Raw genomic sequence first — 72,089 nt, 5'->3', positions numbered from 1 at the left:
TCGGGGATACCGAATACCGGGGATTTGTGATCGTGTTCTCCATGTGAGACGTGCGTAGGCCCAAGTCTTGTATGTCCCTTTTAAGTTCGCCGGCTAGCGTTTTGATTTGCCCTGCAATGGTGCCCTGTATCTGCAGGGTGAAATCCGCCATGAAGGACTTCATTGTGGTGATTGTAAGGGGGCTATCCTCTAGTATTGAGGTGGGTGAGGAGGGAGGGGATGGAGAATCCTCCCTGGATCCGTGGCCGCCGCCATCTTGGATTTCTTCACGGCCGTCACGGCGTTTAGGATTTGCGACTTTAGCCATAAAAAAGGTTGCTTTATCCGCTTTCGCCGGTTTCTTGGCGGAGCGGTGTGACATCGTGTCGGTCCCTGCAGGTTTTTGTACCGAAGTTTGGTATGTAGCCCGGTTAGTTTTCCTCCTTTAGCGTGTATCTCCTCGGAGCTCTAAAGGAACACGTCCATGCGGCTCGGGTGTTAGGCCACGCCCCCTAGATTACCTCACCTTTATTAAGATGAATGAGGCATGGATCCCGAAGGGACTGACAGTGGGCAATACATTCGACTAAAAAAAGGCCTGAGGAGGGGGACGTAACAGGGATTAAACTGATAAGAATAGTACTACTTAACACACCACTCCTATCTGGTGGCACATTAGATTGCACGCGCAGTGCCCCAAATTTGAAGTAGGAGGACCGACCAAGCATCTTTTTCCATCTCCCGGTTCCTAAAATCGATGCCATATACACGTCCCCTGATAGGGGACGTAACAGGGATTAAACTGATAAGAATAGTACTACTTAACACACCATTCCTATCTGGTGGCACATTAGATTACACGCGCAGTGCCCCAAATTTGAAGTAGGAGGACCAACCAAGCATCTTTTTCCATCTCCCGGCTCCTAAAATCGATGCCATATACACGTCCCCTGATAGAGGACGTAACAGGGATTAAACTGATAAGAATAGTACTACCTAACACACCACTCCTATCTGGTGGCACATTAGATTGCACGCGCAGTGCCCTAAATTTGAAGTAGGAGGACCGACCAAGCATCTTTCTCCATCTCCCAGTTCCTAAAATCGATGCCATATACACGTCCCCTGATAGGGGACGTAACAGGGATTAAACTGATAGGAATAGTACTACTTAACACACCTTATAATAACGCAGAGAGAGGCAACGCAGAGAGAGGAGTCTGAAGAAGAGGAGTCAGAGGAGGAAGGTGGCTTTGATGAGGTGGAAGACCAAACACAGCAGGCATCCCAGGGGGCTTGTTGTCACCTTTTGGGGACCCTTGGTGTTGTACGTGGCTGGGTGGAGGAAGAGACCTTCAATGACATCAGTGAGGACTGATGACATCAGTGGGGACATCAGTGGGGACATGGCTAGCTTGGTATCCAACCTTGTGCAAATGGGGAGTTTGCGGTTGTGCAAATTGACTGTTTGCGGTTGTTTGCGGTGCGTTAAACGGGTAGTTTGATCTGTCACTGTGAAGCGGACGTAACCCTTACACTACCTGATCAATACAACATCATACCTGATGTTTTAAACCACGTTATTCCAAACAGTTTAGGAATGTTAGGTGATTTATGCCCTTTATGGATTAAAACCAGACTCTGCATCAACTATGTCATTTTCCATGGGAGTTTTGCCATGGATCCCCCTCCGGCATGCCACAGTCCAGGTGTTAGTCCCCTTGAAACAACTTTTCCATCACTATTGTGGCCAGAAAGAGTCCCTGTGGGTTTTAAAATTCGCCTGCCTATTGAAGTCTATGGCGGTTCGCCCGGTTCGCCCGTTCGCGAACATTTGCGGAAATTCGCGTTCGCCGTTTGCGAACGGAAAATTTTATTTATTTTTTTCAACTCTTTATTTAAATGTCGACTGGCACATTGCATCATATTTCTTTTGGCCTACGCAGAGGCCCAATCAATAGGATCATCGTAAAAGTTGCAATACAGAAAGGAAGGGTATGTTAGTGCATAGTAAATACTTCTCAATTGGCTTGCGCAGAAGCCTTTCAGCCATATCTTTGTGTTGTGCCGAGTCCACATGTATTTAAATTTAAATTTCGTCTCAATTCGTAGGTATATACATTCATTGAAGACTATTGTGCAGTGAGACACAAACAAGTAAAAAATATCTATCAAAATAACATATAATAAAATAGGGTAATATATGTACAGTATATGACAGGAACTGTAAAACCAGAAACGATGGGTATGTCATGCTATAAGTTGTTTCTTCACGACTGTCGGTTATGGGGTTATGCTGGTTTGTTATATGTCATATTGTTCCCAGAGCGCCCAAGTTTTTTGGAAGGAGACATTGGAATCGCGAACCTGTGCAGTTAGCTTGTCCATCAGGTAATTATCCCTGATTTTGGAGAGGACTAGGGAGATCGGGGGTACTTCATGTTTTATCCAATATTGTGCTAATGCTCTACGAGCTGCCAGGTTAAGCATATTTAACAGCTTTTGGTCGTGTTTATTTAGCCCCTCCGTTGGCCGTGATAGTAGGCAAGCCCACGGGTCAAGTGTTATCCTGCGTTGCATAATGCTCGAGGTTAGGTCTGTAACTTTTCCCCAGTACTCTATAACCTTGACACAGTGCCACCACATGTGGATGTATGTGCCCTTCTCTCCACAGAGCCTCCAGCAGGTGTCTGTGGGACTTAGTTGCATATGGCATTGTTTAACAGGGGTCGTATACCACCGGAGTAGTATTTTGTAAGATTGCTCCTGGAGGGCTGTGCATACGGAAACTTTTGCATTGGCCTCCCAGATATCCTGCCAGTCCGTCCCGTCCAATGTCTCCCCTAAGTCCGTCTCCCATTTGTCTGTGTATGTCTGGTTGCCCCAGGTCCCTGATTCTAGGCATATATGATTGTATAATAGCGAGATTAGTTTGGTTGGCATACGCTCTTGCAAGCAAAATTTCTCATAGAAAGTGAGCGGCTTGGCTATTGCCGTTCTGACTTCTCTGGTCTGTGCGAAGTCCCGCACCTGGAGATATCTGAAGAAGTCACTTGTTTTTAGTGGGGCCAGGGATTGCAGATGTTGGTAAGTAACTAATTGGTTGTTTGAATACAGGTGTGTGTAGCGTTGTAGACCTGTGGCCTCTATGCCCCGAAACTCTCGTGCCCTCAGTCCGGGTGGGAACGCTCTGTTGCGCAAGACCGGAGTCATTGGTGACGGTAAGTCTGTGAGTTTAAGTTTCTTTGCGACTCTGTCCCATAAGCTTAGGGAGTTAAGGATCGCCGGGCATTCTGTCCGTAGGATTACTCTATGTTCTCTGGGCACCCATATTAGGAATTGCGGTAGGTCAGCTCCTGTCATGAGGGATTCTATGTCCACCCACCTACGTTGATTAGTCGGGCAGTGCCAGTGAGCTATTTGAGCCAATTGTGCGGCCTTGTAGTAATGGTGCAGGTGTGGCATACCTAAACCTCCCCTCCATTTAGGGTTATACAGAGTTGCCTTGGCTATCCTGGGTCTTTTTCTTTGCCATATGAAGGCGTCTATTGCCTTTTGTGTGTCTGCTAGGTCATTTTTGGTGACCCGGATTGGGAGTGCTTGGAAGAGGAATAGTAGTCTTGGCAGTATATTCATTTTTACTGAGTGTAACCGGCCAAGCCATGTAATCGGTTTGTCTGTCCAGTTGTCTAGGTCTGTCTTAAGTCTGTTGAGCAGCGGTGTATAGTTGTGTTGGTAAAGTGCTTTGTGGTCTGCGGTTAGCCTGACGCCTAGGTATGTGAGTGTGGTTGTAGACGTTTTGATGTGGTGCGTACGTCTAATGTATTGTAACTCTTGTTCGGGAATGTGATATGGTAGTGCTATTGATTTGGTGAGATTGACTTTGTACCCGGATAACTCCCCGTAAATTTGAAGTAGTTTTTCCAGATTCGCCATTGAGGGAATCGGATCTGAACGGAAAATTTTATGTTCGCGACATCTCTATTCTTCAACATAACACAAGACAAATACAGTTGCATTTCTACAAGATATGAAATATATATGAAATAATATAAAATGCAAAATATGCAAATAGACACAAATAGAATTTCTCTCTCTGATTTCTGATAGAGGTTCCCTTTGACATGGCCAGCTATAGTCTTTCAGCTGGGTTAGAACGAGTTAGGTTTTAAATGAAACATTGCACAATCAATATGTTGTGTTTAGAATATTAAGTTAGTTGTGGTGGGTGGTTGGTTAGTGGTCAGTTGAGTAGAATTTGGCACAAACTGGCGTGTGATTAAAAATGCAGAAAAATTATCATAAACCTTTTATTTATTTATTTTTGTCATTCTTTGTTTTATTGAGGCATATTTTTGACCAAACAGAACAGTAATGCAATAGAGACAGTTTCATTATAAACTAGGAGTTAATATCACAGGAATGACGACTTAAGTCTGCAAAATGCTTATCCAGCTCACCTTTACATTAGAGTGATGTGTCGCTAAATTATAGTACAAGCCTCTGTTTTAAAGGAAAGGAAAGTCAAGTAAATATGGAATAGGTTATATATATGTGTCCTGAATGCCAAAGTTATGGAAGAAGATTACCTAGATATGTAGTAGAAGCATATAGTTATGAAACAGGCATAAGTAACATGAAGGACAGAGTAGCTGTGAGCCTGCCACCTTAGCCAAGATTTCCTATAAGCTTATCATCCGATACCAAGAATGGGGAATCGTGGCAGTGGTGTAGGGTGATTGATAATAGTAGTAGGAAGCCAGTAACAAGCCATATCATGCCCCCAGCTCCAGGTCTGAATGAAGGTCGTCAACACTGGGCCACTGACTCAGGGGCTCTTGGAGTCCGAGTCTTTCCTTACTTGGGAAAAGCTGAAGGCCTTGATGTTCCTTCGCCACCTGCGGCGATCGATCCTCTGCTTGCGTGGATAATGCACGGGCGTAGCGCCCTTGATGGGCTTTGGCTTAGACGGGCCAGAGTGAAGATTATCAGGCTTATTTCCTAAGTTTGCGCCCAAGGGTGTCCCACTCACTCTCTGGCCTCTGCCTCTCACACCACCAATCGGATCCCGAGACAGAGTTACAGCTCTGTGTGCCTCTATGACTGTCCAGAAGCGGTCAAATAGCTCCTCTAATTGCCTCCACTTTCGTTCCGTAGAACCATGTTGTGCTGTCCCAGGCTGTAGCGGTCTATGTTCTGAGGTTGGTAGTACCCCCATCATCTTGGGACACGAGCTTCTGTCACTGCTGATGCAGTTGTGGTTTTCAGGATTTTGTAGAGGTACGTAGTACAGGCTGGTCGGGACAAGGAGAACCCCCACTGGTCTAAATGGGGGGGAGGTTAAGGTCTGTGAGATTCCTCGATGAGGGTCCAATGCCGGGGAATAAGGGAGCGGCCATCTCTCCCACCCAACAACATGGTAGGCCCCACGGGAACCTCCGGGCACAAAGTCACAGTGCACTCTACAGAGGGACGCTCCTGTCGGTTCAGAAGGTAAGAGGACCATGAGACCACAAGGACCAGTTGAGAGTACTGGGAGTCGGTATGCACATTAAATGCCAGAAGTAGTAGAGGAGCTCTCATAAAGTGCGGCTGATCTTCATGATGGTTAAGACCTGCCCCATCACAAACCTTTTAGATTGTGCTGGCAAACGCAAATGAGTTGATAAAAAGCGAAAACTACCCAGTGATATCCTCTTCATACACTGGGCCAGAATATATGGGTAAAAAAATTAATAAATGATAATAAACTAGTAGATAAATAATATAAAATAAATACACAACAACTATAAAATGAATACGTAAAGCAAAACAGAGCTTGTTAATTGGCAGAAATGTTCTGGTAATCTTTCCTAGAGCAGCACATGCACATTTAGACATATCCTGATCCTGCCTTGTTCTTTGTTGCTATCAAACACAAGGCAAAATGACCAGGATAGCAGAACAGGGGCCCAAAACCAGGACTACTCCATGAAATTTGGAAATGGTGGAAAATACAATCATGTGGGTGGATTCATGGAATGAGAAAGCGAGAAATTATGGACGAACAAATACATAGTAAAATAGCGGTCATAAGACACAAAATAACCCTGGTTTTTAACTCCGCTGCTAACCTCATAGATTTTGTATCACCCACATATTCAACACCACTTCAGTGCACAGAGCCTCTGAGGCTCACAGGGTTATCATTCAAAGTAAATTCAAAGTAAATTTTAAATTTAGGACCACAGTAACCAAACTGGAAGCTAAGTTGACTTAGAAAATGTTTCCAGTTCTGGTTATTTATACCTTCAATTTTAAATTCATTTTGACTTGACTTTAAATTCTAATTTTAGTCAAAAACGCAGCCATTGTATTAGATGGCATGGATAACAGGATGGGTGGAGGAAGTGTTAAGAAAGATCCTCTTCTCATTACAAAAGAGGAGCAAACAAAAATGCTAATTAAAGTTATAGGCAGCCACTACTCATATATTAAATCTAACACCGGCTTTCCACAAAAACAAAATTAGCGTCTTTGAATTTCCAGAGATATTTTCCAATACGTCAATTTTTTTGGTAGAATTTTCAGTTATCTGTTCCTCAAACCATGTCTGAACAATCTTTGCCGTGTGGCAGGGTACATTACGAGCTGAAAGAGGTCACTGCCATCAGGAAATACCGTTCCTATGAACGGGTGTACGTGGTCTGCAACAATGTCTAGGTAGGTGATACATGTCAACATCCACATTAATGCCAAGACCCAAGGTTTCCCAGCAGAATATTGCCCAAAGCATAATGCTGCCTTTTTCCCATAGTGCATCATGCAGCCATTTTCTCCCTGAGTAAACAACGCACATGCATGCACCCAGCCATCCACCTGATCTAAATGAAAACGCGATTCACCAGACCAGACAACCTTCTGCCATTGCTCCATGGTTGAGTTCTGACACTCACGTCCCCATTGAAGGCGCATTCCCCAGTGGACAGAGGTCACCATGGCTAGACTTCACTCCCCACGTGCATCAATGAACCTTGGGCACCCATGACTCTGACGCAAGTTCATCGGGTGTCCATCCTTGCACCACTTTTGGTAAGTAGTAGTTACTACTGCATACCAGGAGCCCCATACAAGACTTGACATTTTAGAGATGCTCTGACTTGGTCATCATATAGTGATTACTATTTGGGTCTTGTCAAAGCCACTCAGATATTTTCACTTGCCCATTTTTTCGGCTTCCAAAGCATGAAATTAAAGAACCGACTCTTCACTTGCGGCTTGATATATCCCACCCCTTGACCGGTGTCATTGTAACGATATAATCAATGATATTTACTTCATCTGTCAGTTGTTTTAATGTTGTGGTTGATAAGCATATAAACATTATCTAGTATCTATAACTAAAATAGAACAGCAACCAATTTTCTAAAAAATAGTATATAGAAGCTGACAGCCACACTGGGCTAAATGGAACAATTAACAAAGTCTACGATCCAGTTACTTAGCGTATCATGCATGTTAAGCGTTCTTATATAATCTATAGTGGTGCCACATTCCAGGGAGCCTTGCTTTCAGAGATGTAACAATATGTCTGTGTCCAGTCGTCTGTCCGGCTGTTTCCCTAACCGTAAGAGTAGCCTGTGTCAGTAGTGTTCCTAACTGCTCCTCTGGTTTGAGCATCCTGCAGAAGTGAGAGTAGGGATTCTGGGTTAGAAGGGTTAGTTACGCTGACCCCCAGACGGGGAGTGCACACGATCCATAGGCCAGGACTCCTCATTCCACGGGTCCACTCGACCCATATTCCAGCAAGATCCGAAAGTCAGCATGATATGTGACCATCAGCCAGTGAGTCCAGATATCTGTGTAAGATTGGGTACGTCCTTGGGCCATAAATGTCAGTACATTAACTTGTTTCATGCCAGACAGAACTTCATTGGCATGCACATCTTTCCAATGTATAACGCACTGTTTCTTCACTTTGTATTGCGTCATTTGTATAAGGAGGAGAGAAACTGCAGTCATATCATTTTAGTAATGGATTGATCTTTCTGTTACGATCCCACTGCACAACACACAGCTCACTCGATTCAAACCCTTGGATGGCCAGAAGACAAGTCTGTGTCCTAGATCAAATGCTTAAAATGTCAGGAGAAGTGGGTGTAAGACTGTTTCACATCAACATCAGTGAGTGAAGTTGGTTTTGACCACTGGCTAAATCTGAGATTTGTAGTTCTGGAGTATACCACAACTGTTTGTAAAAACACACGGAGAGTAGATTCCCATGACCAGTCCGCGCATCGCATGATATCCGCTGACAAGAACGCTTGTGACACCGCAGCTCCGCGAACCGAGAGTGCACCGAAGCTGGAATCTGTTCCAGCCAAAGACAAAAGCCAGCGGATCCAGCTGGCCAGAGTCTTAGTCGAGACTGGCTTATGGGGTCTAACCTATGACACCAAAGTTGGCCCAAAAGGGCAGCCTGTAAGGGCGCCGTAACCTTGACATACTGTTAAAGTGTGCCCACAACGCACAGTCGAGATTGCTATAAAAAACGGATACGAAACAGAGGAATAATCCAATCCCGTCTGACTTTTAAAACAAAGGAAACGCCATCCGGGGAAAAGGAAAAACCACATTGAAGATCTGAACATCCAAAACGAGTCAGAAAGAGATGAGGCACAACAGCATCGTAAGTTTCGCGGCATGCTGTCTCAGTGATAAGCCGAATTATCTGGTCAGCCTTGAAGAAAAACACAGACGAGGATATTTAGGTGCGGGAGGCCTAGACAACTTGAATCTCATATGAGACAGTTCCAGAAAGTCCGGGATCCACGCTTGACTCTGCCCGAGGGGAGTGATTAGGAGGAGAGACACCCAAGTCAGCATTGAGAATGGTAGGAAGGCATAGGCTCGCTCGTCCGGCCAAATTTGCAGGAAAACGTCCACTGCTTTGCAATCCGGGTCCGGCAGCCAGTTGAAGAACCTAGGGAGTTGTTGGTTTGTTCTGGATGCAAACAGGTCCATGTGTAGCGGACCTCTGAGGTACATCAGTGTGCGGAAAGCAGAGACATCTATGTGCCAGTCGCTGTTGTCTCGCCAGTGGCGTGGAGACCAGTCCGCCATGAGGTTGGTGATCCCTGGGAGGTATTCTGCCAGTAGTGTAATATTGCGGGCAAGGCAAAATTTGTATATTTATTTTGCCGCCTCCGTCAAGGATCGGGATCTGGCTCCACCCAGGTGGTTGAAGTATTGGACCGCCATGAAGTTGTCCATGTGCTGCAGGATGCCACAGTCGGAAAGTCCCTTCCAGTGTTGGTCCAAATCTAGCCGGCCGTTCAAGGCTTGCATGTGGAGTATCCATTAACGGATGCCCCTGAATTGGAAATGGGCCATGACTGGCTTCAGTAGCTTCGTGAGGCACCACAAGCCAAACTGAGGCGAAAGGCAGGCAGGTAAATTGACAAGACCGACGACCCCATACGAAGCTTAGAAAGCAACGACTCGTAGATGCCACGGGTACCAAACGATACGTCCTTGAGATCGAGACGGGTGAGCCAATCAATGACCAGCAGGATATCCCTGAGTAGGTGTATACCTTCCATTATGAAATGTCAATAGACAACACAGTCCTTAAGCCGGCGGAGGTTAATGACTGGCCGAAAGTCCCGACTTTTTTCGGACCAAGAAGATGTTGCCATAGAAGCCCCAATCGTCTGGGGCGAATTGTACCGTGCCTTTGGCGAATAGAGCGTGAATCTCTTTGTATATGAGGAGTCAGTGTTCTCTTGAAACATGCAATGGAGGTGGTCGGGTGGTTTGCATGGGTTGGGAGTGGAACTCGATGAAATAGCCCTGGACCGTCTGCAGAATCCAAGCATCTGCCGTGATCTCCAATCAGTTCTGTAGGATAGAAGGAGGGCGATTGTGAATAGGATCTGGGTCTAGTGGACCAAAATCGGCTGGTGGCTCAGCCACTTTGCCAACCAACCCTCCCAAAAACATCCCTGCCAGGTGGTGGTCTGAAGCCATGCTTGAGTGAAGGTTGGGTTTTGGTCAGTGTCGTGAACAGGTTCACCTGTCGCTTAAAAGAGGCTCACCGAATATGAGTTCCTTTGCCAAGGGTCCCAGTTCTTTGGAGCCCAATTCCAAGAGTGTTGAGTCCATTCTCAACAGTGCTGTCTTGCGTCTCACTGTACTGAGGGTCGCATTGGCGTTACCCAGCATCAGGGCCGCCATCAGGGCATGACAACCGCAACGGTTGTCATGGGCCCGGCGGTCCTGGGGGGCCCGGACTGCTCAGGTCGTCCGGGCCCCACATTCAGTGGGAACATACCGGGTCGCAGGGGGCCCTGCGACCCCGGTATGTTCCCACTGGGCCAGCCTCTTCTCCTGGGGGGCCCAGCAGCCGGTCACCACAGGGCCCCCCAGAGGCTGGCCCTGCTGACACCCGGCGGGCGCGCGAGGGAGCACTCTCCTCTGAGTGCTTCCTCTTCAGCTCCCTCGCGCACCGTACTGATGCCGGAGCCGGAAGATGACGTCATCTTCCGGCTCCGGCATCAGTACGCGGCGCGCGAGGGAGCTGAAGAGGAAGCACTCAGAGGAGAGTGCTCCTTCGCCCGCCCGCCGGGTGTCAGGAAATTTGAGTGAGTGGGGGTGGAGGGGAGAGGGAAGGGAGGAAATTTGAAGGAGGGAGGGAGGGAGGAAATATGAATGAGTGGGGGAGGGAAGGGAGGAAATTTGAGGGAGTGGGGGTGGGGGGGGAATTTGAATGAGTGGGGGGGAGAGGGAGGGAAGGGAGGAAATTTGAGGGAGTGGGGGTGGGGGGGATTTGAATGAGTGGGGGGAGAGGGAAGGGAGGAAATTTGAGGGAGTGGGGGGGGGATTTGAATGAGTGGGGGGGAGAGGGAGGGAAGGGAGGAAATTTGAGGGAGTGGGGGTGGGGGGGATTTGAATGAGTGGGGGGAGAGGGAAGGGAGGAAATTTGAGGGAGTGGGGGGGGGGGAATTTGAATGAGTGGGGGGGAGAGGGAAGGGAGGGAATTTGAGGGGGGGAGGGAGGAAATATGAATGAGTGGGGGGAGAGGGAGGGAAGGGAGGAAATTTGAGGGAGTGGGGGGGATTTGAATGAGTGGGGAGGAGAGGGAGGGAAGGGAGGAAATTTGAGGGAGTGGGGGGGGGGAGAGGAAGGGAAGAAATTTGATGGGGGGAGAGGAAGGAAATTTGGGGGGGGAGGAAGGAAATTTGAGGGAGGGGAGGGAGAGGTAGGAATTTGAGGGGGGAGAGGAAGGGAGGAAATTTGAGGGAGGGGGGAGAGGAAGGGAGGACATTTGAGGGGAGAGGAAGGGAGGACATTTGAGGGGGGAGGAAGGGAGGACATTTGAGGGGGGGAGAGGAAGGTAGGAAATTTGAGGGAGGGGAGAGGAAGGTAGGAAATTTGAGGGAGGGGAGAGGAAGGAAATTTGAGGGAGGGGGAGAGGAAGGAAATTTGAGGGGGGAGGGAGGAAGTAAATTTGAGGGGGGAGGGAGGAAGGAAATTTGAGGGGGGAGGGAGGAAGGAAATTGGAGGGGGAGATGAAGGAAATTGGAGGGGGAGAGGAAGGAAATTGGAGGGGGGAGAAGGCAATGAGAGGGAGGGGGAGAAGAAGGAAATTTGAGGGGGGAGGGAGGAAGGAAATTTGAGGGGGGAGGGAGGAAGGAAATTTGAGGGGGGAGGGAGGAAGGAAATTTGAGGGGGGAGGGAGGAAGGAAATTGGAGGGGGAGATGAAGGAAATTGGAGGGGGAGAGGAAGGAAATTGGAGGGGGGAGAAGGCAATGAGAGGGAGGGGGAGAAGAAGGAAATTGGAGGGGGGGGAGAAGAAGGAAATTGACGGGGGTAGGGGGAGAGATTGACATCCATCACACACACACACAATGCACCCCTTGCACACAGAAAAACACACAATGCATTACACACAGACACACATACACAATCAATGCATCCCTTACACACAGCAACACACAATGCACCCCTTCCACACACTCAGTGCATCCCTTACAGACACACACACTGCATCCCATACATACACAAACTCACCTTGCAGCCCTTACACATACAAACACAGATTTGCAGCCCTCAAAAAATGGAGCTGCTTCCCGTTCTCCCAGAACATTGATTTTTGTGACCACAGTTACAAACCGCCTCCAGAGAGCCTGTTCTACACCAGACCAGTGGAGCCAGACGGCAGCTGAAGCCCATCATCATCCTCATCTGGTTGTAAGTAGGCAATCTAGTATATTATTCGTGGCACTAATCTTTAATTTACCTCACATTAAAGGGACACTATAGTCCCCAGAACCACTGCAGCTTAATGTAGTGGTTCTGGTGTCTATAGCCTGTCCCTGCAGGCCTTTTATTGTAAACACGGCGGCACTGCAGCACTGTGTTAGTTAACATGGCAGATCATATGGGTGGGGCACTGTGATGTCACATGGGGGGGCGGCAAACTTTACTTTTGCCTAGGGCGGCAAAAATCCTTGCACCGGCCCTGCAGACATTGCATCCCTGTGGGCGGACTCGGGGGGGGGGGGGGGAGGGGGGGACTCGGGGGAGGGGGGGGACTCGGGTGCAGGCGCCAGGGGGCCCAGACCTTGAGCTGTGTCAGGGGCCCCAAAATTTCTGATGGCAGCCCTGCCCAGCATGCAGATAGAGCGCTGGGCCCATTCGCGGAACTCACTTGGGTCAAACTGTGTGCCCTGTGAGAGGGCCAGATCCACAAAGAATAGGATCTTAACCAATGGGCCTAGTAGATTCAACGGCTTGTCTTGTGCCGACTTTAGCCCCTTCTACCACTACCGTGGTGTCAAATTCCGGAGTGATAGCCCCTGTCATGCCACACTCCCCATACACTTACCTTTTGGGGGTGTGGATATGACAGGAGCCAATCACATTAATTTAGAAGGTACTTATACTCACCGTTTTCCCTTAGTCCTTGCCCTATCGTGGTTTCTGTTGCAGTTCCCTTTAGCGTTGTGTTCCTTGTTGTGTTCAGTTGTGTTCCTTCGTATTGACCTTGGCTTTGTTTATGACTACGTTATCTCTTTATCCTTATCTGTTCGCCGGCTTGCTGTTTACTGTGTACCAGACCCTGGCTAGTCCTAGTTTACGCTGTCTCTTTGTGCCCTTGACCTCGGATCGTTCCTGACTCTGTCTCCTCTCATATACGTCGAGTCCGGCCATTCTAAGGTCCGGTAGACGTATATCTCCTCTGTGTTGTCTTTTGTTGAGTTGAATCCTGCGAGTTGGGGTATATTTTCGTTACACTGTGGTCTTGGGCGGAGGTGTGGAGGTACCCTTTTCCTGATATTCATCACCTAGCATGGTTTTGATCCCATACTTGGAGTTAGGTCTTGCCAGTCCACTCTTTCAAAGCGTTTGGACGTTTTCAACAGAGCTTTGCCCCTAGACCTCGAACACTTCCCGTTAGACATGTGCAATTTGTTTCGGTCCGAATGTAAATTTGTATGAATTTTGGGCAATTCGGACATTCATAGATGAATTGCCGAATAGTTGAAGTCCCGGAATTCTGAAATTACCTGTTGAATTGCCGAAGTGCTGAAGTTCCGAAGTGCTGAAGTGCTGAAGTTCCGAAGTTGCCGAAGTTCCGAAGTGCCGAAGCACAATATTGCCTAAGAACTAATATACTTACCCAGTAGAAGAATGAAGAATGTTACACTGTATACAATTTTAAATAAAAAGTATACAAACATAGCAAGGATTCAGCTGTAAGCATTTGCAACACTTACAACAATCAAGTAACATACATTCATATAAAATGCAAGTTACTTAGCCAGTCAGTGTTATGACAGGAATGAATAAGTAGATAACTCCCTAATTCCCACTGTATTAGGGAGCTATCTACTAAAAGGCTGAAAGACCTAAATTGGTCTTTCAGCCAAATTTACTAATACTAAGTAAAGATTACATAGTATTAGTAAATTATGCCCCTACTCGCTATACCGCGAGTAGGGGCATGTCTATTAACCCCTTAAGGACACATGACATGTGTGACATGTCATGATTCCCTTTTATTCCAGAATTTTGGTCCTTAAGGGGTTAAACAGTATGGCTGCTCACTTAAAAAAAAAAAAAAGGTCCCCCACTTCCGAGCCCCCACCGTGTGCAAGTGGGGGCTTCTAACCTGAAGGGGGGACCTATAGCCCCCTCCGGCCCCCACCCCTGAACAGCGGGTGGGGGCCCTACAGTAAAATAAGGGGTGACCTAATGTCCTCCCCCCTGGCCCCCACCCCTAAGCGGTGGGTGGGGGCCCTAAATTAGAAAAAGGGGGGGAACTAATGTCCTCCCCTCTGGCCCCCACCCCTGAGCCGTGGGTGGGGGCCCTAAATACTAATAAGGGGGGACCTAATTTTCTCCTCCCTGGCCCTCCCCCTTGGCCCTCCCCCCTAAGCAGTGGGTGGGGGCCCTAAATACTAATAAGTGGGGGGGACCTAATGTCCTAAAATTAACCCCTACCTATCCCCCTCACCCTAAAAATAATGAGGGGGGACCTTTAACTAAGTACCTGTAAAAACTTACCATTCAATGTTTTTTTCTTCTAAAATCTTCTTTTTTCAGCCCCAAAAAAGGCCAAATAAAAAATCCATAATAACCGACGCACTTTAGAAAAAAGTGCCGAAGTTGACAAATTTCCGAAGTGTTGAAGTGCCGAAGTGCCGAAGTTCCGAAGTTGCCGAAGTTCCAAAGTGTTAAAGTGCCAAATTGCCGAAGTCCCGAATTGCAGAAGTTCGAATTTCGGAATGCCGAACCGAACAGAAAATGTTCCCCATGCACATGCCTACTTCCCGTGACGTTTGAGCCCTGTCTGGCTCAGTGGAGCGTCAGATGCAGGGGCGGCATCAGAGTCTTGTGGCCCCATTTGCTGAGGTTGGGGCAAGACCCATAGTAGGGCCTTTTCAACTGAGGCCGCAACAGCAGCGTTAATCATGGCTTGAAAGTCCTGCGTTGGTGGAGGTGTGTCGCTCATTCTGGTCGGTCTGCCTGTAAGAGGACAGCGACAATCAGTGGGAGCAAGATAAATGGAGACGCACGTAAGGTGCCAGGCACCTAGTACAACTGGGGCTCATCCAGGGATCGGCTTCACAGTATAGCTGTCTACAATGATAGTGCCAAGAAGAGGGGCTCACCCTCTAAGTGAATGGGAGATGTGTTAGTCTCAGAATCATGGGGTTGATCCCGAGCTTAATTCCCCATCCGGGGTGATATTGAGGGGTTAACCTCATAATTGTTGTCAAGGTGACATATCTTCGAGGGGTTCACCCCAGTTACACGTCAAAGCTGTACCTCCGTGGTCAGCAATAAAACAGGTGTACACAGCATGTGTGATAGTTCTGCATGGTGTGATAATGTATCTCCAGACAACATAAAGGATGTGGGAGATCCCTGTAGGTAGTGTGCAGAACACATATGAGGATATCTGAGGGCTCACCCCAGGTGGTGTGCCATGAGAACCAGAGGACACCCACATATGGCAACTAATGTAATCAAAAAAGCACAGTGTATATGGCTGTTAAGCCCAACATGGTCCCATATAGCAATTACACCTCAGAGTATGTCAATTTCTGTTGTATCAGCAAACAGCCTGTAACAGCCCCGCATGTATTGAATAACTTGTAGTAGGTACCTTAACTGCGGATGAGACTCAGCACTGCAGTTTCCAGTGGGATGGCACAATGTATATGGCTTTGAAGCTCAATATATTCCCACATAGCAATTACACCTCAGTGTATGTCATTCTGTTGTCAGCAAACAGCATGTATCAGCACAGCATGTACTTGTAATCACTTGTAGTGGGTACCTTAACTGTGGATGAGAAATCAACACTGCAGTCTCCAGTGGTGAGTGTGAAGCCTCAGATACAGCTTAAGGTAAGCATATTTAGTCCAGATCACGGTAATACCGATCTGGATGGAAAAAAGAAAATGGCCGACATGAATCTGGTGGCACTTGCGAGATTCAAGATGGCCACCACACGTGCAACGATCGTCACGACCCACGGTTTTGCGGGCCCGCCGGTCGCGGAAGAATTTCGTTGAGCGTCACCACTACACACACACTCCCTCAGCTAGGCTAAAAACAGGCTGAAAAGTGCGTGATCACGGCCCCGACAGCCGCGTTCCGCGTGAGGGCAGACTCCAGGAGAGAAGGGAAAGAGGGAGCAGGCCTCAAAGAGGGTTGTGAAAAGCAAGTAAAAAGGGAAACAAGTATTAGCAGAACGGTAGTGGGGACCAGCTAACAAGAACAGCAGGGTAAATACCTATATAATACAAATATAGCGCCCTTAGTTTAAAGTGTAATAACACACAATGTGAGAATACAACCTATAAATCAGTTTACCTAATAAAACAATCTTCAAACTGTAGAAAGATACATCAGCTAATAAAGCAATCTTAAATGCCTATGAATCATTATACAGAATACGGAATAAATCAGACAAATAACAGTAAACAGTCACAAGGACAGAATACTCTGACCTGTGCATTGCTGGAGCAGCAAAGAAAGAGGAAGTGATGTGTGTGACAGGTCCTTTTGTATAACATTAAAGTTTTTTCTTGATTGGTTGTTCTCTTATGATCTATGCTGTTGGGAGTTTCGGTAAAGAGAGTTATGCAAATATGAAACCTCCTGTCATGTGATAAAATTGCTAACTGCTTTTCAAGCTTGTCGATACTTTTTTACCATCTGACTCTATAATGTCTGCTTGCACAGATACTGACCACTCAAAGATTAGCCATTCATTGGTACAGCACAGAAACAGACGCTGTGCAAGTTGTCACCATAGCAACCACACCTTACTGTCATTGGCCTTAGCATCAGATTGCAACACTGTATACAAAGTATTAAGCTGTGATTTTGTGCTGTAGACGGTTTAATTATTTTTACTACCTGAATGGTTCCTTTAAATAAACACTCCAAACATCATAACCATCATGGCACTGTAGTGGTTATGGTACTTCCTTTAAATGACGTATGTACTTACTTAGTACTCACTTTTTGCTCTCCTCTAGAGCAATTTCTATAATACTTTGTAAACATTTTTTTGCTAATTTTGTTCAAGGGAATTGCAATGTCTAGCTCTGCACTGTTGCAAAGTGCTTTAGAAATGATGTTTTGTTGCAACTGTCCTAATTTGTTACTAAGTAGCGTTTTACCTTCCCTGGTTCACAGTTAGCCCGGCCAGCTGCTCCTGTTCACGAGACGTGCAGGATGTGCAAATATATTGGAATAAAATATATTGTATATACTTTGGTTTGTCCTTTTGTTTATGTGTATTAGTATTCCCTTTTCTGATTATTAACCCCTTAAGGACAGAGCTTCAGAAGCTTGTCTTTCACTTAATGACAACGGCATTTTTTGCATTTTTTGCTATTTGCGTTCAACTGCAATTTGCTTTTTACTTATTCATTGCACCGACACATATTATATACCGTTTTTTAAAGGACAGAAAGGGCTTTAATTTGATGTAACACATATATATATAAATGCTTATTTATTATTAAAAAAATACAGAAATATGCAAAAAAATGAATTTTTGTGTGTTTTTTTTTACAGTTTTTGCAATAATAATGTGTACATAATTAGTGCAGGTTAAGGAAAGTAATTAAAAATAAATTCATTTAGTTGTTCTGAATTACAGAATATATAATGTGTCTGGGATTTTCAGTTTTTTTTGGTAGTTACAGGTCACAAAGCACAAGGAGTAAAATACACTTTTTATGTGGAGCGATTTTAGAATTTGGTATGTTTGTCTTGTAAGCCTAATAGCCATAAAAGAAAACAAAATTGCCACACAAAAGTATATATTTATATAAAGTAGACACCACAGGCTATTTACCTAAGGTTGTTTTGACACTTTCTACGTAGCCATTTTACCGCCAACCTCTGCTAAATATTGGAGTAAAATTGTGTTTTTTGGGGGTTTTCGCACACAAACTTATAACAAAGAACTTCTCATGTGTATTTTGTAAAGTTGGTGTGTGCTATTCCTGTACAAAGTTTTATTATGTGTTCAGTTACTTCTGCTGAGTACAACGGTACCCCCATTGTATGTCTTTGGCACTATTTCGTGAAGCTACAGTGCCATATAGGAGACCTGTCCTTTTCAGTATTCACAGTAGAATTTTGAGAGACGGATTTAATGAGCCTATGCTTCCATTTGGGGTATTATAACAGTCTGTCTGTTCGAAAAAAAAAAACCAAAGGCCTACCATTTGTAAAAGTAGACACTCCAGGGTATCGCATAAGGTGCATATTGTGCCTTAACATGCCCCCATTTTTTTACCAATACATGCCAAAGTATGTGGTAAAAAATAATTTTGTGCATTTTTTACATATGGATTGCATTTGTGCTGGGCATTTTGTATATTTCACATGTGCCACTAAGTTCAAACCCCCCAAATTATGTTCAGCTAAGTCTTCTGAGTAAAATGACACCCCCATTGTATGTCTTTGGCACTAGTTCGTGAAGCTACAGTGCCATATAGGAGACCTGTCCTTTTCAGTACTCACAGTAGAATTTTGAGAGACGGATTTAATGAGCCTATGCTTCCATTTGGGGTATTATAACAGTTTGACTGTTCAAAAAAAACCCACAAAGGCCTACCATTTGTAAAAGTAGACACTCCAGGGTATCTCATAAGGTGCATATTGTGCCTTAACATGCCCCCATTTTTTCACCAATAGTTGCCAAAGTATGTGGTATAAAATAATTTTGTGCACTTTTTACATATGGATTGCATTTGTGCTGGGCATTTTGTATATTTCACATGTGCCACTAAGTTCAAACCCCCCAAATTATGTTCAGCTAAGTCTTCTGAGTAAAATGACACCCCCATTGTATGTCTTTGGCACTAGTTTGTGAAGCTACAGTGCCATAAAGGAGACCTGTCCTTTTCTGTACTCACAGTAGAATTTTGAGAGACGGATTTAATGAGCCTATGCTTCCATTTGGGGTATTATAACAGTTTGACTGTTCAAAAAAAACCCACAAAGGCCTACCATTTGTAAAAGTAGACACTCCAGGGTATCTCATAAGGTGCATATTGTGCCTTAACATGCCCCCATTTTTTCACCAATAGATGCCAAAGTATGTGGTAAAAAATAATTTTGTGCGTTTTTTACATATGGATTGCATTTGTGCTGGGCATTTTGTATATTTCACATGTGCCACTAAGTTCAAACCCCCCAAATTATGTTCAGCTAAGTCTTCTGAGTAAAATGACACCCCCATTGTATGTCTTTGGCACTAGTTCGTGAAGCTACAGTGCCATATAGGAGACCTGTCCTTTTCAGTACTCACAGTAGAATTTTGAGAGACGGATTTAATGAGCCTATGCTTCCATTTGGGGTATTATAACAGTTTGACTGTTCAAAAAAAAACCACAAAGGCCTACCATTTGTAAAAGTAGACACTCCAGGGTATCTCATAAGGTGCATATTGTGCCTTAACATGCCCCCATTTTTTCACCAATAGATGCCAAAGTATGTGGTAAAAAATAATTTTGTGCGTTTTTTACATATGGATTGCATTTGTGCTGGGCATTTTGTATATTTCACATGTGCCACTAAGTTCAAACCCCCCAAATTATGTTCAGCTAAGTCTTCTGAGTAAAATGACACCCCCATTGTATGTCTTTGGCACTAGTTCGTGAAGCTACAGTGCCATATAGGAGACCTGTCCTTTTCAGTACTCACAGTAGAATTTTGAGAGACGGATTTAATGAGCCTATGCTTCCATTTGGGGTATTATAACAGTTTGACTGTTCAAAAAAAACCCACAAAGGCCTACCATTTGTAAAAGTAGACACTCCAGGGTATCTCATAAGGTGCATATTGTGCCTTAACATGCCCCCATTTTTTCACCAATAGATGCCAAAGTATGTGGTATAAAATTATTTTGTGCGTTTTTTACATATGGATTGCATTTGTGCTGGGCATTTTGTATATTTCACATGTGCCACTAAGTTCATACCCCCCAAATTATGTTCAGCTAAGTCTTCTGAGTAAAATGACACCCCTATTGTATGTCTTTGGGACTATTTTGTGAAGCTACAGTGCCATATAGGAGACCAAGCCATATCAGTTTTTACCAAACTTTGAATTTTGACGCTGGGCCTATGTGCAATTTCCAAGCATCTTAGCATGTTTTAAATTCAAACTACCCCACAAAGGCCTACCATTTCTTAAAGTAGACACTCCAGGGTATCTCATAAGGTGCCTATTGTGCCTTAACATGCCCCCATTTTTTCACCAATAGATGCCAAAATATGTGGTATAAAATTATTTTGTGCGTTTTTGACATATGGATTGCATTTGTGCTGGGCATTTTGTATATTTCACATGTGCCACTAAGTTCATACCCCCCAAATTATGTTCAGCTAAGTCTTCTGAGTAAAATGACACCCCTATTGTATGTCTTTGGGACTATTTTGTGAAGCTACAGTGCCATATAGGAGACCAAGCCATATCAGTTTTTACCGAACTTTGAATTTTGACGCTGGGCCTATGTGCAATTTCCAAGCATCTTAGCAGGTATCAAATTCAAACTACCCCACAAAGGCCTACCATTTCTTAAAGTAGACACCCCAGGGTATTTCAAAAGGTATATTCTAAACCTTAGTGTAGGATCATTTTTTTGTTAGTTTGTACCAAGTCTAGTTGCAATTAGCATTTTTTCTGCCTTTTTGACACACACTTGGAGATGTTACTGTATATTTTGCTATCCTTATGTGTGCTACGGCAGTATAACACCTAATATGTTGCTCAGCTATGTCATCTTAGTGCAATGATACCCCCATATACAGAATAGTTGGGGTAAACTTATCCGGGGGTAGTACACAGTTATCTGCGTCCCGGGCAAAGCTGTCATGGATTCCGAAACCAAAACACAGACAGACCACAAAGAGAGAGAACACAGAGAGAGAAACTTGTAATACCGGTCCTTAGAATGGCCGGGCTATACAAGCAGAGAATTGTCAAGGTACAAGCCAAGGTCAAAGGAGTAAAGAGAAACGGAACAACGATAGGACAAGCCGAGGTCAAGGATCAGAGAAGACAGGATAAACGGTAGACAAAGCCAAGATTCGGTAACCAAAAATCACACCCCAAAACTGGTCTACTTATTCGGCCTGGGTGTGAAAAATTTTAAAACAATGGCCAATACATAGGCCGGGCTGAGAGGGGCAATCAGGGCAGTAATAGCTGGTCTCAACTCTTACGCCCCTCTTGTAACACACCCTGCACCTTTTCTGGGGGTTTTGTTTTTTAGGGGTTGGTGGAATCTTAAAGCAGAAGTGACCTGCCTCCATTCTTCTGCTAGGCTCCACTGATGGTCTCCTTGTGTGGCATTCTAGCAGCTTAGAAATTAGCTCAAACTGGAAAGAAAGAAAAGTGCTTTTCAGCCCAGCATTTGCCTTTTTAAAAATAACAAAGGCATTGTGGATTGCCATCTGCAAAAGGTATATGCCCACTTTTTTATACCATGCCCTGGTCTTTCTCATGATCAAATATGGCTGCATCAGTTGATCGGACAGGTCAACGCCCCCCATATGCCGATTATATTGCCATATGCAGACTGGCACCCGTTTATATTCGTCTCTGCCACGAACTGCGACCCTCCGAGTGTTTTCACCATGGATGGTGGTTAAGATGAAAACATCCTTTTTATCCCTGTACTTGAGTGCCAGCAGTTCATTCTGGCAGAGAGCTGCTGTTTCCCCCCTTTTCATTTTTTTGTTTGCCAGAGCCTTTGGGAAACCTGTGCGACTCTTCCGAATAGTGCCACAGGCCACGGTCTCGAAGCAATACAACATTTGTAACAGTGGGATGCTATTATAAAAGTTATCGATGTATAGATGATAACCTTTATTAAGTAGTGGCATTATTAAGTCCCAGACAATTTTTCCACTTGTCCTTACTATATCTGGGCAACCTGGGGGATCAAGGTGGCTATCCCTTCCTTCGTATACACGGAAGGTGTATACGTAGCCACTGCCACTTTCACATAGTTTATAAAATTTGATCCCATATCGGGATCTTTTGGATGGGATATATTGTCTAAACCCCAGTCTTCCCTTAAACTTCATTAGGGACTCGTCAATGGAAATGTTTTTATTGGGGGTATATATAGCGGCAAATTTACTGTTAAAGTGGGCAATTAAAGGGCGTAGTTTGTAAAGAAGATCATACTGCGGATCACCTTTTGGGGGGCACTTGTTGTTATCACTAAAGTGCATAAATCTTAGTATGTCTTCATATCTTTCCCTTGTCATTGTCTCGGCAAAAATAGGAGTATTGCAAATAGGATGTTTAGCCCAATACATCCTAATTGTGGGCTTTTTAATTAGCCCCATTAACATGGTCAGTGCCCAGAATTGTTTAAATTCTGGCACACTGGTTGGGTACCATCTCTCTTTCCTAGTGATAAGAGAGTCTGGATTGCGTGCCAGATATTGCTCCGCATAGAGATTAGTCTGGGTGACTATCTCCCCAAAAATCTCATCCCCCAAGAACAGCTGCATAACATCCAGCGCACTATAGGCAGACAGGTCCGCCTGTATGCCAGGATTGCCTGTAAACACTGGGATGTCTGGGGAAAAATTATTAGGGGGTACCCAGTCATCTGCGCCATGGTCAGCATTAGGGGAATCGTCGATTTCTCCTGATGGTCCTGCAGTATCTGGCACATAGTCCATGTCCCCTGCATCCCCTGCGTCACTCCCTGCTTCACTCTCTGAGGCAGTGTCAGTCGCCTCTGAGTCTGCCGCTAACAGGGCATAAGCCTCCTCCGCGCTATACTTTCTAAACATTGTTAATACAGCTAACACAGCTAACAAAACTCTAACAAAAAAAAAAATTTTTTTTTTTTTTTTTTTATACCCTAATTCCCACTAAATTCCACCCACCAAAATAACTAAATCACAAATTAATAAAATCAAATAATAAAATTTTACCCCTTAGGGTTACAAAAAACCTAAAAATTAACCCTTGAAAGTAAAAAAAAAAAATAGATCACAGTAGAGTACTGTGACCTGTATATTGATCACTGCTAGCAGTGATCAAGCAGCAGGGAAAGGGTTAATTTTTTTTTTTAACTCCACAAAAGTGAATTTTATACTTAAGTATAACTCTGCAATAAATCAGGGACACAATGTAGCACCGATCCGTCTCTCTCCACTTCACAAACCCACACGAGGTGGAGGGAGGCGGATCAGATATCCCAGCAGCATTGTGACCGCTGTGACTGGCTATCACAGCGATCACATGGGCTGGGATATCCGGATTTGCTGCTGCCGGTCTGCCCCTGACTCGGAGGGACCCAGCAACAGCATTAACCCCGCGATCGCCGGCACTGCGCGATCGCGGCGTTAATTTTAACGCGTGACGGACGAGGTCCGTCACTCGTCATTAACGCATTCCCCTGAGTGACGGACCTCGTCCGTCACTCGTCGTTAAGGGGTTAAGTTCTATCTTTTTGAATACAATTAAATGTTACGTCTTAGTCTACCCGTAGGTCTGAGCAATTCTCAGGTTTTTTTTGTACTTACTTATATAAAGAATCATTTTATGCTTCATATCATGTGGTAGGGCCTTTTCTTTCATTTTAATAGTTTCATATGGTTTGATATGTGCTTTAGGGTTCCCATGTATACCGAATAGCATACATACGAACAAGATGCTAAAAATACTGGGTCCAGAAACCCTATATATGAGTATCAACTGGAAATATAATTATTGAAAATAATAATAATAAATATGAAAAATAATGTAGGTAAATAAGTTCAAAAGAATAATAATAATAATAATAGGTGGTCAGTAGAGAAAGAAAATACAACCAAATGGCTAACCTCCTCTCCTAGTGTCTCCAAGAAATAGTCTCTAAAGTTCTCAGTCTTAGACTTTAATGTAATATTAATTGGTCAATGTCTGAGGGGTTATGCCCCAAGACACCTCTGGAGTGTCTACTAAGGTGTTATCTTCTACTGGTATAGTGGATTAGTCTGGTTCTAGACAACCACTACCAGCAGACGTTGTTCTCTTCGAATAGCATTCATGCATGTGCTAAAAGATCCATGGAGAGTCAACTAGTAGCAGTTAGCTGCTGCAGTGGAGAATGAGAGCTGTCAGATGAGACTTAGCAACTGGCTTTACGAAGTTCTAGTTGGTAACTCCAGGGTCAGATTAAGAGCCCAGTGGACCTGGTGCTGGCAATTATGATGGGCCTAATTACAAAATCTTATCGACCAAAAACACTAAAACAGCCCTACCTCCCAAGCGTCATGTATCTGATGGAGATGGTCCTGGACAGAAACTCATAGGAGATAACACATACCCTATGCTAATTTCACACTTTCATCTTTCAAGTAAATCCCTACCCCCTAACAACAGACTCAAGTGAAGCAGGAAGTATATGGACGGGGTAAAAGGGTGGGCCACTAACGCGAATCACGTAACCAGAACTGCTGAAAGAGGCGAACATACCCAAAATGGGGGCATGTCTGCCCAAAAAATTTGAAGGACAGCCTGGCATGAATCCATGTCAGGTTGCCTGCCAATCATGCAGGCTGGCCAACTAAGGGCATACTATGCAGATAGCACCCTGAGCTTCGCATAAATGCATCTAATGATGCACTACCTCCACTCTTTCTTTTTTTTTTTAATTCTTTTTTTTTGTAGCGCAGATACGAATGAACATACAGCTTGTCATGCCCCAAAAGCAATTGAAAAGTGAGTCAGGATGCTTAGCTTGCATACAATAAGGCAGTTAATGTAACATGCACCATTTTTTAAAGAAGGAATGACAACAAGATTATATGAACATATGTAGGGATAAGTCGGTTTAGGTTTTGCATACAGGAATTATTTAAACTTTCGTTAGCTTAGCCTATAGAGGCAATATGGGTTAATCAGGCACTGTATCGATATTTAAGGGGGGGCCTCCTAAGCAGCGCGGCCTCCTGTTTAAACTGAGCATCATGCTGGTTAGACAGCGCAGTCCTCTGGTTCATCAAGATACTACACAACACCAACTGTATGCAGAAAATTTTAAATAACATAAGATTAGTAAACAAGATTACTTAAACATGTTAGTGGCAACGGGTAAGGTAAGAGAATCATACTGAATATAAGGGACCACTAGTGGTCTCTGCTTAGGCTGTGCGAGTGTACCGCCCGATCAGTAACCGGCAGTTGCATATTGTGAAGGGTAAGTCCCATAGTCTCTTCGAAGAGCAGAGTTGCATAAAAGGCTATGGTGCCACAGGTTGTTATCATATACCCGTGCTGACCGGCTTAGTAGTATATGGATACAGTGTCCACTCATCCGTTACCGATCTCAGTCCTGAGAGTCCTGTCGGCTGGCTTATTAGGTAGTGATCAGGTCTGCATGTCGGTGGGGTTTGGTACCAGGCTGGAGAAGAGTGTAGGTTCTTTATCTTTTCTGCGCCCAGCTGTGTGTTGGGGGTGGGCTTGGATGGTACTTGGATGGTACTTGCTGTGTATTGCGCGGGGTAGTAGCCACGATCGGGTCTGTAACAGTGTCCAACAGTGTCTCAGTGACCCCATGTCTCCCAGTGTCCCCTAATGTTTGTGTCCCCATGTCTCCCACTGTCCCCATGTCACTAGGACACTAGGGGACACTGAGAGACATTGGGACACTGAGACACTGTTGGACATTTACAAACATGGGGACATAGGGAGTCATGGAGACACTGAGACACTATGGGACATTGGGAGACCTGGGGACACAGACACTTGGGGACACTGGGAGACATGGGTACACTGAGACACTTGGGGACACTGAGAGATTAGGGGACACTAAGAGACTAGGGGACTCTGTGAGACTAGGCACACAGACACTAGGGACACTGAGAAACACCAGGGACACCGGGAGACATGGGGACACTGAGACACTAGGAACACTGGCAGGGAGACATGGAGACACTGAGAGACTAAGGGCCACTGGGAGACATGGGGTGTGTCCCTAGTGTCTCAGGGTCCGCATGTCCCCCAGTGTCCCCAAGTCTCTCACCGTCCCCATGTCTCACAGTTTACCCTAGTGTCTCAGTGTCCCCATGTCTCACAGTGTCAAATAGTTTCTCAGTGTCCCCTGGTCTCCGTGTCCCCAAGTGTCCTTATGTCTCCCAGTGTCCCTTAGTGTCTCAGTGTTCCATAGTGTCTCAGTGTCCCCAGGTCTCTGTGTCCCCAAGTGCCCCTATTGAGAAGGGTAAATGATGGGAACCACATAAAAAAATGTTTGTTTGTTTTTTAAATCAATGGACCTATTCCATGGGCATGGGCCTGGAGCTGCAGCTCCATCAGCCCCTATGTTAATCTGGCCCTGGGTAACTCTATGATGGTACTGGTGAAATTTAGCCATCAGTAAACAGCTTCTACTTACTAACATGGCCGATGTTCAAAGCGTGAGAGCTGTGCAGATGCACAGGTAGCCATGGAAACATGGGTGCCAGGCCGCTGGCACAGCTAGTAACAACAGGGCCAACTTAGGGTACCACAGCAGGGGTGTGCAGTATCCAGGGATAGTGCTGCCCCTCATGAAAAGTGTAATCTTTTTTTTTTTTTTAAATATAAAAACTGATTGAACTGATATATGAAATAAATAATGATCCCCCAGTGGTCTGGTGGTGAATTGAATGGACTGCACCTTTTGCAGGTGCAGACCATAATAACCTCTCCCTTGCAGTTATGTCGCTTAGTTAGTGAGTCAGAGGGCAGGCACAGGGATTCACAGGCTGTGAAATATTGAGCTCTGAGAAATATTTATGGTCTGTACTAGCCAGGGGTGCAGATCATGCACTCCTGGACCAGACCACCAGGGAATATTACCCAGCACCAGACCACCAGGGAATCTATATAACCCAGCACTGGGCTACCAGGGAATCTATATTATCCATCACCGGACCACCAGGGAATCTATATAACCCAGCACTGCACCACCAGGGAATCTATATAACCCAGCACTGGACCACCAGGGAATCTATATTACCCAGCAATGGACCACCAGGGAATCTATATTATCCAGCACTGGACCACCAGGGAATCTATATTACCCAGCACTGGACCACCAGGGAATCTATATAACTCAGCACTGGACCAGACCACCAGGGAATATTACCCAGCACCAGACCACCAGGGAATCTATATAACCCAGCACTGGACCACCAGGGAATCTATATAACCCAGCACTGGACCACCAGGGAATCTATATTACCCAGCACTGGACCACCAGGGAATCTATATTATCCAGCACTGGACCACCAGGGAATCTATATAACTCAGCACTGGACCACCAGGGAATCTATATTATCCAGCACTGGACCACCAGGGAATCTATATAACCCAGCACTGGACCACCAGGGAATCTATATTACCCAGCATTGGACCACCAGGGAATCTATATTATCCAGCACTGGACCACCAGGGAATCTATATTACCCAGCACTGGACCACCAGGTAATCTATATTATCCAGCACTGGACCACCAGGGAATCTATATTACCCAGCACTGGACCACCAGGGAATCTATATAACCCAGCACTGGACCACCAGGGAATCTATATAACCCAGCACTGGACCACCAGGTAATCTATATTATCCAGCACTGGCCACCAGGGAATCTATATAACTCAGCACTGGACCACCAGGGGATCTATATAACCCAGCACTGGACCACCAGGGAATCTATATTACCCAGCACTGGACCACCAGGGAATCTATATAACTCAGCACTGGACCACCAGGGAATCTATATTATCCAGCACTGGACCACCAGGGAATCTATATTACCCAGCACTGGATCACCAGGGAATCTATATAACCCAGCACTGGATCACCAGGGAATCTATATAACCCAGCACTGGACCACCAGGGAATCTATATAACCCAGCACTGGACCACCAGGGAATCTATATAACCCAGCACTGGACCACCAGGGAATCTATATTACCCAGCAATGGACCACCAGGGAATCTATATTATCCAGCACTGGACCACCAGGGAATCTATATTACCCAGCACTGGACCACCAGGTAATCTATATTATCCAGCACTGGACCACCAGGGAATCTATATTACCCAGCACTGGACCACCAGGGAATCTATATAACCCAGCACTGGACCACCAGGGAATCTATATTATCCAGCACTGGACCACCAGGTAATCTATATTATCCAGCACTGGACCACCAGGGAATCTATATAACTCAGCACGGGACCACCAGGGGATCTATATAACCCAGCACTGGACCACCAGGGAATCTATATTACCCAGCACTGGACCACCAGGGAATCTATATAACTCAGCACTGGACCACCAGGGAATCTATATTACCCAGCACTGGATCACCAGGGAATCTATATAACCCAGCACTGGACCACCAGGGAATCTATATAACCCAGCACTGGCCCACCAGGGAATCTATATAACCCAGCACTGGACCACCAGGGAATCTATATAACCCAGCACTGGACCACCAGGGAATCTATATTACCCAGCAATGGACCACCAGGGAATCTATATTACCCAGCACTGGACCACCAGGGAATCTATATTACCCAGCAATGGACCACCAGGGAATCTATATTATCCAGCACTGGACCACCAGGGAATCTATATTACCCAGCACTGGACCACCAGGTAATCTATATTATCCAGCACTGGACCACCAGGGAATCTATATTACCCAGCACTGGACCACCAGGGAATCTATATAACCCAGCACTGGACCACCAGGGAATCTATATTATCCAGCACTGGACCACCAGGTAATCTATATTATCCAGCACTGGACCACCAGGGAATCTATATAACTCAGCACTGGACCACCAGGGGATCTATATAACCCAGCACTGGACCACCAGGGAATCTATATTACCCAGCACTGGACCACCAGGGAATCTATATAACTCAGCACTGGACCACCAGGGAATCTATATTATCCAGCACTGGACCACCAGGGAATCTATATTACCCAGCACTGGATCACCAGGGAATCTATATAACCCAGCACTGGACCACCAGGGAATCTATATAACCCAGCACTGGACCACCAGGGAATCTATATAACCCAGCACTGGACCACCAGGGAATCTATATAACCCAGCACTGGACCACCAGGGAATCTATATTACCCAGCAATGGACCACCAGGGAATCTATATTACCCAGCACTGGACCACCAGGGAATCTATATTACCCAGCAATGGACCACCAGGGAATCTATATTATCCAGCACTGGACCACCAGGGAATCTATATTACCCAGCACTGGACCACCAGGTAATCTATATTATCCAGCACTGGACCACCAGGGAATCTATATTACCCAGCACTGGACCACCAGGGAATCTATATAACCCAGCACTGGACCACCAGGGAATCTATATTATCCAGCACTGGACCACCAGGTAATCTATATTATCCAGCACTGGACCACCAGGGAATCTATATAACTCAGCACTGGACCACCAGGGGATCTATATAACCCAGCACTGGACCACCAGGGAATCTATATTACCCAGCACTGGACCACCAGGGAATCTATATTATCCAGCACTGGACCACCAGGGAATCTATATAACCCAGCACTGGACCACCAGGGAATCTATATTACCCAGCACTGGACCACCAGGGAATCTATATTATCCAGCACTGGACCACCAGGGAATCTATATAACTCAGCACTGGACCACCAGGGAATCTATATTATCCAGCACTGGACCAACAGGGAATCTATATTACCCAGCACTGGACCACCAGGGAATCTATATAACCCAGCATTGGACCACCAGGGAATCTATATTATCCAGCACTGGACCACCAGGGAACCTATATAACTCAGCACTGGACCACCAGGGAATCTATATAACCCAGCACTGGACCACCAGGGAATCTATATTATCCAGCACTGGACCACCAGGGAATCTATATTATCCAGCACTGGACCACCAGGGAATCTATATAACCCAGCACTGGACCACCAGGGAATCTATATTACCCAGCAATGGACCACCAGGGAATCTATATTATCCAGCACTGGACCACCAGGGAATCTATATAACCCAGCACTGGACCACCAGGGAATCTATATTATCCAGCACTGGACCACCAGGTAATCTATATTATCCAGCACTGGACCACCAGGGAATCTATATAACTCAGCACTGGACCACCAGGGGATCTATATAACCCAGCACTGGACCACCAGGGAATCTATATTACCCAGCACTGGACCACCAGGGAATCTATATTATCCAACACTGGACCACCAGGGAATCTATATAACCCAGCACTGGACCACCATGGAATCTATATTATCCAGCACTGGACCACCAGGGAATCTATATAACCCAGCATTGGGCCACCAGGGAATCTATATTATCCAGCACTGGACCACCAGGGAATCTATATTATCCAGCACTGGACCACCAGGGAATCTATATTACCCAGCACTGGACCACCAGGGAATCTATATAACCCAGCACTGGACCACCAGGGAATCTATATAACTCAGCACTGGACCACCAGGGAATCTATATTATCCAGCACTGGACCACCAGGGAATCTATATTACCCAGCACTGGACCACCAGGGAATCTATATAACCCAGCACTGGACCACCAGGGAATCTATATAACCCAGCACTGGACCACCAGGGAATCTATATTACCCAGCAATGGACCACCAGGGAATCTATATTATCCAGCACTGGACCACCAGGGAATCTATATTACCCAGCACTGGACCACCAGGTAATCTATATAACCCAGCACTGGACCACCAGGGAATCTATATTATCCAGCACTGGACCACCAGGGAATCCATATAACTCAGCACTGGACCACCAGGGGATCTATATTACCCAGCACTGGACCACCAGGGAATCTATATTAACCAGCACTGGACCACCAAGGAATCTATATTATCCAGCACTTGACCACCTTGGAATCTATATTACCCAGCACTGGACCACCAGGGAATCTATATTATCCAGCACTGGACCACCAGGGAATCTATATTATCCAGCACTGGACCACCAGGGAATCTATATTACCCAGCACTGGACCACCAGGGAATCTATATTAACCAGCACTGGACCACCAGGGAATCTATATTATCCAGCACTGGACCACCAGGGAACCTATATTACCCAGCACTGGACCACCTGGAAATATATATTACCCAGCACTGGACCACCAGGGAATCTATATTACCCAGCACTGGACCACCAGGGAATCTATATAACCCAGCACTGGACCACCAGGGAATCTATATTATCCAGCACTTGACCACCTGGGAATCTATATTATCCAGCACTGGACCACCAGGGAATCTATATTACCCAGCACTGGACCACATTGGGAATCTATATAACCCAGCACTGGACCACCAGGGAATCTATATTATCCAGCACTGGACCACCAGGGAATCTATATTACCCAGCACTGGACCACATTGGGAATCTATATAACCCAGCACTGGACCACCAGGGTCGGAAGGCAAGGAGGGCTGGATATGAGTTCTGCCTCCTCTTGTGTCTTTGTAGCCATCCAAGATGTAGGTCAAGTTCGTCCTGAAGCAGCTCCTTGTATCTAGCATTTATAGTTGAGGAACTTGAGGTCTTAAGAATGAAAAATGTTAATATACAAAACATTTTACGCATGAGCGTCATGTTACACGAGTTCAATGTCCAGGCCTACAGTCAGTGTCTGCTGTCAATTGTAATTTATAAATGCAGAATTTGATCTATATCATTTTATGAAATGCATGGGATTTATTTATTTTTGGCATGTCTACTGTGCCACCAGATGCAGTGCCCCTCCACTCAGTCGACCCCACTGTAATTTCAGAGGGAAGAAGTTTGGCACCTCTGGTCTGCCTCTCCACTGGGTGTGGATCATGAGTAGTTGTCACCAGAGTTCTGGACAATCGGAGAGTTGCCACGGATTACCACAGAATGCTCTGACGCTAGAAGTGAGATTCGATAACTTCCTCCAAAAGAAGTTCCTGCAGAAAAGGAGCAACTCAGCCTGACGACTGTTCCATGCATCCCCTCCACGCAGCCGACCGGGTTGGTGGCAAGCCCTTGCATGAAGCGCCCAGTGCACACCCCTAAGACTGGCCCTGAATCTGCAACCACAGGTCACCAATGTGAGTTTGCCCTTAGACATGCCTGCACACACTTATAGTGCGCTTACTTAAATAAATGGCATGTATTACATGACATCCTGGCACTTGTACTGTACTTGATCTTTTAGTACATCAGTCTGACAATTATGGTTTAACACTATAAATTATTTACTGTCGCTTTAATTAATTATTATACTTTAATCCAAGGTTACTGAGTAATTTCATGATGTTTTCTAACCTCTATTTTTGGCGGTTAAAATGAATGGGAGATTTTAAATGGTGAGAGGTATTTGATGAGGGGTTGTGGTCCAAGAAGGGTTGTGGCCTAATAAGATTTTTCGCACAGGGCACCTAAAGGCCTAAAAGTATCCACAGGTACTTAAGTGAGAAGCAGTGAATATTTAGCAGCTGCCTTTTTGTGAATAATTCCAATGAGGAAACCAATCTATTAACTCTGAGTGCAGATCAGGAAGTGTCAGCCCAGCTCTGTGACCACAAGCTGATACATTGTGTGCTTACTGTCTGCACAGTGCTGCATGGAACCCTGGACTGCACACTACCAGCAGGTAACTGAGCGTGCTAAACGTCAGATTTACATGGGGTGACAGATCTACAATAAGTAGAGGAGAGGTAGTAAAAAATGGAATGACTAAATAAATAATAAATAATTAAGTCAGGGGCAGAAGGGAGGGGTAGTAAAAATTAGGGGGAAAAAAACAATGGATAAGTAAAATAAGAGGGACAGTAATTAATAAGGAATGGGAAGTGAACGGTCAGCGAGTTCTTTACTACTTATAATGAATACATGTTACAGGGCTGGACCCCTTATAATGAATACATGTTACAGGGCTGGACCCCTTATAATGAATACATGTTACAGGGCTGGACCACTTATAATAAATACATGTTACAGGGCTTGACCCCTTATAATGAATATATGTTACAGGGCTGGACCCCTTATAATGAATACATGTTACAGGGCTTGGCCCCTTATAACAAATACATGTCACAGGGCTTGACCCCCTTATAATGAATACATGTTACAGGGCTGGACTCCTTATAACGAATACATGTTACAGGGCTGGGCCCCTTATAATGTAAATCACCCCCTGCATATGTAAGAAGGTGTAAGTCACCGCCCCCCTCCCCCTCCCCAGATTTATCAGGGTGTAACCCCCCCCCCCGTAGATTTGTCATGTGTAAGTCATCCCACCTGTCGCATTAGCAGGGTGTAAGTTATCCCCCCTGTCGCATTAGCAGGGTGTAAATCATCCCCCCTGTCGCATTAGACGGGTGTAAGTCATCCCCCCCCCTCGCATTAGCAGGGTGTAAGTTATTCCCCCTGTCGCATTAGAAGGGTGTAAATTATCCCCCCGTCGCATTATCAGGGTGTATGTCATCCCCCCTGTCGCATTAGCAGGGTGTAAGTCATCCCCCCCTTGTCGCATTAGCAGGGTGTAAGTCACCCCCCCTGTCGCATTACCAGGGTGTAAGTCATCCCCCCTTGTCGCATTATCAGGGTGTATGTCACCCCCCCCCCCGTCGCATTAGCAAGGTGTAAGTAATCCCCCCTTGTCGCATTAGCAGGGTGTAAGTCATCCCCCCTTGTCGCATTATCAGGGTGTATGTCATCCCCCCTTGTCGCATTATCAGGGTGTATATCACCCCCCCCCCCCCTCGCATTAGAACGGTGTAAGTAATCCCCCTTGTCGCATTAGCAAGGTGTAAGTCATCCCCCCTTGTCGCATTATCAGGGTGTATGTCACCCCCCCCCGTCGCATTAGCAGGGTGTAAGTCCCCCCCCTTGTCGCATTAGCAGGGTGTAAATCATCCCCCTGTAGATTTAGCAATATTTAGACCATCACTTGTTCATATAACAAGGTGTGAATCGCCCCCTGTAAATTTAGCAGGGTGGAAGTCACCCATGGAGATTTTGCACAGCCTCCTCCTCCCCCTGTCACATTTATATTTGCATTTTCTTTCCGGAGACTGTGTTGGGAGACTGAAGGGGGAGGAGGGCAGGGAGGAGTATTATTTTAACCTATTCGTTGCTAGATCCAGTTTCTACTGCTTTTATTTTAGAGGTCACTCAATTCTAATAGGTCCATGTCTCTGTAAAGCTATTTCCTGCCTGGCTGTAGGGGGGGGATGGCAATGATTTTATATAAAATCCCTAAATAATCATTTAACTCCCTGGATCTGGGGAAGGGGGTGACAGCCAGTCAGCTTTCATTCGAGCAGACTGAGAGCATGTGAATTCACAGATATGTGACATTTAATATAATCTATCCGCACATCTTGGCTAATTGAGTTAAATGTTCCTATTTTTTCTGTATTTCGTTTGAGATCATTTGTACTTATTTATATCGCAGTAATGGATATATTTTGGCTTTTCTAATGATTTTACTTTAACAATAATTACGAATCCAGAAAACACATTTTATAAAATCAATAAATAAAATACATATTCCAGGTAAGTTCCAACTTACCTACTCTGAATCTGTCTGTAAGTAGGATGAAATAAACGTTATAAAGTTTACATTATTTGTAGCTGTATTGTATTATATTAAAATCCATTAACTGTTACTTCATATGTGGAGATGTGGCCGTTTTGTATATAATTATGTATATATTGTATTGTATTATAAAACAAAATATAGATAATAAATAACAAATCCAACCATGGCATAAACCCTTTATTAAAAGCTCTAACTGCAGCTGTAATAATGGTATTATATTCTAACATTAAATATGAATACATAATAAAGATTATGCCCCTTGCCTCACCTTCATATTCTCATATGACTGTTAATCGTGTGATATAGAATAATGTATAATTATTCTCTTAAAACGAGTCGCTGTCTCTCTATTTATTTAAAACAAAACAATGCAACAAATATAAATATTTTGTATCTTCATAAAAACATAAAAACTCTATTTTAAGATCGTGGCCACAAATATAACTCACTTAAAATGGGGATGATCCAGAAATATATATATTTTAACTATGCATTAAATATTTAAACAATTATTTGTTTACATATACACACACACATATATATATATATATATATATATATATATATATATATATATATATATATTATATAGATATATATTTTAAATATGTTTTCATGTTATATATATATATATATATATATATATATATATATATATATATATATATATATATATATATATATATATATATATATATATATATATATAATAAAACAATATATACACGTTTTCCCCAATACATGTATGTTTGTATGTATGTATATATATGATTGTGTATAGATATATTTTAGTATCACAATAACACATCTCCTCCAAGACTTTCTAGGTATCGTGTGGTTTTGAAAATGACTAGAATATGAAACAACAGAAATGATTGGCCAGATTTACTAAAACCGATTTTAAAAACATCTCATCTAACCCCTGTTCTAATAATTCAGAGATAGTAGATCTGTCAGTGATACCAAAACATGTTTCAAAAGTTGCTTAAACTCACTACTTGTCACGCTTAAAAACAACACTCCTTGCTACATGGTTAAAATGGCACTGTAAATCTCATGACACTCAGCTATCCCCAAAAAACATCTGCAGAGCCAAAGCTTAGGTATGAGATAGATAGACAGACAGATTCACTTGAATCCAATTTGTTGATTTGAAATTTTTCCAAATAAATTGCGATTTGCTCACTGCTGCAGAGGGTTTGAGATGTGAATGTGATCAGGAAACGTGCACTACATGGGCCAAACATTTATTGTAGTCGATGTTCCATTGACCATAGATCAATTGCCTGGAAATACACACCTGTTTGAAACGTGAATGATCTGGAATAAGAAGCTTTGTGTAAATCGAATCAAACTGAATAATAACTGTTACAAACTAAAACCACAGACTGCAATATGCAGATAGAGTGTTGTCTCTATACTGTGCCTGCTTTGGTTATTTCATGGAATTAAAAAGGCATTTTTAATGTGCCCAATTCTAACAGAGTTATTCCCAAAAGTAAGAATTCAACCTATATTTCAAACTTAAAGCCAAAACTGAGAAACTGGAAGAATGATTTCATTCAGGTATACTTCCAGTTGGCTGTGTTGGTCTTAAATGTGAAATTCGCTTTACAGTCACTTTGAATTCTCAGTTTAGTAAATAACCCTGTATAGGTCTCCTCACTGGAGTACTGGGACTCCACAATTTTTGCTGTAATACAAAATATAAAATAAATATTTTCAGGGTTATGAACTACAGTGGGAATTCAAAGTGAATTTAAAATTTAAGGTCAAAATAGCCGAACATGAACAATTCTCCAAGTCATCTATGCTTTGGGCTCAGCTACTCTGGCCTTAAATTTCAAGGCCACTTTTATGCTCATTTTAGTAAATAAATGTGTATATTAGTAATAGCCACTCATATGACCTGTGGATTTAAAATTAACAAGACAAGGCCTTGTAAAAAAAAAGAAGATAATATAATATGTGTAACATAACGGTTCTTATCAGATCATGTGCAAAATAAACAAAAATATAATACAATTAACAGGCCCAGACAGGTACCTTTATTTGAGCAGGACCCTCAACACCTTCTGTTCCTGGTTGTCCAACTTGTCTGATTGCAAAAACGTCTCTGTTAGTCCACCTGTTGTACAACGCTGCGAATTTGTTGGCGCTTTATAAATAATAATAATAATAATAATAATAATATCATATTTATAAAAAGTCTGATCTACTCGTGTGCAATTTTGTTTGAAAGTTGAAATAGATTGGCAAACAATAAGAATTGAACTGCCATTTTATCATTTAGTGTGTAGATGAATTGTAGAATTAGCATTTTGTTTTAAAGACATGAACAGAATCAAAAGTTCAGATCAAATCTGAAATGTATACTGTCGATTTAATTATAAGATGTTAATACAAATCTGTAAACATTTTTTGAAAAACATACAAGTCTGTCTCTTTAAATCATATACATTAATCAATCAATAGATGATTTGCCGAATTTGTAAAAAGCAGGGGGAAAAAGCCATTGAAAGCATGTTTCACAACCCCCACCCCTCCCCCCCACGTACCTTCATAACTGAGGGAATATTCACAGTCTCTGATATATACATTTCATTTTATTATTATGATTTTTTTAATCCTGTGTCACATTAACACATTCACTGCCAGTGGTGCAAAAGCAAGTTTTTAACGTGTAAAATATCCTAATTGCATGAAAGAAAATGTAAGCAGGCAAACAACGGGCAAAGTAACTGGACTTCTTTTGTCTTGAGTTTGTAAAACTGAAACGAAATAAAGGAACCGTTTTCTGAATGAAGCATTTTTTAAAATAACAAATGATTGTTTCTATACAGTGAATTATCTCCCAATCACTGTGTGTCTTTAAGCAGATCACAGAGCAGGTACATAGCATGGGATTTAAGGCTGTGTATAGGACATCAGAAAAAGAACACTTTAACAGAATGTGAAGTTACATTTCGTTTCATAATACTGATATTAACGGTGATATTAACCCTTACAGATCATACTAAGCAGGCAGATGATATTTATTATATTATAGATCACATCCAGCTATAAATGGATATACACATCACATTGGACATATTTAGGAACAGACCAATTATTGAAACTCGTGCAAAAACAAAGATAAAAAAAAATAATACAAATAAACCGTTCACGGCCAAGAAGAGGCTGATATAAACTCATGTTGGCAATGAAATGGTTACACATTGGTAGATTTTGCTACGTGAAATTAACATTTGATGTATTTGTAAAAAAAATATTGGAACATCTATATTTCCTACATTTCAGGCCTTGAACCCCACTCTAGCTTCTTTTTGGGGCTCCCTCCCCCCATAATAGTGCTCTAGGATTCTCCCACCCACCCCTCCCATTATAGCTCACATTATTATTGGGCAATAATATAATAAATTGATCTAGAGACCTTCTGTGTGTCTGATGGAGGTTAACTCAGAATGAGAAAGTCCTTTAGAAAAAAAAAAAAGAAAAAGATGGAATTGGAGAAAATGTTTTAACCATTCCTCTCCTGAATGGATCAGCAACTCATGTCAATTAATGTTCTGCTAGGTAACCCCTGTGTCTTGGAGAAAGGGGATATGATCTGTCCACGGTGACTCCCTGCTGCCTTTATTCCAGGTCAGCACCCTGGACCCTAGTATAGGACTGCATCCATTGAAACACATCCTCCCTGTTGTACAGTCTGGCCATGTCACAGGGGGTTTCCCCATGACGATTCCGGTGGCCCACCTTGGTGTCTGTGTGCCCAATCAGGAATCTGACTACCGGTAGGTGACCTTCCTTGGCTGCCAGGTGAAGGGGTAGGTTGCCCTCGTTGTCCTGGATGTTGACATCGGCCTGGTAATGGAGCAGGGTCTGCACAGTGTCTTGGAAGCCAGCCCTGGCTGCATCGTGGAGAACCGAGAACCCAGTGCTGTCTCTTAGATTTGGGTTAGCACCTCTACTGAGCAGAGCCCTGGCAATGGCTGGATTTCCCAACCTCATCACCTGGGGAGACAAAAACAGCTCTGTGATTCCATTAATCACAATAGTACTAGGATTCCATTCACCAGTCACATCACTAGGATTATATTCACCAGTCACATCACTAGGATTCCATTCACCAGTCTCATCACTAGGATTATATTCATCAGCCACTTCACTAGGATTATATTCACCAGTCTCATCACTAGAATTCTATTCACCAGTCACATCACTAGGATTATATTCACCAGTCACATCACTAGGATTCCATTCACCAGTCTCATCACTAGGATTCTATTCACCAGTCACATCACTAGGATTCTATTCACCAGTCACATCACTAGGATTATATTCACCAGTCACATCACTAGGATTCCATTCACCAGTCACATCACTAGGATTATATTCACCAGTCACATCACTAGGATTCCATTCACCAGTCACATCACTAGAATTCTATTCACCAGTCACATCACTAGGATTATATTCACCAGTCACATCACTAGGATTCCATTCACCAGTCACATCACTAGGATTCCATTCACCAGTCACATCACTAGGATTCCATTCACCAGTCTCATCACTAGGATTATATTCACCAGTCACATCACTAGGATTCCATTCACCAGTCACATCACTAGGATTCCATTCACCAGTCTCATCACTAGGATTATATTCACCAGCCACATCACTAGGATTATATTCACCAGTCACATCACTAGGATTCCATTCACCAGTCTCATCACTAGGATTATATTCACCAGCCACATCACTAGCATTCTATTCACCAGTCTCATCACTAGGATTATATTCACCAGTCACATCACTAGGATTCCATTCACCAGTCACATCACTAGGATTCCATTCACCAGTCACATCACTAGGATTATATTCACCAGTCACATCGCTAGGATTCTATTCACCAGTCACATCACTAGGATTCCATTCACCAGTCTCATCACTAGGATTATATTCACCAGTCACATCACTAGGATTCCATTCACCAGTCACATCACTAGGATTCCATTCACCAGTCACATCACTAGGATTATATTTACCAGTCACATCACTAGGATTATATTCACTAGTCACATCACTAGGATTATATTTACCAGTCACATCACTAGGATTATATTCACCAGTCACATCACTAGGATTATATTTACCAGTCACATCACTTGGATTATCTTCACCAGTCACATCACTAGGATTATATTTACCAGTCACATCACTTGGATTATCTTCACCAGTCACATCACTAGGATTATATTTACCAGTCACATCACTAGGATTATATTCACTAGTCACATCACTAGGATTATATTCACTAGTCACATCACTAGGATTATATTTACCAGTCACATCACTTGGATTATCTTCACCAGTCACATCACTAGGATTATATTTACCAGTCACATCACTAGGATTATATTCACTAGTCACATCACTAGGATTCCATTCACCAGTCACATCACTAGGATTCCATTCACCAGTCACATCACTAGGAGTATATTTACCAGTCACATCACTAGGATTCCATTCACCAGTCACATCACTTGGATTATCTTCACCAGTCACATCACTAGGATTCCATTCACCAGTCATATCACTAGGATTCCATTCACCAGTAACATCACAAGGATCTCATTCAGCAGACCTTTCACTATGACAGGGGTAGGTAACCTTCGGCACTCGAGATGTTGTGGACTGCATCTCCCATAATGCTCCAACAGCCATATTGATGGCAAAGTATGATGGGAGGTGTAGTCCAAAACATGTAAAGTGCTGAAGGTTGCCTGACCATGCACTAGGATTACATTTACCATTCATATCACTAGGATTCCATTCACCAGTCAAATCACAATAATTCCATATCACATCTTCAGTGGGTGGATACAGTTGATTACAATACATGTATAAGGCGACTAACTACTAAAATAACCATTTAGTATCATTTCGTTTTCCTCACGTTTACAATGAGAGCCCGAATTTCGAATTTTAACAAATGCCCCACTATATACATACATACATACATACATACATACATATATATACATATATATATACACACACACACGATATTAAATAGCAAAAATATATATATTCATTTTACATATGAAGTTGATGGAATTATAATGGAGGTTGTTCGTGTGTGTATGATTATATATATATATATATATATATAAGCTCCACTATAATTTAATTATTTTCATATATACATTTATTTATTTTTTTAAATCCACCTTAATAAATCTGCAATCTACCTATCTATATATAATCTAGATCTATCTACAGTGTGCTGTGCGTGGTGTATAATCTATAAGACTGTCTATATGATATAAATATATGTGTAAATATCTGTCTAGGTTCTGGGTGTATACCAGCATTAATATACATTTCTGTCGATTTGTCTCTATATATGAATCTTTGTGTAAATATTTATCGACATGTCTGAATATATTATATGAATATATGTGCAAATATTTGCCTGTAAGTCTGGATCTCTTATATAAATATATGTGTAACGCTATCTGTATAGGTTTGAGTATATATATATATAAATAATTGTGTTTTTATAGATCTGAGTATATAATATTAGCTATAAATGTAAACATATGTCTGTATGTCTGAATATATAATATCTGTATAAATGTAAAAATCTCTCTACAGGTCTCAGTATATACAGGGTTATTCACTAACTACTCAAACTAAAATCCTAACTGACTTGGAGAATTTCTCAAATTCATCTACTTTTGCCTTACATTGAACTAACTTTGAAGTCTCAGTTTACTAAATAACCATTGCTAATGAACACATGGGTCAATTATTATCTGAAGGACTGAGTATATAGTATGAGTACCTGTCTATAGGTCTCAATATTCAAGTGCAAATAAATCTATAAGGTACTGTATAATAATAATAATAATAATATATATATACTGTGCAATATAGTTCTATAGGGCTAGAGATGTAATATGAATTCATATCTGTCCCTAAAGGGCTGAGTAATTAATAGAAATGTATGAGTGTAAATAGACCCATATTTCTTACTTAATAATAGTTTAATGTTTAATGTTTGTCTATAGTGTTGGTAACATAATATGAAAATGAGATCATATCTGTCTATATGTATGAATTATTAATATATAATATATACACACGTGCAAATATTTGTCTATAAATTCGAGTATATAATATAAATACATGTACAAATATTTATAGTCATAATTCTAAAATAACAATATGTGTATAACGACATTTATAGGTTTAGGATATATTACGATTACAGGTGCAAATATCTATTTATAAATCTAAAAGTAAAATATGAATATATCAGTCAATACGTCAGATTATATAATATATAAAAAATACAGTCAATATGTGGCTATTGGTAAGTTATATGAATATAGTGTATATAATAATAACAAAGTATTTAACCAGGAAAGGTACATTCAGATATATTGCTGATGATATCATACAAGCAAATGTGTGTCTATAAATTTGAATGTTTTATAAGAAGATATATTGCATATATAAATGTATTTATATGTCTGGCAATAATTAATATCTATCTATAATATATTATACGAAACTACGTATACCTATCTGTCTGTAGGTCTCGCTATGTAAAATGAATATATGTGTAAATATTTGTCAAAATACGTAATGTGAATATACGTGTAATATTTATTGTATAGAGTGTGATTACGTGTAAATATTAGTCTTTAGGTCTGAATATATAATATGAATAAATCCCTCTACAGGTCTGAATGTATAGATTGAAGATATGAATAAATATCCGTCTGCAAGAATTTATGTGTACATTCCTCTTTACAGTTCTGGGTTTATAATATGATATAGGTCTAAAAATATGTAAATAGTTCTGCTTACATTTAGTGAAAATACCTATACATATCCGCCTATAGGTCTGAGTATGCACATAAATATCTGTGTATAGGTCTGAGTATATTATATGAACAAAAAAATTATATATATATATATATATATATATATATATATATATATATATATATATATATATATATATATATATATATATATATATATATATATATACACACACACACAGACACACGCACACAGACACACATATATAAATATATTTATATAAACACACACATACATACATATATCAATATATATATATACACATACATATACATACATATATATACATACACACATATATATATATATATATATATATATATATATATATATATATAAACACACACACACACACACATCTAAAAGTCTACAAATATAATAAGAATAAATGTGTTGCCATGCAGATGGACATGTAGATCATGTTACACTGAGGTGTGTATATCTCTGTAGTTATATCTATATGTTTGTACATATTTGTGCAATAAAAACGTGTTTGCCAGATATTTCGTATGTTTGCAGAGGTCAAGCAGATTTTTTAAAACGTTGGACATGTGTTGTAATATGTGTGTGTATCTACAGACAGGCACACACACACACATTCATATACAAACACACATCTATATGCTGAGAGACACGTGTATATAAAGACAATCATAGCAAAACATCCACTCACATGTACAGACAGAAATAGCCTGGCAGACAGACACAGCCTGACTGACAGACAGACAGGCCTCTACCCTGCTCACAGCAGCTAAATATCATCCATTCTCTAAGCCCAGCTAATGCCATATCGATTAAATCCACTATATTGTAAGAACCTATACAAGACACCTGTGAATAAAACCAGCTAGCTCCTCTATGGGGATTGCCATTGCCTTTGCCCCCACCTGAGGTCATAGCCCCAGACAGGCGGATGTCGCTATAATAAACAGATCTTATCTCAGGTAAGGTGTGTCAAGGTGTACTAAGGATTAGGAAGGATCATGCTGTAGACAGCCTTTCACATGTTTGTTATTGCATGAAAACAGTAAAATGACAGGTACATGTACTATTCCTCACTGACAGGAGAGCAGACAGCAATGCAGGTCACTGAGCTCACGAAGGGTTAAAAGACTGTCGTTTCATTGCAACAATGTATCAACAATTCCCAGTTGTTTACAAACAGTGGCATAGATGGACAACACCACTCGATACCCTGATACAATGACAAAGGGGTATATTCACTAAACAGTGAGATAAAACGTTAGAAAAATAGTTGATGGACACTTTACAAAAAATTAGACCACGGTTGCCAAGATAAATTGAAAAACAAATATCTCCAGGTTAGCTGATTAGATCAGTTCGTATTTTCTCTATTATAGCTGTGAGAGAGACTACTTTCTACAAATAGTATGTGAAGTCACTGGTTAGTGGACAGACCCCCAATGTATACCTCATTTTACATCATGAGTCTGACAGAGGGTCCTCGTACCGTTTTGGGAATACAACATCCCGAATATTACTATATAGGTATATCTTATATTCATTAAAAACGACTTTATTTATTTATTTGCTTTACTTGGGATACTAGAAGATTAGTAATATACTCTGTGAAATGAAAGCTACATTTCTTGCCATTACGGTTAATTGTATAAGTGAAATAAAATAACAAAAAAAAAGTCAAAATGTTTTGGATAAAGACAGATTTTTGCTAGAATAAAGTTAATATTGATATTTAATGAAAAAAATGTTAAAAGCAACGGAATGTGTTAAGAATGAAACAAAACGTGTTAATATATGATGCTAAATTTAGATCTATTTCTAAATGATCGTCTTTCTTAATTTATTACACCCTGTTGTTTTATTAACACTGAGATATCAAGATTTAACCCAAGCCAAATTTCATTAAAGCAACACAAACGTGGGTCATATTGTGGTTATAAATATAACTGTGAGAAAGTAAGTCCCTTACTCCAATCACTTTGTTGCCTATTCCATTTTTTTTTAAATTGCACAAATTATCAGCAAAGATGTAGTCAGTTTTATGTTACAATATTTATAAGAAAGAAAAATAAGGAAAATATATTTTTCTCAGAGAGGTGAAAATATAATAATAATATCTTTTCTATATTCCCAAAATTTCCCAAAAATGTTAAAAAAATTATAATAAATAATAAATCAAGATAAATTAATAAGAGTGCATGGATCACATGGATTGATCTAAAAAGTGTGGGTTTGGTAGAGTATAAGTTAGAAGATAGAAACATTTTGGAACAAAGTTCAATAGATGAATTAATTTGTAGCAACTTTTAATTGGTTGCCACGGTGATTGCAATACTTTTAAAATGTTCCCCCCAAAAATGAATTGACACAGGCACCCCATCCTTACTGAAGTTATAAAGACTTAAGACACACGGAGATCCTTGTGTCAGATTTTCATTTTCTGGACATACTGTAAATTGAGGCCTATCAAATCCTTCTCAGAGAAGGAAGCAGTTTTTGAATTTTTGCTTTGCCAAAATACTAAGAAGAGCACGTTAGAAGTCCGTATTCTGTCATTTCAGCAACTAATGCAAACATCTGGGAAAGATACATATTTATTATGATTTGTATTATTTCTCCTGTCTAAACAACATACAGTAAGTACATAGGGATGACTGGAGTAATAACAGGGAAATCGAGCAATAGGAGTGATGCAAGGTAGGGTGTGGGGCACTCTGTTTGGGTACTCTGCATATACCAGCTTAAAGTGAGAAAACGTTTATCCACTCAGTGGGCACATTAAAACTACAAGGTTTATATCAGATGTAATAAGATTGGATGTAAATGCAAAATTATAGGTTTGAATCTTTTTACATACATATACACTGCCAGATAAACACCCACACTACACACACTTTATATAATATACACACACACATTATATATATATATTATATACACCCACACTACACACACACATTATATATATATATATATATATATATATACCCACACTACACACACTTTATATAATATACACACACACATTATATATATATATATATTATATACACCCACACTACACACACATATTATATATAATATACACACACTACACACACACACACACACACACACATTATATAATATACAATATATAATACATACACACATTATATAATATATAATATATACACCCACACTACACACACATTGTATATATATAATTTACACACACACACAAAACACACACATTATATATAATATAATATATACACCCACACACATTATATATTATATATATATAATATATACACCCACACTACACACACACACACACACACATTATTTATATAATTCACACACACACATATTATGTATATAATAAAATATATACACACACACATTATATATATATATATATAAAACACACACATTAAATATATATAACAAATATATATATAATATATATAATAAATATATATATATATATACACACACACACACACTCATAATATGTATATAACAAATATACACACTATCTATACAAACACTCGCACATACAGACATTATATATATAATATTTTATATATAATATATACACACTACACACGTTCTATATAATAATAATAATAATAATAATAATAATAATATACTGTATATATATATATAAAATACACACACACTTGTATAGGCCTAAATTTTTCAATTTTTGAGATAGATGGATATACATACAACACACAACATATTTGATATAACACATATATCAAATGTTTTTATATTTTCGTTCACCATATAAAATCTGTATGTCGCTAGATTTATGTAAAAATACATGAATAAATAAATAAATACACGCTAACATATGCAGAGAGGGGATTACCTGAATTTAGGTATTTCAAATTCCATGAGTGCATGTATATATAAATATTACATATATGTACACAAAAATGTGTATAAAGCACACTATTATATACATACACACACACACACACAGAACTGCATTTTATTCAACACACACAGGATATGAACTGCCGGGAATTAAAATAATAGGCCAAAGTAGCCAATTTGAAAATATATCCAAACGGGGGATTTTTTGATCTAAAATGTTAAATTAACTTTGATTCCACTTTTAAGGCTAACAATTCACACATGACCTTACTAAGAACCCTGCAATCGGTTTATATTTGATGATCTGTCTACCTGTTTGGCCCCTGAAATTAGTCAGAGCTGTCTGCACAGTAAGTCATCGTGGCTTGTATATTCTGTTTACAGATGCTCGAATTCTGACAATGTAACATTTTGTCATTCAGTTACTTTTACTATGGAAACATACAGTGAGAATCCCTGGTCCTGCATTCTCTGTGAGATACATTGACTGCTTGTACAATATAGAGTTTCATTAAAAAGGAAGGTGCTGTATAGCACGTGGGGCTTACAGCTTGGCGAAAAGGCAAAAGCCAAGTGTCACAGGCTCCAAATCAAGGGGTTAAATAAATAATAGTCATTCCAAAATATACAAATAAAATCCGAACCATTTCAGTGCTGGGAGAATGCAGCAGCCCTCTTGACACAGCATGTATACAATGTGACAAACTCTTACGTGATCTGGGCTTATTTGATGGGATTACTGACCGCGTTAACCCCTTGCTGCCCGAAGCATGTATACTCTCTGGTGGATGTAAGGTCTTATTTATAACGCGTGGATCACGTTTTCCTCAAGGAGGTTAGTAAATATCAGATTCGAATATATGGAGGGAAGGGGTGGGAGGGGGAGGGGGGGGGGGCGCGTTTATTGTTTTTGGGTTTTTTTCCTGCTGGATCTGTATTTTGGGTTAATACACATTCTAAGGGTCAGGCTGGCTATATCCCAGACCCAGGATCTGATGGGGAACCTGGAAATAAGTTTGGGGTCTGTTAACCCTTTATGTTCCTCTGGCCTGCACTCCCCTCCCCCCCCCCCCCACCCCTTAAGCTGCCATCATTACAGAGATGTTCACCTGCCCCCTCCCCCCCATACCCTCAGGGCACACACACCCACCTGCAGGGCTGTCCTCCCGAATTTATTGGGTACATCCACGTCCGGTGCCCCCCGAAGCAGGTCCTCTAGCTGTTCCAGCTCCCCCCTGGCAGCAGCCGCTGAGATCAGGTCCCCTAGAGGGTCTGCCATGCTGGGCGGGGGTCCTGTGGAGAGGGTTAGTGGGGCATGGCATGGGCAGCCTGACAGCCGGGGCTCTGAGCTCATAGGGGGGATTGCTCGTAGTAAATACTCGTAAAGAAGCCCTTGCCAGGTCCCCGCCCCCGGGCACACGTGATGGGCCCCTCCTGTAGCCTCCCCCCTCCAACTACTCCTTTCTAATATTGCCTCCTTCCATTCTGCAGGAGCAGGCTCCTCTTCTGCCCCCTTACTGCCCCCACCTAGCAAGCTCTCCCCAATCACCATCACCCCAAACACCATCATCACAAACATACTCTCCTGCTAACTGTCATACCTGCCTTACCTTTTCCACAGCCTCCCTCCATCTATCCAATAACTAATCATAACAGTCTCCCCAACCTAGTCTACACTCCCCCAACATTATCTTACAAGCCCCCATCCTATTATTCAGTCTACCTTAGAAACATCCTCCAATCTAACCTACAGGCCACCTTAACAGTCTCTACAGCCTCCTTCAGCCTAATCTACAGCCTCCCAAAATATATCCTGGAGGCTTCCTCAACGACCCTCTCAATCTATCCTTAACAGCCTCAAGCAATCTGTCTTAGATGCTTCCCTAACAGCCACCCTCCGCACCCCCCCCCCCCCCCCAATCTATTCTTATGACTCCCTTAGCTGCCTCCCTCAGTCTGTCCTAATAGCACCTTTAGCTGCCTCCATAAGTCTATCTCCAATTAGCAGCCTTCTTCAATCTACCCCACAGACTACCAGCATGTTCCCTTAACAACCTGTCCTGCAGTCCTTCTCAGTATAATTTATATTTACTGCAGCATCTATCATTAACAACCCATCAATGGTTCAATATAGTTCAAATAATGTATATTTATCTCCCAAGTTAAACTTTAATCTCCTTGTAGACTCCTATAACAGCCTTTCAACCCCAATATTATCCTCCATCAACAAACTTTAATGTATAGTAACAAACTTTAAATATATAGTGCAGATGACACCATGTAACTGCTTCATCTTTAATCCCTCCCCCACCCCCTTAACCTGCTTAGCTCTGCATCCAGATGCTTAGTGGAGCCACAAACTCACTGATCTAGTGATGGACAGCATTGATCTCACTGTTCTAGGACTCCCACTCTCATTCTGCTTAGTTTCTGCCTTCTTCCCCTCTGTGTCCTGCAGTCTGTCCCTAAGAAGCCCCATTGTCCTACCTTCCATCCAGACCTCTCTGCCCGTTGTCATTGCAGGCAGCTTTCTCAGGATACAAAGTGAGCTGAGCCACCACGATCATTCACATTGCAGAGTAATGGTCCATGGTGCACATCCAGTATAATAACAGAGAGCAGCCTCCTGGATACAAAGTATCAATCTCCAGGTGACTTGTAAAAACACAATGCAGGTACAGACTCCAAACACTTTCAGCACTGGGTGATGTAGAGCTATGTATTCAGAGCAGGATCTCCAGAGCAGCTTCAGCCACATCCAGTGTGTACAGAGACAGGGAGCCCCATGGCAGAGCAGGGGTACTGAGTGAACCCATCCAGGGATCCAACTTTAGAGTGACGTAAAATGCCAGCTGTGGGCAAGGCTGGGCATTGTGTGCAAAGTATGAAATAAAGTGCAAATATACAATATCAGCCAAACTTTGTACAACACCCCTCCCCCACTCCTTAAGTTCTGTCACTGCTCGGTGTCTAGCCCATCTCCCTGTCCCCCTCTACTGCCACTGCCCTAATCCTTCTCCATGTCCCCTGGCCAGTCTCTATGCCTCCTGTCCTGCCTCTCCATGTCCCCTGTCCTGTCTCTATGTCCCCTGTCCTGTTTCTCCATTTACCCTGTCCTGTCTCTCCATTTACCCTGTTCTGTCTCTCCATGCCCCCTGTCCTGTCTCTATGTCCCCTGTCCTGTTTCTCCATTTACCCTGTCCTGTCTCTCCATTTACCCTGTCCTGTCTCTCCATGCCCCCTGTCCTGTCTCTCCATGCCCCCTGTCCTGTCTCTCTATGTCCCGTGTCCTGTCTCTCTATGTCCCGTGTCCTGTCTCTCCATGCCCCCTGTCCTGTTTCTCCATGCCCCCTGTCCTGTTTCTCCATGCCCCCTGTCCTGTTTCTCCATGCCCCCTGTCCTGTCTCTCCATGCCCCCTGTCCTGTCTCTCCATGCCCCCTGTCCTGTCTCTCCATGCCCCCTGTCCTGTCTCTCCATGCCCCCTGTCCTGTCTCTCCATGCCCCCTGTCCTGTCTCTCTATGTCCCCTGTCCTGCCTCTCCATGTACCCTGTCCTGTCTCTCCATGCCCCCTGTCTTGTCTCTCTATGTCCCCTGTCCTGTCTCTCCATGTTCCAATGCCTAGTAGCTGTTCAGCTCCTGCCCATGTACATTATATTGTCCTGCCCTAAACCCCCTCCATTCTGTATCTCCTGTCACTTCTTACCACACCCCCTCCCATGACACTGATTATTCCCCCATAATGGTCTCTTCTCCCACATTCTGACCGCCGTCCCTGCTCTGCCCCAATTCCTGTCACCTTCCTCCCATCTCCCTGGATGTAGACCCCTCTACTCCCCCTCTCTCTGTCATCGCTCCCTGTCTTCTCTCCCCCAGAATAGTACCTCCTTCCCATCTCACAGCTGCTGTCACACTGGGTCCATCTTGCATGTCAGAGCTAGCCCCCCGAAATCATTCTAACCCCCCCCCCCCCCCAACCACAAACAATCCTTACCACATTCTACTACTACCCACCCCCCCCCGTAAAATTATCCGCCCCCCCTCCCAACCACAAGCAATACCCACCACAACTTACTCCCTCCCCCCCCCCCCCCCCCCCCATTCTCATTCTGAGAGTCGGAGCCTCGCGACAGCTTGGGGGAAACGAATGTCTGCTCCCCCTTTCTATTCATGTCGATCAATACTGTCCCCCCCACTCAGCCTATGTCAATCAATACTGCTCCCCGCCATGTCCATCAATGCTGCCCCCCATGTCAATCAATGCCGTCCCCCCACTCACCCCATGTCAATCTATGTTGCCCCCCGAAATGCCAACCAATGCTGCCCTCCACTCACCCCATGTCAATCAATGCTGTCCCCCTCCACTCCCCCCCATGTCAATCAATGCTGTCCCCCTCCACTCCCCCCATGTCAATCAATGCTGCCCCCCCCCCCCCCACTCACCCCATGTCAATCAATGCTGCCCCCCTACTCACCCCCCTGGTCAATCAATATTGCCCCAACTCCACGTCAATCATTGCTGCCCCCTCCACTCCCCCCATGTCAATCAATACTGCCCCCTCCACTCCCCCCATGTCAATCAATCCTGCCCCCCCTCCACTGCCCCCCATGTCAATCAATGCTGTCCCCCCTCCACTCCCCCCATGTCAATCAATGCTGTCCCCCTCCACTCCCCCCCATGTCAATCAATCCTGCCCCCCCTCCACTTCCCCCATGTCAATCAATCCTGCCCCCCCTCCACTCCCCCATGTCAATCAATACTGACCCCCTCCACTCCCCCCATGTCAATCAATACTACCCCCCCTCCACTCCCCCCATGTCAATCAATCCTGCCCCCCCTCCGCTCCCCCCAGGTCAATCAATGCTGCCTCCCTCCACCCACCCCCCCATGTCAATCAATGCTGCCCCCCCTCTACTCCCCCCATGTCAATCAATGCTGCCTCCCTCCACTCCCCCCCATGTCAATCAATGCTGCCCCCCTGCCAATCAATGCTGCCCCCCCTGTCAATCAATGCTGCCCCCCTTGTCAATCAATGCTGCCCCCCCAATCAATGCTGTCTCCCTATACTCTCCTCTGCCCTCTATTTCTATCCATAGACAGCACAGCATTACCTTCCAGGTCTATATGTCTGCCCCCCCCCCCCCCCCCCCCCCCCAAGTCTCGCCCTTGTTGCCCCCTCTCCTCACTCCCTCCTCCCCCCTCCCTCTCCTGCTCACGCGCTGCCGGTTTTTCTCCTTTAGCTTTTTTTGAAAAGAAAAAAAAATGAGCGCTCTCCGCTGGCCCCGCCCATCGACACGCCCCCTCTCAACGGCGCACATTTAAGGTGGAACGGGCTGGATCGCCTCAGAGAGCCCTGTGTTCACCTATTTGTCGGCCCAGTCATAATTTTACACCATTAATCCAATAATAATCACATTTATACTGAGTTATTATACTTTATATCAAATTATTCACCGTTATCACACACCATATCCAACTATAATAACATTTATACCGAATTATTACACTTTATATCAAATTATAACGGGCTGGATCACCTCACAGAGCCCTGTGTTCACCTATGTGTCGGCCCAGTCATAATTATACACCATTAATCCAATAATATTAACATTTATACCGAGTTATTACACTTTATATCATATTTTACAATGTTATCACACATTATATCCAACTATAATAACATTTATACCGAGTTATTGCACTTTATATCAAATTATACACCATTAATCTAATAATAATAACATTTATACCAAGTGATTATACTTTATATCAAATTATGACAGGCTGGATCACCTCACAGAGCCCTGTGTTCAGTCTTAATTATACACCATCAATCCAATAATAATAGCATTTATACCAAGTTATTACACTTTATATCAAATTATACAGTTATCACACATTATATCCAACTATAATAACATTTATACCAAGTTATTACACTTTATATCAAATTATACACCGTTATCACACATTATAACCAACTATAATGACATTTATACTGAGTTATTACACTTTATATCAAATTATAACGGGCTGGATCGCCTCACAGAGCCCTGTGTTCACCTATGTGTCGGCCCAGTCATAATTATACACCAGTAATCCAATAATAATAACATTTATAGCGATCTATTATACTTTATATCAAATTATACACCACTATCACACATTATATCAAACAATAATAACATTTATACCGAGTTATTATACTTTATATCAAATTATACACCATTATCACACATTATATCCACCAATAATAACATTTATACCAAGTTATTACACGTTATATCAAATTATACACCGTTATCACACATTATAACCAACTATAATAACATTTATACCGAGTTATTACACTTTATATCAAATTATACAGTGTTATTACACATTATATCCAACAACAATAACATTTATACCGAGTTTTTACACTTTATATAAAATTATTCACCGTTATCACACATTATATCCAACTATAATAACATTTATACCGAGTTATTACACTTTATATCAAATTATAACGGACTGGATCGCCTCAGAGAGCCCTGTGTTCACCTATGTGTCGGCCCAGTCATAATTATACACCATTAATCCAATAATAATAACATTTATACCGAGTTATTACACTTTATATCATATTATACACTATCACACATTATATCCAACTATAATAACATTTATACCGAGTTTTTACACTTTATATCAAATTATGACAGGCTGGATCACCTCACAGAGCCCTGTGTTCAGTCTTAATTATACACCATCAATCCAATAATAATAACATTTATACCAAGTTATTACACTTTATATCAAATTATACAGTTATCACACATTATATCCAACTATAATAACATTTATACAGAGTTATTACACTTTATATCAAATTATACACCGTTATCACACATTATAACCAACTATAATGACATTTATACTGAGTTATTACACTTTATATCAAATTATAACGGGCTGGATCGCCTCACAGAGCCCTGTGTTCACCTATGTGTCGGCCCAGTCATAATTATACACCAGTAATCCAATAATAATAACATTTATAGCGATCTATTATACTTTATATCAAATTATACACCACTATCACACATTATATCAAACAATAATAACATTTATACCGAGTTATTATACTTTATATCAAATTATACACCATTATCACACATTATATCCACCAATAATAACATTTATACCAAGTTATTACACGTTATATCAAATTATACACCGTTATCACACATTATAACCAACTATAATAACATTTATACCGAGTTATTACACTTTATATCAAATTATACAGTGTTATTACACATTATATCCAACAACAATAACATTTATACCGAGTTTTTACACTTTATATCAAATTATTCACCGTTATCACACATTATATCCAACTATAATAACATTTATACCGAGTTATTACACTTTATATCAAATTATAACGGACTGGATCGCCTCAGAGAGCCCTGTGTTCACCTATGTGTCGGCCCAGTCATAATTATACACCATTAATCCAATAATAATAACATTTATACCGAGTTATTACACTTTATATCATATTATACACCATCAATCCAATAATAATAACATTTATACCAAGTTATTACACTTTATATCAAATTATACAGTTATCACACATTATATCCAACTATAATAACATTTATACCGAGTTATTACACTTTATATCAAATTATAACGGGCTGGATCGCCTCACAGAGCCCTGTGTTCACCAATGTGTCAGCCCAGTCATAATTATACAGTGTTATCACACATTATATCCAGTTATAATAACATTTATACCGTTATTACACTTTTTATAAAATTATAACTCGCTGAATTCATAGAAATCATTTATAGACACTTACAATGATTACTATACCAATTTATAATGATGTCTGGCCATTTATAACGATGTTTATACTGATTTATAATAATTTAAAGCCATTTCGAATGGCATTTATATATATATATATATATATATCTTTGTTAAGATTTATACTGAAATTAATGATTTATACTGAAATATAAGAAATTATACTGCTTTATGACAAGTTATAGCATTTTATAATTATATTCATCATGATTTAGGCAGATTTTACCACACATTATTTATAAACAGCTGTTGTTTCAATTGATAACTTTATTTAACTCACTAAGCAGAGAGAATTCTAGCAGGTTTATTTACTTAAGTGAGAATTTAAAGGGAAAATTAAACTTAAGGTCAAACCAGTCGAACTGGAAAATGTTCTAACAGGGTTAATTACTAAAGTTAGAAGTGAATTTCACATGTAGAGCCAGGACAGCTGAATGTCAGGGGACACTGATTTAGAGATTTGTTGCACTTTGGCTATTTTTACCTTAAATTTGAATTCACCTTGAATTTTCACTGTAGTAAATAGCCCTGTGGGCCAGCTATGCTTTCACTTAAAGGGACACTCTAGCGTCCTCGAGTGGTTTATGTGTGAAGAGTGTGTCTGCTTTTTTTTTCATTTTGTAAAGAGTGCACATTTCAGCAGAAATGGACATTTTTAGAAATTAAAATGGTTACGCCCCCTTGGCTGTCAGTCAAACAACAGGTCCTGCTACTGCCTGGGTTTAAGTCCAGTGGAGCTAAACTCTAGAGGCAGCAAGTGCTCAGAGCACCTGCCTTGCAAAGACTTCTCATTGAGCTGCATTGGGAAGTCTGTGATTGGACTGCCAGAGAAAGTCTGGGGAGGATTAGAAGGGGAGGGCAGCAGACAAGAGGTTGGCAGCTTTTACAAACTGTTTCTAGATATACCACCAATTAAAAAAATGCATAATGAAATTATTATTATTATAATTGTCATTTATATAGCACCAACAGATTCCGTAGAGCTTTATAATATTATTAGAGTGGGGATTTAACTATAAGTAGGACAATTACAAGAAAACTTACATGAATGATTGGTTGAAGAGGACCCTGCTCAAAGGAGCTTACAGTCTATAGGAGGTGGGGTATAAAACACAGGGACAGGAAATAGCAATCAAATAAGGTGGGTGTAAAGCAGAGATGGAGGAGAGAGTAGAGTGCTACCCTTTAGGACAGAGCAAGAGACAGGCAGGGCCGGACTGGCCTACTGGGATACCGGGAAATTTCCCGGTAGGCTGCCAGCCCTGGGGCCGCTTTGAGATGTGGCTGCACTCAGCCACAAGACAGGAAACACATTTTTTCCTGTTAGTCATTATGCGACTGCGCGCTCTGCGCTGGCCGCTGCTGCTTGCTGAGCGAGCGCACAGATTCTTCCTGTGAGACGCCGGATGTGAGCGGCATTTGACGACATGACGTCACAACCGGCGGCTGCGCGGCGGCGGCTCTACAGTGACTGCATTGCGGCATCTCTTCCCTCCTGCACCATTGAGCTGTTGTAAAGGTAAGAATAAAGGGGCTTGGGGGACCTATTGTATTGTGTATTGCATTTGGGGGAAGGTGGGGTCAGTCAGTAGTGTATTAGGGGAGGGGAGTGGGGTCTGTAATGTATTAGGGGAGGGGGGTCAGTAATGTATTAGGGAAAGGGAGGAGGGTCAGTAGTATATTAGGGGAGGGGGTCAGTAGTATATTAGGGGAGGGGGGGTCAGTAATATATTAGGAGAGGGGAGGGGTGTCAACTGTTTATTAGGGGAGGGGGGTCATAAGTGTATTAGGGGAGGGGGGTCAGTAGTGTATTAGGGGAGGGGAGGGGGGTCAGTAATGTATTAGGGGAAGGGAGGGGGGTCAGTAGTGTATTAGGGGAGGGGGGTCAGTAATGTATTAGGGGAGGGGGATCAGTAATGTATTAGGGGAAGGGAGGGCGGTCAGTACTGTATTAAGGGAGGGCGGTCAGTAGTGTATTAAGGGAGGGGGTCAGTAGTGTATTATGGGAGGGGGGTCAGTAGTGTTGAGGTTACATTAGTGCTGCCACTCTTTCAATTTCTTATTAGGTAAAATTGTCCATAGTGGTTTATAGATATATAATACATAGTTCCTTTCCCGTCAGACGGATGGGGAGTTCAAACCCTGGTGAACTAACTAAATGAAGACAGCATCACTAGTGAGTCAGCTGTAATAGATACTGGTGAATGGCAAATCCTTACTCCCTACTGGAGATTCTATTCTGGCTTTCCCTCCTGGCCTGGCCTGCAATGCTTATGGTCTCCAAGGGATTTCAGGAGGTAAAGTATGTGGGCAAAACAAAGTCCTACTGCTCAGCTAGATTAAAAAAAAAATGAATACACTCTTAAACTATAAGGGCATTTTTATACCGTTATAATACCGTTTTTTATTGGACTAACAGAATTTTGACAAGAGAATTTTGAGAAAGACTTGAGAAAGGGAGGTTTTTCTGAAAGCTTGTCATTCCAAAATTATGTTAGTCCAATAAAAAAGGTATTACAAGATACAAATTTAATTTGTTCTTTTACATCTGCATCAATGGACTAATACGGCTACAATCTCTACTCTAGTGTAATTTTGAGTAATAACTTTAGATCTTGGATTTTGAAAATCCATTGTTAAAATGACAACAAAAACAGCAATATTGTTACCATTATTTCTTTTACACCATTATTACCATTATTTATTTTACATAAATGAATTTGTTTATTCCAGGGCCGGACTGGCCCACTGGGATACCAGGAAATTTCACAGTGGGCCATCGGCACCCGGGGCCGGGAAAACAGCTGGCTGTGCTGGCGGCCGCAGGGGGAGCTGTGCTGCTTCTGCTCTGCTCCCCCGCGCGCAGCTTAATGAGACCAGGGCCGCAATATGACGTCATATTCCGGGTCCGGTCTCATTAAGTAGCACGCAAGGGCGGGGTGACAGGGGAGACACAGCACAGCTCCCCCTGTGGCCGCAGGTAGAGACAGCTCCCTCTGTAGCCACCAGCACAGACAGCTGTCTGCCCTGCACAACCCCCTGGCCGTTCGCCCACAGGTACTAATAATGTGTGTCAGTCTGTCAGTCATGGTGTGTGTGTGTCTGTGTTATGGTGTGTGTCTGTCTGTCATGGCGTGTGTCTGTCTGTCATGGTGTGTGTCTGTCAGTCATGGTGTGTGTCTGTCAGTCATGGTGTGTGTGTGTCTGTGTCATGGTGTGTGTGTGTCTGTGTCATGGTGTGTGTGTCTGTCATGGTGTGTGTGTGTGTCTGTGTCATTGTGTGTGTCTGTGTCATGGTGTGTGTGTCTGTGTCATGGTGTGTGTGTCTATGTCATGGTGTGTGTGTCTGTCATGGTGTGTGTGTCTGTCATGGTGTGTGTCTGTCTGTGTCATGGTGTGTGCCTGTCTGTGTCATGGTGTGTGCCTGTCTGTGTCATGGTGTGTGTGTCTGTCATGGTGTGTGTGTGTCTGTGTCATGGTGTGTGTCTGTCTGTCATGGTGTGTGTCTGTGTCATGGTGTGTGTCTGTCTGTCATGGTGTGTGTATCTGTCTGTGTCATGGTGTGTGTATTTGTCTGTGTCATGGAGTGTGTATTTTTTCTGTGTCATGGAGTGTGTGTCTGTCTGTCTGTGTCATGGTGTGTGTGTCAGTGTCATGGTTTGTCTTTGTCATGGTGTGTGTGTGTGTCTGTCGAGGTGTGTGTGTCTGTTGAGGTGTGTGTGTGTGTATCTGTCAAGGTGTGTGTGTCTGTCATGGTATGTGTGTGTGTCTGTCATGGTATATGTGTGTGTCGTGGGGTGTGTGTGTGTGTCTGTCAGGGTATATGTGTGCATTGAATCAATGTATCTCTATGGGGAACATTCAGCGCTTCCAGAGCATGAATGCCCTGAATGTATGTGCTGCACACTGTGCAGCACTGACACAGGAAGCACCTATAGTGACCGTCTGAGTGACTGTCACTAGAGGTGTCACTAGGAAGCAATGTAAACACTGCCTTTTCTCTGAAAAGTCAGTGTTTACATTGGAAAGGCTGCAGGGACAGGATATAGACACCAGAACCACTACATTAAGCTCTGTGTGTGTGTGTGTGTGCGCCTTCTAGTGAGTGAGTGAGCTTGCATATGTGTGTGTGTCTGATAGTGAATGAGCTTGTGTTTTTATGTCAATGAGCTTATGTATAGCAGTGAGAATGTTTGTCTATGAGGCTGTGTATCAATAAGCTTGTGTGTGTCAGTGAGATTGTCTGTGTCTGCATGTGAGTATGCTTACTGTATAATTAAACATTTTACTCTGAAAGGACCAATATTTTATATTAGAAAAAGCAATATATATTTGATATATATATATATATATATATATATATATATATATATATATATATATATATATAATTACTCAATCATCTGGGGTGGCAAGACATAGCCTTACATATTACATGTGACAATATATGGCGCAATGACTTATGGGGCTGGCATAGATTTTTTTTCCAGGGCTGCTTTGTATCCCCAGTCCGGCCCTGGAGACAGGTATGTGAGATAGAGGTTAGTCTGGGAGGCCATAAGCTTTCCTAAAGAGATGGGTTTTAAGGAACCTCTTAAATGATTGAAGACTAGGGGAGAGTCTGATGGTGGTAAGCAGGCTATTCCATAGGAAGGGAGCGGCCCGCGAGAAGCACTTTGTTAGCACTTTGAATTGACTCCTATAGGATACAGGAAGCCAATGTAGGGACTGTCAGAGGGGTGAAGTGTGAGAGGACCGACAAGAGAGGAAAATCAGTCTGGCGGCAGCATTTATTACAGACTGTAGAGGGGCAATACGGCTTTTGGCAAGAACAATCAGGAGTGGGTTACAATAATCCATGCGGGAAATTACTAGAGCATGGACAAGCTCCTTGGTAGACTCTTGTGCAAGAAAGGGCCGGATGCCAGCTGTGTTCTTAAGATGGAATCTACAGGATTTGGCAAAATACTGGATGTGATGCTCAAAGGTGAGGCCAGAGTCAAGTATGAAGCCAAACAGCGCGCTTGCAAGGATGGACTCAAGTGGATACCACTAACGTAAAGAGAGAGTGAAAGAGGAGGATCAGCATTAGGAGAAGGAAAGACAAGGAACTCCGTTTTAGAGAGATTCAGTTTCAGAAAGCGGGAGGACATGGAAGATAGGCAAGCAGTGCATGTTGCAGGACGGCAGGGGAGAGGTCCGGGGAGGAGAGATTTATCTGGGTGCCATCAGCGTACAGGTAATAGTGGAATCCAAAAGAGGTAATAAGTTTGCAAAGAGAGGCAGTATAAAGAGAAAATAGAAGGGGACCAAGGACATAGTCTTGGGGGACTGCAACCGAGACAGGATGAGGGGAGGAGGTGTCATTTAAAAAGGAGATGCTGAATGAGCGTTGGGAGAGATAAGAGGAAAACCACGAGGGGACAGAGTCACAGAGACCGAGTGATTGAAGAGTTTGAAGAAGGAGAGCATGATCAACGGTGTCAAAGGCAGCAGAGAGGTCAAGAAGAATTAGTATGGAGTAGGGGCCTTTGGATTTAGCTGCGATTAGGTCGTTAGTAACTTTGATAAGAGCAGTCTCAGTAGAATGGAGAGGGCGGAAGCCAGATTGAAGAGGGTCAAGGAGAGAGTTAGAATTGAGGACGTGAGACACACGGGCAAAGACAAGTCTTTCCAGAAGCTTTGAGGAAAAAGGGAGCAGGGATATGGGACGATATTTAAAGGGGGAGGACGGGTCAAGAGATGTTTTTTTCAGGATAGGTACTACAGTGGCATGTTTAGGGTCAGCAGGGACAACGCCAGAAGAGAGAGAGCAGTTAAACATGTGGGTTAAGGAAGGCACAAGGGGAGAGAGAGATCTGGTAAAGTGAGATGGGACAGGATCGAGTGGGCAAGTTGTGGGACGAGAGGAAAGGAGAAGTGCAGCCACCTTTTATTCAGTAGCCGGGGAGAAAGTCTGAACGGTAGGAAAGGAAACTACCGAACGCTGGCTTCTCTACCTTACGGAACAGCCAGAAGACCGCCATTCGGTAGTTTTGTTTGTACAGACAAGTGAAGCAATCGCTCCTATGAGCCAGGAGGATCCATTCGGTACTTTGTTCGTTTTTTCCATTTTTCTTAATTGACCGACCGCACACGCTGAATTCGTGGAGCAGTTTTGGGCCTCGTGTGTGGTCGGTACAACATGACTTCCATACTTTTAATAACCCCTGAACCGAAATTTGGATATGTTTGTCCCCCAGATCGGGACTATCAGGGGATATGTAATTTGTGGGGATACCTGGTGGGGAAATGGTGTGCCATTTCCCGGGAGATAATTGATTTATTCCTTAACTTATCTCAATATCTCCCAGGCAGAGGGAAGGCGTGTATTACTGTGAAACTGTATGATGATTGGTTAATGTCTTTTTTTGCTGTGGGAGGTCCTCTTGCAGGAGGATTTCTCATAAAAGCCTGTGTGTTTTCAATAAAGATCATTACTGTTACACCCTTCATGAAGTCTAGGCTCATGTTTGGGGAATATTCTATTTGCTGGGGAGAATCGTCTTGGAAGCTGCATTCATCTATACTATTCCTCTACTCCCTGCTGCAGCTATAATCACTTATGCTCAGCTGTTGGGAAAGGAATAGAAGACCGCAGTACCATAACCACTGCAGGTCTTAACACCCGAGAATTAGGGATGGAATATTAGAACAGAGGAAGTAGGGTAACCAGGCAGGGAAGGGTTTTTTTTTTTTAAATTCAAGGTTTTTATTGTTTTTCAATTTTTAGGAAGGGAGGTAGGGGTACAGAAAGGAAGAAGGGTCTGGGGGGGGGGATAACAGGGTCTTGAGACCAGGCATTTATATCCTCCTTATTTGTACAGAAGAAGTATCATTCTTTGGCATGGTATAGCATTACATACATATTGTACATTTCAGATAGTAGGCGGGGCAGATCGTTTGACAGTATGTGTGCCTAGCCGTGCTACGTGGCAGGTCTCGTTTTCAGAGAGCTTTTCGGTCTGTAAATCGGGGCGGGGTACAGAGAGGGGAGTTTGGGTAGGAGTTTGGGTTCACAGAGTTCATCTTTCTTGTGTACATTGTCTTTGTCTCCTGTGGTGCCTGGGCCATGCTGTGGTGTTATTCTGTGTGTTTCGTTGGTTCTGGTGGTTGCAGTTGTTTGTAGCTGCTCTTGTTTTGCTCTGTTTCTGGTGGGGAGGGGTTTCCAGGGTGTTATTCCTGGGGGGGTTAACTATATTACAACGCATAACTATTTACAGTGTCTACCCTCCAGTTACTGTAGGGTTGTGTTCCGTGTCTTTGTGCATGTGGTGTGTTCGTTGTTTCATATGGCGGGTGTTGTGTGTTTGTGAGTCTCCATCCGGAGTGTGGTCGGGGGGGGGGAGGGGAGGGGGGTGGTCCGGTCGTATAGTGGGCCGTTATGTCCTGTTCGTGGGCCTGGGGGGGGGTGTAATGTCCTCCTTCTGGTTTTGGGTATACCCCATGGTTGTGTTGTCTGGGGTTGGGTGGTAAGGGATTTGAGTGGGCTATCGCCCTGTCTGTGGGTTCTTCTTGTATCCTAGTGTGGGTTGCTTTTTATAAGGTGGGATGTAATGGTCGTAGTTTCTTTGTGTAGGTCGGATACTTCCTGTCGTGGTTAGGGGTTTGTCTCTGTCAGATCCCTGGTGCCTGGTCGGTTCGTTTTGTTCCTATGGCCTTGTCCGTACCCAGGGTATTGTGAGGTTGCGTCCTGTTTACTAGATGCTCTGATTGCCACCCCTATGGGGTGTGTGCTCTTGGGTCTGCTTGGTGTCGTGGGCTGGGGTGTCTTTGCTCGGGTTCAAGCCTCTTAGTGAGTTGTTGGGTCCGTTGGTGTGTGGTGGCGTGGGTGTTGTAGTTCAGAGTTGTTGCCTCGGAAGTCGGATATGACTCTTTTTAGAAGTGTGGAGGAGGTGGGTATCTAGTGGCCCAGTTGGTTTGATGATCGGACTGGGTGTTGCCTCTATGCGGTTATTCCCTAGGGGCTCCCACCCACCCGGTCACACCCTCTTATGGAGCGTTAGGTGGGGTTGGGAATTCGAAGATCCATGGCTCCCATATTTTGTCAAAATGTTTGGTGGTGTCACGTATCATGGCTGTCAGTTTATCCATTTGCATGGCTTCATTAATTTTCTGTTTTATAGTGGTGATTGATGGGGTGTCCGGGCTTCCCCACTTCTCTGCGATTGCTCGCCTAGTGGCTAGCGCTAATTTGGCTAGGAGCTTGTTTTGTGCCCTTGGGGTGTTTTTGAGGGGTCTGGATAGGAGCCACAACCAGGGGTCAAGCGGGATTGTGGTGTGTAGTGCCCGTGTCGCTAGTTGTGCTATGTGTCGCCAAAGTGTGGTTACCCGGGGGCACTCCCACCACATATGTGTATATGTTCCCCTGTGCCCGCATCCCTTCCAGCAGAGATCGTTATCTGATTGTTTCATTTGTTTCAGGCGTAGTGGAGTGATGTACCATCTGAGGAGGGTCTTATAGGCTTGCTCTTTGTGGTTGACGCATATCGATACTGTTGCCGTGGCTTCCCAGATGTCTGCCCAGTCGCCTTGGTCCTCTATGGGGCCTAGGTCTCTCTCCCAGGCGGTTACGTAGGGCATAGATCCGTCCCTTGAGTTTGTGCTCAGTAGGGCGTATATTATTGATATTTGGCCCCTGCAGAGTGGGTGTTTGCTGCATGCTCTTTCTATCTGTGTGAGGGGGGTTGTGCATGCTTTCTGTAGGGTTGGGCTATCTACATAGCTACGGATCTGTAGGTACCGAAAGAAGTCGCGGGTCGTGAGTGGGGTCTGTTGGGGAAGTTCCGCGAAGGGTATAATGCTTTGATTTTTGTAGAAGTGGTAGATACGGGTCAGATCGTTGTCTTCGTAGCGGGTGAAATCTTTCGGGGACATTCCTGGTGGGAATTTGGTGTTCCGTAGGATGGGCATTAGCGGGGAGGGATGGGAAATTAGGTTGTATTTGTTCGTGAGTTTGTCCCAAATTTTGATCGTGGTGAGGAGTGCCGGGGAGGTGGTAGGAGTCGGTGGCCTGGCGTCCTTTGGGAGCCAGATGAAGAGGGAGGGGAAGTCTGATCCAAAGATATCGTGCTCTAGGTCTACCCATCTTTTTGTGCCGGGGTCAGCGTGGAGGTGTATTGTTTGCGTTATTTGTGCTGCGTGGAAGTATTGGGTGAAGTTGGGAAGTCCCAGACCACCCCGTCTATTTGGTATGTATAGTGTTCGTCGGGCGATACGTGCTCTTTTCCCGGCCCATATAAACTTATCTATTTTGCTCTGTAGTTTTTTAAAGTCGGAGGCTATTATCGGGATTGGTAGGGTTTGGAAAAGGTATAGGAACCTCGGGAGGAGGTTCATTTTTATCGAGGTCGTTCGGCCTATCCATGAAATTGACATGTCTTTCCATTTTTCTAGGTCTTGTGTAGCTGTTGCAAGTAGAGGTGTGTAGTTTAGTCTGTATGTTTGTGTCAGGTCTGCTGGGAGAGTTATACCCAGATATTTGATAGCTTCAGTCTGGTACGTGAACGGGTGTCTTGTTTGGAGAGTTTGGAGAGTTTGTTGATCCACTTGGATCGGGAGTGCCTCGGTTTTTCCTAGGTTAAGTTTGTAGCCTGAGATATGTGCGTATTTCTGTAACTCCGTAGTTAGAGGTGGTAGGGAGTTCAGTGGATCTACAATTGTTAATAGGACGTCGTCTGCATACGCCGCAATCTTATATGTGTCGTCCCGAATGCGAACTCCGTGTATGCCGTCGTGGTTTCGTAGGACTTGAAGTAGTGGTTCTAGGGAAAGGGCGAATAAGATGGGTGAGAGTGGGCATCCCTGTCGTGTGCCGTTCTTAATTGGGAATGATGGGGGTGTTGTCGAATGGAGGAGTAGGGTAGCTGTGGGCGAGGAGTAGAGGGTTCTCATGGCGTCTAAGAAGGTTGAAGGAAAGCCAAATTTTTGTAATGTTGCAAATAGGAAGGGCCATAGCAGTCTGTCGAATGCCTTTTCGGCGTCAAGGGAGACTATCAGGGTTGGGGTTCGTCTGTGGTTGGCGTGCCATATAAGGTCGTAGGTGCGCCTAGTGTTATCGCTGGCTTGTCTGTTTGGGATGAAACCTACTTGGTCTGGGTGGATGAGTCGGGGAAGGAGGGGGTTGAGTCTTTCTGCCATCACTTTCGTGAACAGCTTTACATCTACGTTTAGGAGGGATATTGGTCTGTAGTGGCCGGGGTCGAGGTGAGTCTTGCCGGGTTTCGGTAGGAGGCATATGTTTGCCCGTAGCATTTCCGGGGGTAGGGGGTCTCCTTTTAGCAGTGAGTTGTAGAGTGTGCTGAGTTGTGGGAGTAGGATCGGCGCAAATGTTTTGTAGTATAGGCCGGAAAAACCGTCTGGGCCCGGGCATTTGTTTGGTTTCAGTGTTTTGAGTGCTTTTGCTATTTCCTCTATTGTGATTTCTTCTGCTAGGCGGCTAGCCCCTTCGGGTGTTAGCGAGGGAAGGGTGACGGAGTCGAGGTATTCGTTGATTTTGTTAGTTAATTGTGTGGGGTCGTGTCCGTGGTGGGGGCTATGATCGTAGAGCTCCGAGAAATAGTCTTGGAAGACTTGCGCTATTTGGTCTGGTGAGTCCTGCGGTTTTCCATCTCTCGAATGGATTTTAGTGATTTTTGAGTGTGTGGCTCTGCGGTTAAGTTTACGTGCTAACAAGGTGTCCGCCTTATTAGACTTTTCATAGAAGAGCTGTCGGGTCCATTGAAGGGCCTTGATTGTGTCTGTGGACATGAAGTCTTTTATGGCTGCCTGGCGTTGTTGTATTTTAGCGCTTAAGTCTGGTGTGGGTTGTTTTTTGAAAGTGGATTCCAGTAGGCGGAGCTCTTTTAGATTCGTTTCGAGGGTTGCTAGGCGTTGTTTTTTGTGATGGGTGGCCTGGCTTATTAGGGTACCTCTAATTACTGCCTTGTGCGCTGCCCATAGTATACCTTGTGAGGTGACTGAGTGTTGATTCAGGGAGAAGTAGTCTGTGATGGCCTGGGCAGTAGACTCTCTGATCGCTAGATTATGTAAGAGGGTAGGGTTCAGGCGCCAGTGCCATGGACGAGTTATGGTCGGTGGGTTAAGGGTGAGTGAGATGTCTGCGTGGTCCGACCACGTGATTGATCCTATGGTTGCGGATTTAATCATTGGTAGTACTGAGGGGGAGGTTAGGAATAAATCTATACGTGAGTGTAATTGGTGAGGGTGGGAGTAGAATGTGTAGTCCCGGGAGGTTGGGTGCTGTGCCCTCCATGTGTCTATTAGGTGCGTTCTTGTAAGAAAGGATTGGAGGAGTTTGTCAGATTGTGACGTGTGGTTACCGGATGTCGAGTGGCGTCCCGTCCTTTGCCTGTCTATCGCCGGGGATGGGGTGGCATTGTAGTCTCCCCCTATTATTAGGTGGTGCGAGGCAAACAATGCGAGATGCGCTTGCAGTGCCTGCCAAAAGGAGGCGGATGGGGCATTTGGTGCATAAATTGATGTAAAAGCGTATTTTTGAGTGCCTATTGTCCCCGCTACCGTGACATATCTTCCTTGTGGATCTGCAAGAGTTTTTGTCACTGTGAGCGGGCATGCTTTGTGTAGTAGTATCGCTACCCCATTTTGTTTGCCTGCCGGTGAGCTAGCCAGGAAGTGTCTGTTAAAATTCCTGTTTTGTAGGGGGAAAGTTCTGTTGTGTTGAAAGTGTGTTTCTTGTAAGAATATAATTTGCGCTTGTGTTCTATTTGCCCATCGCATGGTTTGGTGGCGCTTAAGAGGGCTGTTGAGGCCTTTACAGTTAATGGATGTGCATGTCATAGAGGAGGCCATGGATCTCCCTCCCTTGCGTCCCTCTTCGGGTTGCGGTTCCCCCATGTGGCGCAATGGGAGACCAGGTGGGTGGGTGGGGTGGGGTGGGGGGTGGTCGGTGGGGACTGAGGGGGTGAGGGGTAGGTGGGTTGGTATTGGTGTGTGGTGTAGTGCCTAGTTTAGGTGTGTTTGTGTAGAATGTCAGTATAGCCTGGTCTTACTAGTTAATAGCCAGGTAGATCGGAAGCGGAGCTTTGTCCCACTGTATTGCGGGGGGCAAAGAGAGTTCGGTCGTGAGATGCGGAGAGAGGGGTGTGTAGTGGTGGGATCGGGAAGGCCGGTATGTCCCAGGACTCCCCCCGAGCCTATGTGCCTATGTGTCTACAGTATGCTCATATCTCGTGTGTTGGGTTTGATGTGTTTTGAGCGCTGTCACCTATCGCTGGTTGAATTCGAGCTGATAGTTGGACGGCTGTCTTATCTCTGGGTTGCCTCCTACTCTGGAGGTCCTGTACTATCTGGTTTCTTCTCTGTTCCCTGACATGGTTTATTGGGTATTTAGTCTGTCGGTGGAACTAGGGCGGGTTTTCTGGGGGGTCGAGGTGTGCTAGGGATGCTATATTGTGAGGTTGGGGTCCTGAAGGGGGGGGCTTGATTGCCTTGTCCTCTGTGGATATAAGTTCCCTGTTCATCCCCGTGTGGTTATACTTGAGGCTTATGAGTGCCCTGCTGTCTCTAGCGTGTGAGGGGGTTTCAGGGTTTGTGAGGTGGGGGCGAGGTACCCCTATCTGTTCCAGTCAAGTGGGGGAGTGTGTGGAGGTCTCCCCCATTAGCCGAGGCGTGGGGGGGGGGGGGTTATGTGGAGCCTGGTGGATGGCGAATACCTGGAGCTACCGAGTGTCTAAGGGAAACATATTACCATGTTAAACATTCTTTAAGCAATAGTCAAAAAGTGGTAAATACATTAAATACAATAAATACATTACCCTATTGTTCATTGAGTTACAATATTTCCAGTGTTTTAGACGATGAGTTTGACTTTAGTAGTCACATTAACAATCCCCTTGTGTGTTGTATATCTTTGAGCAACCTGGGAGCGGGGTGCTATAGTTGTCTGTCTCCCTGTCCCTGAATCGGTGCCAGTGATTAGTGATGGTGCGTGTGAGGTGTCGGTTAGGTGATATCCGTCTGCTGGGACTGTCTAGGTGGAGGTGTTAGTTTCCCGAGGTACTTTTGGGGTTCGGTACCTGAGAGGCTTGTCTGCGGGCTAGGTTCTGGGTAGCACTAGTCGGGGCGTGGACGTCAGGGGTGGGGAGTCCTCCTGGGGTGGGGCTAGGTTGTCCCCATCCGATATCCCTCTGTCTTCTATCGGTATGTGTCAGGCTCGCTCCCAGGTGCTCCCCACGTCCCGTGGTTAATGCCTTGGGAGGATATGCGCCTGTGCGTTTTTCAATATCGTTTGCTTTGTATTACACATTTAATTTAACCTTGGTGAAGGTCCCTAGAAGGGAGTCTGGGCGGGTGTATAATGGGGTGCCTCCGGATTGAGACATATAGCTCTGCCCCAATGCCCTGTGACCACCGCTCGTATAATTCAACCCTTCTGCTCTAGAGCGTTTGCAGAGTGTGTCGTTGATATAGCCTATGGACGGGTGAATCTGATGTGGGTGTACAACAGGGTTAAAGTGCCACTCTCCCGTGGGTCACCTTTGGTGGGGCTCTCACTAACGGCCTTTAGGCTGTGTGTCTGCTGCATTGGTCGTTTGGGAGCCTATTCTATTTGGAATATCCGCCTTATGTGTATTCCCTTAGGGGATATCCATGTCCCGGCCTGTGCTTAGATAGGTGGTTACCAGGGGAGGGGGTCATACCAGGATGGCATATGGGCCCTTGAGAGTGTGTAGGCGACCCTCCGCGTGCCACTGGGCCCAGAGGGGAACCCGGGTCCCCCCACAGCTGGCCGTGCGCGGGTCCCTCCTAGTCCCGGAGATGGTTAGGATTATGCGGGTGGGTATGAGCGTGTCCCGCAGGAGGGAGGCGACCCGGCCCGACCCCTGTCCCTCCCAGTGGGTGAGATGTGTCCCTCTGGCTTTACTCTCGGGGTACCTCTGGGGTTAGTAAGGGGGGGGGGGTATGGTGGCCCCAAAAACAACAACAAGAAAATTAAAAAAAAGAAATAAACAAATAAAAAAATAATAAGGGGGGGGTGTAGATGAAACCTGATCAGCCGTCCAATATAAGGGTAAGTTCAGCCAGTGTGGTCTGCGCCTTAGCGCATTGTTCATGTGTGTTCTTTTATGTGGGTTTTGTTGGCGTTTGCTGTGGTCTGTTCCTCAGGGATGGACGTTGGGATCCTCTGTCGGTGGGTGCAGGGGCTTGGAGTAGTGGGACTCCGATGTGCTTGGCGAAGTCTGCCATGTCTGCAGGGTAATGGAGGGTGTAGGCTTGGTTGTCCTTCCGGGCCATTAGCTTGAACGGATGGCCCCAGGTGTATTTCCAGCCGTGCTGTATCAGTGCTGTAGTTAGGGGTTTCAGCTCCCTTCTTTTACGCAAGGTCGCTGGTGCCAGGTCTTGAAAGAATTGCAGCTGGTATTCCTGATATTTCGGTGGGTTTGTACGGGCCGCAGCCATCAGCTTTTCTTTGGTGGTGAATAGGAGTAATTTCGCTATCACATCTCGTGACATAGCGGGATTAGGCAGAGGGGGCCGCAGCGCCCTGTGTGCTCTCTCTATTGCGAGGTCTTGGGCAGAGACTTCTGGCAATATGTTGTGGAAGATCTTTTGGACGGTGGTGAAGACGGCCTCTGGTGGGACCGATTCAGGTAGGCCACGGATCCTGATATTTTTCCTACGCGATCGATTGTTAAGATCTTCTAGGCCGTCTTCTAGTTGTACTATCCTGTCCTGCATGATGAGGAGTTCTTGCTGTTGAGTTTGGGTTGTTTGGGACAGGCCTATGATGTCCTGTTCAGCCTGCGTTGTGCGCGTTGTAAGCCCGTCTATGTCGTGTTTAAGGCCCGCCATCTGTTTCTCGAGCTGAGCCGCGGTGTAGGCTTTGATGTCCGCGGACGTTTCCCTGAGTAGTTTCCTCAGGTTGCCCATCGTGATGGGTGCTGTGGTGTCCTCTAGTGTCTCGCTGTCGTCAGTATCGGAGCCAGATAATTGAGTATTCTGGGCCGAAGATGGCCGCCCCTGCTCCGAGGCGCGAAATAGTGTGGCCACCGACGGAGTGTGTTCCCTCCGCTTTTTGCTGCCTCTCATGATGGATTGCGGTCGAGGTCAGTGATGGCAGTATTTCTGGCTCTTTTCCTGGGGTGGATGGCGTTTGGGGTTTGCTGATGTAGGCCGATGTTAAGCTCGGGGGTGAGGGAGCTCGGGGACTACACGTCCATCTTGGTCGTCGGTTAGGCTCCGCCTCTCCAGGGAAGGGTTTTAAAAGGCGATTTGAATGAATTTCAAATGATGGGAAAGAAATGCATGCATGGTTTCATGATGTTGGGGTATATCTACTAAACAGTGATTTTTTTGTAGTGTACCTTTAACTTACCTTAAATTTGAAATTCACTTTGAATTCTAACTTTAGTAAAATAATAATAATTTTGAATTTGATTTTGTTTACAAGAGTTTTGATATTTATTATTAGAACAACTTACCGTAGTGGTTATTGTGCCCATTCCTTATATTAAGTAGTCAAACCATTTTAGTGCCGTTTGACTTTTTAGCTGGGGTCTGACGAATTCTGTTTCTCACCTCCACTACCAACTTTTTCCCTTGTCAATTCTCCACAAACATAACTGAAAATTTCCACGCAAAGTAGTAGAATTTGAATATTTAAATAATCTGCACATGTAACCCCCCCCCAACAACAGCCATTATAAAGCCCTTATAGGAACACTTTAAGTACCATAACCACTACAGTAATGCTTATTTTTCCAGGAGTCACATGGAGCCATCACAAGGTAAGTAGTCAAACCATCTTTAACTGTTTGTCACTTACCTGGATACTCTGGGTAACCGTGGCCCATACCGTCTCCTCAATTTTTCTGAAATAGGAGTTTAATTCTCATTTAGCTACATCCATCTTGTGCAGCGTTTCCCACCATTCATTGGATGAAGGTTTCAGGTGGCTGTAGTAGTTATGGTGCATAGTGCAACGCTTAAAAGCCAACTGGAGGTATGATTCGCACCCTGTGTCATAACTGCAATTGGCTGGATGTTTCTGGCCAATCACAGTGCTACATTCATTTCCAGAATAAAATAGAAGATCCTAGTGTATGTTCGAACCTTATATCCCAAGGGATAATGAAAAGCAGGAAAATTCAACTGCACAAAGGCTTATTAGGTCTCACCCCTTTTTAAAAAAATTATTAGACACAATTTAAGGTATGGAGGTGCAGACAGCCAGAGTCTACAAGAAAAGATTTAACTTTTGTTAAAATATTCAAAAATAATGCTCTATTTTTTTATTGTTTTATACATCATGAGTGAGGTTTCCAAAACAGTCTTGAACAGAGTGTAAATGTCGGTGGCGGCTGGCATGGAGTCTACTCTGTAGATTTGTATTGCAAACCCCCCCCCCCCCCCCCAACAAACAAACAAATATTTTGTCATTGCTAGTGTACTCATGTAGTGTTTAACATTAGTGATGTCGCAAACATAACATTTTCTGTTCGCGAACGGCGAACTCAAACTTTCGCAAATGTTCGCGAACGGGCGAACCGGGCGAACCGCCATAGACTTCAATAGGCAGGCAAATTTTAAAACCCACAGGGACTCTTTCTGGCCACAATAGTGATGGAAAAGTGGGTTTCAAGGGGACTAACACCTGGACTGTGGCATGCCGGAGAGGGATCCATGGCAAAACTCCCATGGAAAATTACACAGTTGATGCAGAGTCTGGTTTTAATCCATAAAGGGCATAAAACCTAACATTCCTAAATTGTTTGGAATAACCTGCTTTAAAACATCAGGTATGACGTTGTATCAATCAGGTAGTGTAAGGGTTACGCCCCCTTCACAGTGACAGACCAAACAACGCACCGCAAACAACCACAAACAGTCCATTTGCACAACCGCAAACTACCCATTTGCACAAGGTTGGATACCAAGCTAGCCATGTCCCGTTCCTTGTCCTCACTGATGTCACTGAAGGTCTCTTCCTCCACCCAGCCACGTACAACACCAAGGGTCCCCGAAAGGTGACAACAAGCCCCCTGTATTTTTTTTAAATGTACACAACTGTTACACCAGATATGAGTTGCACTGGTGTGACACTGTGCCCTGGCCGGCCCTGAAACACACACGTGTGAAGGAAACTGACTGCTATTATATTACAGTCAAAAATTTATTTTTTTAAATGCAAGCTATTGTGCCCCCAAAACGTTCGTGTGTGGGGGTGTTGGAATGACGTGGGCCACTGCAGGGGTCAAGTCCTGGGGAAAAAAGTGTGGGAACTCACCCAAGAGTCCCGCCACCCCTCTCCCCCCCCCCCATAAAAAAAATCCACTCCTATGCATATAGTGCAGGGTGTGTATAATGAATGTAGTGTGTTTGTAGTGAATGCAGTGTGTATAATAAATGTAGTGTGTTTGTAGTGAGTGCAGAGTTTGTATAATGAATTCAGTGTGTTTGTAGTGAGTGCAGAGTGTGTATAATGAATGTAGTCTATTTGTAGTGAGTGCAGTGTGCATAATGAATGTAGTATGTTTGTAGTGAGTGCAGAGTGTGTATAATAAATGTAGTGTGTTTGTAGTGAGTGCAGAGTGTGCATAATGAATGTAGTATGTTTGTAGTGAGTGCAGAGTGTGTATAATAAATGCAGTGTGTTTGTAGTGAGTGCAGAATGTGTATAATGAATGTAGTGTGTGTAGTGAGTGCAAAGTGTGTATAGTGAATGTAGTGTGTGTAGTGAGTGCAAAGTGTGTATAGTGAATGTAGTGTGTTTGTAGTGAGTGCAGTGTGTATAGTGAATG

General features: G+C 43.5%; 1 protein-coding gene across 1 annotated transcript; it reads right to left on the bottom strand.

The window, feature by feature from the left end:
* Positions 1–38,031: 38,031 nt before the first annotated feature.
* Positions 38,032–47,840, bottom strand: CDKN2C (cyclin dependent kinase inhibitor 2C). The gene is made up of 2 exons (XM_063427803.1): positions 47,572–47,840; positions 38,032–38,687 (listed from the first exon to the last, which is right to left on the bottom strand). Exons 1-2 carry the CDS (start codon positions 47,773–47,775, stop codon positions 38,310–38,312), a joined length of 582 nt encoding a protein of 193 aa, XP_063283873.1. The 5' UTR covers positions 47,776–47,840; the 3' UTR covers positions 38,032–38,309.
* Between the last annotated feature and the right edge of the window lie 24,249 nt (positions 47,841–72,089).

Source organism: Pelobates fuscus, chromosome 7 (genome assembly GCF_036172605.1).
Source record: "Pelobates fuscus isolate aPelFus1 chromosome 7, aPelFus1.pri, whole genome shotgun sequence".
In the NCBI taxonomy this organism is placed as follows: Eukaryota; Metazoa; Chordata; class Amphibia; order Anura; family Pelobatidae; genus Pelobates; species Pelobates fuscus.
This window is presented reverse-complemented; position numbering and strand designations above follow the sequence as displayed.

What these genes read in the sequence shown, in the direction of transcription:
- CDKN2C (XM_063427803.1), bottom strand. Translation starts at nt 47,775, where the DNA reads ATGAGCTCAGAGCCCCGGCTGTCAGGCTGCCCATGCCATGCCCCACTA. An exon ending in TCGGGAGGACAGCCCTGCAG is followed by an intron (nt 38,688 to 47,571) that starts GTGGGTGTGTGT and finishes TTGTCTCCCCAG; the next exon opens with GTGATGAGGTTGGGAAATCC.